This window comes from Cryptomeria japonica, chromosome 2 (genome assembly GCF_030272615.1).
Source record: "Cryptomeria japonica chromosome 2, Sugi_1.0, whole genome shotgun sequence".
NCBI lineage: Eukaryota > Viridiplantae > Streptophyta > Pinopsida > Cupressales > Cupressaceae > Cryptomeria > Cryptomeria japonica.
The window spans coordinates 155006327-155078415 of record NC_081406.1 but is presented as its reverse complement, the minus strand read 5'-3'; the positions used below and the strand labels follow the sequence as shown (position 1 = coordinate 155078415).

Here is a 72089-nt window from a genome sequence, read left to right as displayed (position 1 = left end):
TATGTGCGAAGGTATAGATGTTGTATGTTTGTTGTAGTAGTATGTTGTATGTAGCATGTAGTATGTGATCTCCTCTTCAATGGTTGAATCCTTGTCTTGAATGCAACACTTAGCCTTGAATGGAGACTTGAAATGATCAATTGCTTGAAGGAATGCTTGAATGCTTGAATGCTTGAGTATAGTTTCCACGCCTTTTCCATCATGTGTGTCTCTCTCCCAAATGAGAGAGGAAAATGTAGTTTATATACTTGTCAATTAGGGCTGATAGACTGATTTTCCCGACCTTAGGCCGACCAGGAAAGATAATTTTCCAATTTGCAAACATAAAGACCCGAAGTCCAAAAGAGACCGGGCCCAAAATAGGACCCAGGGGCGCCCTGGTCCCACCTCCCGGGACAACAGGGTGCAAGGAGGTTCAGGCCAGGATGCTTGAAAAATGCAGTTTTCAGTGTCGTAATCAGGTTTCGGGGTCTCCATTCAGGTTGCGTGTTGCGTCACCATCGTGAAGACCGAAATGCAGTCGAAATTGCAAGTGTCGCAATTTTAGGATGCTACAATATTATTCAGGAGGCTATAGACACGCTTACCGGTTTAATCCCCGGTACTAATCTTCCTGACACTGAATCATCACTAGCACAACTCAAACTTCTGTGTACTGTAGTGGATGATCAGGTGCAGAGTCTAGAAGAAGCAGCAGAGGCCAATGTAAAGAAAGAGAACCAAAAGGCTCTTAATGTTTCTCTAGTGAAGAATTAGAATGAGCTTAGGACTGAACTGCTAAACGATCCAAAGGACATAAGGAATGCCTTGGATGAGGGAAACTTGCTACTTAGCAAAATATGTCAACCTCATATGTTTTGTGATGATGTGCTAGCCAAGAAGCAACAGCTTCAAACGGACTTACAGTCCTACTTGGGCACATTCAAGACTCCTTATGACTCCTTTGCAACATATGGGCAAACCGCTCACCGGTTTCAAATCCAGTCAGCCAAGATGGAGCAAGAGATCAACACACGATCTAGGGATTTGTAGGAGCTTCAACTGGTATTACTCCCACGACTGCAAATTCTTCAGAAGTGTTATCTGAACCTGGATGCCCTGATAGTCACACAAGAACTGAGCACAATAGATGCCATGGAGGAACAGGTATCCCAGATGCAGACAGAGAAGGAAGTGGCAACCTCCCTACTTGAGTCCTGGTCCCTATCCATGAAACAATTTTTGCAGGACTATAAAGTGGTTTTTGACAAGTATTATTCATTATTATCATAAACTCTTTTATATATATATGGAAACAAGTTTTTTAGCGGTACTTTGTCATTGTTGGCAAAGGGGGAGAAGTATATCTGGTTTTTGTTTTTAAAATTTTGAAATTTTGATATATCAGGGGAGAAGTATATTAGGGGGAGAAGTATCTGTTTTGAAATTTTGATAGATGTTGTGATATATGTTATATGCTTTGATGATTATGCTCTGAATGCAAAATTGCTATACACTCTGTTGATTAAGGGATAGTGTATATGCTTAGGGGGAGCAATTTTGTTAATGGCAAGTTTTTGTTGTAAAACACTTAGATGTCAAAATTTTATTTTCCTAAGTGTTGCCATCAATGCCAAAGGGGGAGATTGTTGGCATTTTTGTTGTTTATGTTGTGATTGCCATTGATGGACACACACTTGTATTGAGATCCCCTTTATATGTATGAGCTCATGCTCAACTGGTATTTGTTCCAACCGGTATGTTGTATACTAGTCTCTAGACTAGTGATTTTGCAGAATGTGTTTCCCGGTCTGAAGCGGCATGTCGACCCCAAGCGGTGCGAGGGAGCAAAGCGGCACAACACATTCTTACCAGTCTTCATTTTTGTCAAACCGGCAACCGGTATTTTGTATGAACTGGTAATACTTTGTGATGAGTAACCAACCGACATTTTGTGATGAGTTACCAATCCACCGATTGTTTGACGGTGTCAACACATTGACGGTGCTTTTTGTGTCGTGTTACTAAGTATGTCTAGATTCATTGAACCTAGGAAATTGTAATGTAATCCTATTGGACTGACATGAAATCAGATTCCTTTAAAAGGACATCATGTCTAGGGTTTTAAGTTGTTGCTGAAAGGGTTAATGTTGAGCTAGGGTTTGAGGTGGAAGTTGAGTTGTTGTGAGAACGATCTTATCTGAGAAGATCAAGTTGTAATTGTGAGAGAGAGAGAGAAGACTGAAGTAATGCTAGAATGCATTAGCTGTGAGCAATACTGGAACTAACCAAGCAGTTTGTGCTATTAGATAGATCAAACACTTGTTGATTACTCACATCTTTGACAAGTCTATAGCCCTTAACCGGGTAGGCCTCAAAGCCTTTGTAAAATCCTCTAACAAGGTGGTTCACACATGTGAATATAAAATCCTCTAACAAGGTAGTCTTTAATTGGACTTATCTCCTAACAAAGATTGAGATTCCTAACAGGATTTGTTCTGGTGAAGAACATTGTAAGACCTTAACCGGTCTGGTTTCTATTCTGCAGATAGTGACTTGTGAGTTCCATCTCACCGTGTTTTTTCCCAGTTGGGTTTCCACGTCAAATATCTTGTGTTATGGTTGTATTGCTTTTGTGGGTGAATTCTTTATTCACATTTTGGTTTGCATGTGTGGTAACCAGTTTGACTGTCAGACTGCTTTACCGATTTATCTTTAGATTGTGTAAGTGTTTTAGTGCAGTAGTTTTTGGCATACTAATTCACCCCCCCCCCCTCTTAGTATTCATCAGAACAATATCTCTTCATAGTCAACATTATCCAGTTTGGTCAGTGTAATGATGATGAGAAGCAAACTTTGATTAACTCTTCTGAAATTGTCTGCTTCTTCAATCATGTTTGATGTAGGTCTTGTGATGAATTTGGTTGACTTTCTCTTGCTCATGATGTACTTTGAGTGCATGATGCACTTGGTTGAATGTAGCTCTTCAATGTACTAAATTTGATTCTTGGATTCCCGAAGGGAATTCAAGATTGTCAAACATTCTTCCATTATGTAGGTTATCCTTCTTTTATGCTCTAGTGCCTTGAGGTAGTTGGATGATTTCTTCTTTGTAGGCTTTGATATCCTCATGCTATCATCATGTGGTGAGAGCCTTCGAAGATCTTGAGATCTTCCCTTCCTTGATGTTCTTGTGTTTGTTGATGAAGTCTCCTCTTGATCTCACATAATGGTGATAGGAAGTACATGTCATGGTCAAGTCATTCCTTCATCTTTTGATTGCTCATCTTGCCTCAAAGTAGTATCATCTTCCTTATATATCTGCAAAATAAAGCATGTATAGTATCAAACACACATGATTTATAACCTTTACATACTCCTATTTTGACTTGATCTCTTACTCTAATTATATGGGATCTTTCACTAAATTTGATCAAAGGACTGACAATAATCAATGAATTCATTGTGTGGAAGGTAAACTTAATATCCTAGGGCAAATTTGGGCTATATTAATGATGAAATCTGCTAGTTGATAGGTCTCTTAACTGGGAAAATTCACTCCAACCTGATGCTCCAATGACAAATTCGCCTTCTCAAAGCATTGGACCTGCTCCTTTAATGATTGAAATTCACCTTTATGTTGACTGAAAATCACTGATGCTTGGTGAAGTTCATTGTCCTGTTGGTGAAATTCACTGTAGAGAGGGATTATGTTATGAATTGATGCTAAAATGATTAATTTAACCTCTCTTTTATATGTGCTTTAGGGTAAAGGATGTGTCTCTTGGATATAAGGTCGACTTAGTCTAATAAAACAAAATAATAAATATCTTCCTTAATGTCGGCCGACTTATCACATTCGAGCTCTCCCTTTTGGAATTTGAATTTTAAATCAATTTGGTGCCATAAGACTTGTTTTGGGGAATTCGTTCTAGGACCTTTGAGAGGTACATGAATTGATAAAAAAATCACTCTTGGACCTTAGTAAGGTAGACAAATTGGTGAATTCGCTCCAAGACCCTTGTCAGGTACACATGATAAAATTCGCTCTATGACTCTTGCAAGGTACACATGATAAAATTTGCTCTATGCCCTTAGCAAGGTACATCATTTGGTGAAGGATTCGCTCTAGACCCTTAGCAAGATACATACTTGATTTTGGACAAAATTCGCTCTAAGACCTCTCCAAGGTACATTACTTCAAAATTCGTTCTAGGACCTCACTTGGATAAATTTGCTCTTGATCCCTTGCAAGGTACACATCTTTGAAAAAATTCGCTTTGGACCCTTAGGAAGGTGCATGTCCTTGTGAAGAAATTTGCTCTATGTCCTTTGCAAGGTACATGACTTGGAGATGAAATTTTCTCTAGGACCTCAGCAAGGTACACTATAATTTCGCTATGGACCCTTCAGAAGGTACATCACTCAAAATTCGCCCTAGGACCTCAGCAAGGTACATCACTTGGTGAAAATTTTGCTCTGAGACCTTAGAAAGGTACATAATGCAAAATTTGCTCTAGGACCTTAGCAAGGTACATAACTCAAAATTCACTCTAGGACCTTTAGAAGGTACGCAACTTGTATTTGATCCTTTATTCGGTTTCTTCAATTCTCTTTCACTTAGTTGATTTTAGCCTTAAGTTTTCCAATCTTTCCACATGGAAGCATCATCAATTTGACCGTTAAGAGAACCTATGGAAGAAATTCACTTGGACTCTTGAGCTAGGTACATGATCTTAGAAAACTCACTCTCGAACCTCTGCAATGTATACAATTTGAAAAGTTCGGTTTCAAGCTTGAGTGAGGTACGAGGTCAAGGTACTTAGGAAAATTTTGCTCCAGTGAGGGAGCAAGGTACATATCCTTTGGAAAGACTCTTGACTTAGTCCTTTCACCTAACTTTGCTCAATTTGTTTAGTCCTCAAGTCTTTCACCCATTCCAATATGAAACACACCAAATTAACCTTTAAAGGGGGGCCTTATGAGAAATTTCACTTTGTCCTTGGGATGAGGTACATGACCTAAGGCAAATTTCGCTCTAAATAGGCTACAAGGGACATGATCTCTCCAAATTTTCTCTTGACCCTTGGCAAGGTATGGGAGCTAAATGCAAAAATTCACCCTAAGTCCTTAGAGAGGTACATGATCTCAAACAAATTTAAAGTCAATTCTTCACTTTCTTTCACTGTATTGGATCATACCCCAAATCTTAAGTCATTTCAATGTCCATGTCAAATTAATCTTTAAAAGTGACCCTAGGTAAGACACCTCATTCAATCCCTTTGCACCTGACTTAATGAACTCTCTGGCTACTCAAGAAATTGTATCCCTTCAATGTAAGGATTAATAACAAAGACTCTAAGACTGAGCAACAACTATGCTAAGAGGACTAATCCTAGAAAGCGAAAAGTGGGGGTCCTCATTTGCAATGGGGCGATATGTGAATACCTCACAACACTAACTACCTTTATTCTTCCTAAATACTTTTATTTACCATGGTTGTAGTCATTTTCAGTCCAAGTGCTCCTTGTTGATGTGCTCCTGTAGCTATTCAAGTCCCCCTATTGACTCCATTCCAAGGATCCTTTTCAAAACAAGGGCACTCTTTGCAGCAGTCTAGCAATGATAGGGATGGGAAGAATGCATGGTTGCGAATACCAATGGAAACCTCTCCATATCCATCTCTCAAGCCTTTAGCTTAAAAAAGTCCTTAGGAAGAGGAATATCATGGCCCTTGACCACCATCAATAGACAATCCTCCAAGTCGCCTAGGAATTGCTTCCTAATGAGTCTTTTACATAGCGCCCCAATCGATATCACCGATTCTCCCAAATCTATGAGGGAGGCCAAGAACATTTATGAGATGTCCATGTTTATCTTGTACTTATGGTTTGACATCATAAAGGCCTCCTCCAACATTCTCTTTACAACATGCAAGATCAACTCATAGTGGGTTTGGACACACACTTCAGTGTCTTATCCTTGATTTCATCAACAAAAGCCATCTATTTGTGTGAGCGAGGTAGATAGGTATATCCATCCCTCCCTTTGTGAACTCACAACTATTGCTAATGGTTACACTCTTATCAGAATTTAAATCCTTAGCAACAACTCATCATTGGATATTAGAGTTGTTGGAATGTGTTGTTGTCATTGATGTTAACATATTCTTGTGTTGCAGAGAATTAGTTTGTTGGAGAGAGTTGTTTTGGTGATCTGTTGCAGATGTGCTGATGCAGATTAATGGGTTTTGAGATACTTATCTCTAGTTGATTCAGTATGAGTTTCAATGTTCTGGAAGGTGATTTAGTCGAGTTATCTGATCCGGTGTGGTGATTGGTTTTTTTTTTGTTCTGTAGTGCAGAGTTTTGATTTTTGGATTGTATTGCTCCAAAATTGATTCATTATGTTGAGTAGATTTTGGAGAATGCTTGGGATGTTCATGTGTGTCCTCAGATCGGGTGATTCATGATTTGGAACTTCACAAGCGTATCTTTCAGTTTGTTGTTGGTATTCTTGAGCTCCGGTGATGAAATAATGATTGTTCTTGTTATCCGAGTTGTGGCGGTTATTGCAGTGGAATTCACATTGCTTGTTGATGTTCTTTGATCATGTTCTATGCGTTTTGGTGGTCTGTGTTGATTGTGGTGCGTGTTATTAAATATTTTATTAGTCTAGTGGTATTCTTCGTGTTATGTGACATATTTGGTGGTTTAGCGCATTGCAGATGATCTTGGAGAGATATTTGGCATGGTGTCGCGTGTTTGATTATTTGATATGGGTCCATGCTATGTCTTTGTCGACATTGTATTAGTCTGATTATTGATTTATGTATTATGTGATGTAATTTTTTAATTAAATCTTATGTGTTGAGTCAACCTTAAGGTTAAGGTTTATGATTTGTATAAATAAGTGTTGTAGTCATGTAAGATGTGTGTTTGCGGTTGGATCTATGATCTATTAATTGCATGCATCATGTCTTAATCAACATATATAGTCGTATTGCTTTCTAAATTTATGTCATTGATATCACCTTTGATTCGAATGGATACTCTTTATCAATCATAAAGTCCGTGCTAGAATCCACTCTGCTCATATAAACGCCAATTCATCATGTGGGGGCCACCTCAAGTAAATTAGCTTCATCCTTGCGTGCTCAGTCAATGTCGGGTCTTTGTTATTCGCCATGTGGGGAAAAATTTCCCACTTCAAGCTTGCTACCCACACACCCACGTGTATTAAAACATTTTATCCTTTGTGGGGATGCAAGGTAAATGAAATGCCCAAAGGAATTATACCTTGCATGCCCACAACAATTTTACACATACCAAAATATTCGTGTGAGGTTGCGGGTAATACATATTTCATCGCACTTACCCCCCACACACCCGCAACAATTCGAAAGCGATAGCCAAAACATTATAGGGATGTGGGTGAGAACATATGGATAAAATAAAGCACGTTTACTAAAGGAAGTGACTTAAGTCATGAAAATGGGCCACCGCATGAAAATATTACCAAAGGCAAGCTAGGAAAAACACCAAAGTACACATGCACTCAAAAATTCAATGAGAAACGACCATTCAATAAAGGATTCTAAGAATGGGGCTGATCAACTAATGATATGGAACCCTCCAAAATCATTTGACTAAAGGATTCACCAGCCAAACAAGTCACTGAGCATAAAGAAAGAAGACCCACCAAAACAAGATTCAAGCATATAAACTAGGGAAAATTTCAAAAGACTAACCCAACAAAGAATACTAAAATAGTCCTAACACTTCCTATCCAATTGTGAAATTGATCTAGTCACCTCCAAATTTACATTAGACAACCATCTCACATGGTTGTCACTGTAAGGAAACTTGCAGCCATCTTTATAGACAACATACCCACGAAAATGTGACACAAGATATATCCTGGGAAAACCCTCATGAGGGAAAAACCCAGCCTCCAAAAGCATCAGCCACCATGTATTATCCACAGTGTGTCCATTACAATACAAATATGGAAAGCCTTTGAAAACCCAACCATACCCAAGCACTCCATGTGACCAAGCATGAATCCACACATCCCATGCCATGCTTCCTCCTTCGCAAATGCTAACCTGGCTAACCCAAACAACTACCCTTGTGGTTTCTTTTATAAACACAAACTCCCACAAAACCACCAAGTGGTATTACATCAAAACCATGTGCCCAAAACCATGTGACAATAAAATATAATATTTTTCCTACCTACTCTTGACCCACATTCAATATTGGGTAATTCATCACAATTACATTCCCCAATATTAAATAAATACAATATAATAATACCAATGTGTCAATACAACTTATCAAGTGGTTACAAGAATATTCTAAGGGAATCTCTACATGTTGCATGTCCATCTAGGTGCTCCTAGGTGCAACAATACAATATGATATTACAATATAATTCCATGTCCACCTCACACAATAAAATAATACAACAATGAAACATTATTATGCAATGTGTACAACACCATTTTCCCAACATTCTCCCACTTGTTGTATACATTGCATAAGGGCCAAGAAGTAATTCATCACATGAGCAAGAGACCGATCTCTCCATGCACATATACCATCATGGAATCCAAGTGCTCCATGCGTTCCATCACGATACCTGCAACAAGAAACAAAGTGACCACCATCTCATACATCAATGCTCCCACCCTCCATCATGCCACTGTCACTGGACATGAAAAGGCCATCCAAAGAGAAAGCCACACAATCTATCACAACAAATGATAAGTCCTGCACCAACTGATATCCAAACACAAAGACTAATCCAAAGCTATCCAATGCAAAGGTGGTTGTTTACATAGCTGAAATAACACCCACAACAAGTGCTAACACATCAACTATACATGCCTCCAAGGCATACAAACCAAGTGAATAACATCTCATCAACATATGTAACCTATAACATCCAACCATAAGCCCCAAGTGCAATACCTGCCACATATGTACACCAAGGAACTCACACTGCATAGGTAATGTCAATATCAGAAATAAATCCACTAATAACATATCATAGAAGTGTAACCATGTAGTATCAAGAACATCCACAACAATATGAACATCATGTGAATCAATAATTTGCAAGCACTACTCTCACACCATGTCTCCAACATTCTCTCAAGTTCTCCACACCAACAAAAGAAAGAGATAAAGGAACCTCTATGCCATCTCCCACATGAAAACACGTGAACAAAAAACCAATGAACACATAGCTCCAAACAACCTCCAACCAATGTAATGTGAATACGAACATCTAGGAAGATAACCGAAACAAAAAGAGAAACACTGCAAATCAAATCATGTAGTATGTCCCTCTACACAAACCTCTAAAATGCCAACTGTGTCAAGTATGATCTCCTCCATAGAACCCCACATGAAAAGAATAGCAACACCCAAACACCGTTCAGTCCCTTGGACCAAACCAACATATATAACATGTAATCAACATGGATGTAAGCCTCTCATAACCAAGAAGATCAAACTAAATATCCATTCCCAAGCCTAGGGAATACACCCAATAAACCATCTCCCAAACTAATATCAATGACTACCACCATCATAATAATAACTCAAATGCACAAGGAGATAACCAATGCCATACATCTCTCAAATGGACCTTCCAAAACTAACAAACTCCATGTAGCTCAAGATCCATATCAATGAAAGATAAGCATATCAATGAAAGATAAGCATAACATAATACACCTGAAAGGAACAATGGGCAATACCTCTCAAGTAGTAAACCGTCGAGAAGACCAAGAGTGGGGAATGAGAATGCTCATCCAAGACATCCAAGTCATCATGACTCATACTAAGAACAATCTCTTCTCAATTCCATACCAGGTGAATGCTCCTCAGACTTTCTGCTGAAACAACCAACCATCCCAACACATATCTCTAATCACAAGAGAATATCAGCATCACCTATGTCTCAATGTATCCATGAGCACCTATAACCGAAAAATCTATGCCAAACTCCAAATGCAACACCACAATATCATGAAGTATCAAGCAAATGATCATGTACCCAATACAATGAGAACTACCAAGATCAATGTCAAAAGCTCCAATCTTGAGAACCAGGAACATAAACATGACAACATGATCTAACCATCTCCAAGAGATAACATGCCTCATATGAACATATCAAATAACCATATCATGCCAAAAATCTAAATGTGTATCAAGAGTGTACCATGACATAATATAATCCATCCAAACAACAAGGATAAATATGTCAAATGAAAGCATAAAACCATATCTATACCAAGAACTCCGTGAGTCCTCAAGATGCAAATATCCTCAAATAACATGAAGATAACCATCTCTTAATAGTGTACCTACAAATGCAAGAGAATCCTTCTGCAGCAACAGGATCTAAGGCATCCTCCAACATCTACACACAAAGAAGATCATCCACAGGCATCCTCCAACATCTACACACAAAGAAGATCATCCACCAACCAACATGGTGAATACACATCACTGCTACAAGCTCCCACTGAACTGTGATACCAAGCTCTCCATAGCATCGTGATAAACCATCTCCTAAATGAAGCACATCCAGGTTTACACACATCAACTGAAATATCAATAGTAACAAGTAAACCATGAACTCCATCTCAAGAAGATACATACAACCACCAACAAACCACCAATCAGGAATCAATCCTACACCACCAACTCATCACTGTCAAAAGCTCCCACTGAAAACGTAATCAAATAAATAACCAATCTATCATGACATTTTGATCAAATATGTATGCTACAAGTCCCATGCCAACTATCCAAGTATTATAACACTATCCACCCTCTCATCTCAAAACAACCATACCATTGCACAAATGACCACATACAAGGTCAACTAACAAGTATACACCACAATGAATCAAACCTGGTGGATATAGATAGTCCACATCCGAGCCATCCCACTGCAATTGAATAGGTGATCAACCCACACAATTGCATAACTTGTAGGTGAAACATTGAACATGTAAACTCATCATCACATTAGTAAACTACAAACCGAGACATCAAAGAGAATAATCTTGTAGACCACATGACTCAAACACCAAATCAACATCCGATCTGATTTACCAAACATGTCCACAACCAAGTACCATTGTGAAGGAACCAAATAAACATCAAGGAGATAAACAACAACCTCCTAACATCAAACCAAATCACCACCAAAACACCACAAACATGACTATGTCATGTCAATGAAAAACATGTACCTGCATACCCATGACACCATAATCATCATAAATACATGCACATGTACGACCCCCCACGGGTCAATTTTTTTTCTTTTATTTCAATTCGCTTTTTTAAAAGTTGACCCCCGATATTTTATTTTATTTTATTTTTTAATTTATTTTCTGCAGGTCGAAATCAAATCTGACGGGAAAAATATTTTTATTTTTTAATTTTAATTTCCTGTAGAGAGTCGCGAATTTGACGGGCATCTGGCCATTATAAAAAAATTTGCAATATTTTTAATTGTGACCAAACTGGGGTAAATTATATATCAATTTTCATTTCTCGTCCAATTTGAATCCATCCATGAGCTTCGTTTTGTACCACGGGGCCAAATTTGAAAGCTCACCCCCAAAACCCTCATTTAAATTTTTTTTAATGATGCCCTAGATTGACCAAATTCATCAAACCCCAAATCTATAAACAACTCATCATAACAACAAACCCAAATAACATAGATCTGCAATAACTGTTAGACAATTCAAATAACCAGAAGACAATTGAGAGGGGGGGTGAATCAGTTGTCACCAGATTATTGGAACCTTAAGCAATTAAAACTTTAATGCCAGAACCTAAAAGGTCAATACCGGAATGCATAAACCAATTAACGAAATAGCAGATAAACCAATTAAGCATAAACAATAAACAAAGAATAAATACCATCCACATGACACCAAGATTTATACGTGGAAAACCCGGTAAAGGGAAAAACCACGGTGGGAAGCCTACCCACAGTCGAATAATACTTCTGCAGCAAGTATGTGAATTACAATTGAGGGGTCTGCACTTGCAGGAAGGCCAACAGCCTAGAACGCACTGCTCGTCACAAAAGGAGTCTCATTGACTACATAGAAATCCAAACTACAATCTGGAAGAAGGAATGAACTGCAAAGATAGCATCTCCTATGCCTGAATACAACTCCAGTTAAGCTCAATACCAGAGGACTAAATCCTCTTACATAAACCCAACTCGATCACCAATGATCGACCAAATCCTCTGCCTGAATGATTATTAAATTATTCCTTCCTTACATCCCATGATATGATCTACAATGAGATCTTACATCATATATATATAAACCCTCGACCATAAACAATAAGGTCAGTGACCAGACAATAAAACAGTTACATAATTACAAAACATGTTGGCCAAAGACCAAACAAATAATATCCAACCCATAAGACATCCCGGAAATGCATCGAGAGGTCCAATCCACATGTTACATTAAGTCGGTCCATAACCTAGATAATATCGAGACCCAATATAGGTCCACACATGCTAAAGCAATAATCCCAATCAATCAAGTATCGAACATGATCACCATCATCATCCTAAATCTCCACCAGAAGCCACACCAACACCACTTATGCATATCATCAAAGATCTTCATCAAAGCTCTGCCGGTGAAACCCTCACTGGAACAACAAACCAAGCTTACTAGTAAATAGGATAGCATCCGATCACTAGAACAAAACCAACTGACTGAACATGAATCTGAGTAGCATGAATAAGCCAATTCCATAACCCAAACATATCAGAGCATATCGGTTCATGTTGGAACCAATCCAACCAAAAACCAAACATCCTACCAAGACCAAAAGGATACCGGTAAAGCATCCAAAATAGCTAGTGTTGACATCAATGACAAAATATCAATGCAACACATAATCAATTCCTCCAAATGGCCAATAATTTCCCCCTTTGGCATTGATGGCAACACTAGATGTGAAAAACATCAAAGTGCCAAGAAATGCCAAACAAGTCTCCCTAAATGGAAGATAACCAACAATCTCCCACACAAAGATATAGCAATGAAGTTCTGAAACAAAGGCCAAACTCCCCTTGTGAATGATATCTTTGTAAAGCTTTATTTTTCACATATATCTCTCCCCCTTTGACATCAATGCCAAAAATCTGACATAAATATCAAAGCAAAAACAAAAACCACTGAAACACAAGGCTAACTACTCCCCCTGAGTAGTAGCATCCCCACATCAATGTCAGAATGAATAATATCTCTTATAATACATATCAGACTGATGCCACATAACATCAATCAGTTCTCTGTCGGAGGGGCAGAAAGCCCTAATTTGTCTCTTAGGTACTCAAATGATTCTTTAGGAAAAGGTTTAGTGAAAATATCTGCAATCTACTCTTTAGTGTTCACATAAACCAATCTAACTTCATTTTCTTCCACCTTCTCCTTCAAAAAGTTATACTTGATAGATATGTGATTTGTCTTAGAGTGAAATACCAAATTCTTTAATATGTCAATAGTAGCAGAGTTATCACAGTGAATAACTACCGGTCCAGTGCAATGCACTTTAATATCCTTCAACATTTGCTTCATCCATAGAATTTGTGTACAATTAGTAGCAACAAAAACATACTCAGCTTCAATAGTAGATAAATAAGTACATGATTGTTTCTTGTTGATCCATGAAACCAACTTCTTTCCAAGAAAGAAAGCTCCACCAGAAGTACTTTTCTGGTCATCAACATCTCTTGTCCAATCTGCATCTGTATATGCACATAAAGTAAAGCCATCATCCTTAGGGTACCACAAACCATATTCAGATGTACCTTGCAAGTATCTAAAAATTATTTTCACTGCACTCTCATGATTTTTTCTAGGATCACTCTAAAATCTAGATGCAATACAAACAACATTCATTATGTCAAGCCTAGTCTAAGTCAAATATAGAAAATCTCCAATCATAGACTTGTATCTTGTAAAATTTACCAATGCAAAAATATCTTTCCTTGACAATTTATCAATTGTAACCATAGAAGTACTTACCGGTTTAGAATCTACCATAGAAAATTTCTTCAACAATTCCCTAGCATACTTAGTTTGACAGATGAAAATACCTTTATCAGTCTGAGTAATCTACAAACCTAAGAAAAATTTCATTTCCCCAATCATAGACATTTCAAATTCTTTCTCCATATTCTTAGAAAATTCTATGCACAACTTATCTTCACCTCCAAAAATGATGTGATCAACAAAAACTTCAATAATCAATATATCATCATCAGTGACTTTATAATATAGATTACTACCAGCATTAAATTTAGTGAATCCAAGCTTCAAAAGATATTTATCTAACCTTGCATAGCAAGCTCTAGGTGCCTGTTTCAATTCATATAAAGCTTTCCTTAAACTGCAAACCATGTTTGTATCATCTGAAAGTGAAAAACCATCAGGTTGCTCAATATAAACTTCCTCATCAAGATCCCCATTCAAAAATGCACACTTGACATTCATCTGATAAACCTTGTAGTTTTTATGTGCAACATAAGCAAGAAATAATCTTACAGCTTCAATCCTAGCTATAGGTGCAAAAGTTTCACCATAATCAATTCCTTCCTTATGAGAATATCTTTTACAAACCAATCTAGCTTTATTCCTTACAACTTGTCCATCTTCATTTAATTCATTCCTAAAAACCTATTTAGTTCCAATAACATTCTTATTTTTAGGTCGAGGAACTAAAGTCCATGTGTTATTCTTCTCAATCTGATATAATTCTTCTTCCATAATTGTCATCCAACATTCATCTTTACATGCTTCAATTACTGATACTGATTCAACTTGAGAAATTAAACATACCTCATTAGATGCCAATCTCCTTCTTGTCATCACTCCATTATTCTTATCCCCAATGATATGATCTTCTGAATGATTCAATCTCACATACCTAGGAGTCTTCTGACTCCCTATTCCTCTTCCCGGTTCTTCAGTTACTATTTAATTTTCTGATACTGTTAGAGTAACTGGTTCAACATTTTGTTCCGGTAAAGGTGTTACCGGTTCAGTTATGATCATTTCCACTGTCGATTCTTGCTCATAAACTCTGATTTGACTTCTATTCAGCTCATCCACCTTGACATTAACACTCTCCACAATTTTTTGCAATCTCTTGTTATAACATCTATATGCTTTTCTTTCATTAGAATAACCAAGAAAAATTCCTTCATCACATCTAGGATCAAATTTGCCAATGATATCATCTCTCCTAATATAACATTTACTACCAAAGATTCTGAAATACTTAACTATAGGTATATTGCCAAACCATAATTCATAAGGTGTCTTACCAGTTTCTCCTCTGATATGTACATTGTTGAATGTATAGACCGATGTGCTCACTGCTTCTCTCCAGTAGATATGAGGTAGACTAGCTTCCATCATCATTGTTCTAGAAGCATCCAAGATAGTTTTGTTCTTCCTTTCCACAACTCCATTTCGTTGAGATGTTCGGGGAGCTGAAAATTGTCTCCTTATACCATGCTTCTCACAAAAGTTATTAAACTCACCGGATGTGAATTCTCCACCATGATCTGACCTTAAACATTTAATCTTGAATCATGTCTCTGTTTAAAATTTAGCTTTAAAGATTTTAAACTTTTTAAAAGCCTTAGATTTCTCCCTCGAAAAAGTAACCCACATCATTCTAGAATAGTCATCAATGATTAGCATAAAATATCTAACACCTTGAAAACTTTTACTCTAGCAGGGCCACACAAATCAGTATGAATAAGATCAAGAACATCATTAGATTTGTCTTGTATATTCTTAAAAGAGGTTCTGACCTATTTTCCCATTTGGCATTCTTTACATATCAGATTATAGGGCTTCACAATCTTAGGTATATCTCTAACTGCCTTAGTTGAACTGATCTTTACAATGCAATAAAATTTCACATGACATAGCCTTTTATGTCATAGCCAACTCTCATCAATTTGTGCAATCAAACATGTCTTCTCACTGGAATTCAAATGAAATATATTACCTTTTTTTTGTTATACCAGTTGCAATCTCCAAACGAGATCTATTAATTATTTTGTATTTTCCATCCTTGAACTGTAATTGAAATCCCTTATCCACCAATTATCATACACTCAAAATATTATGTCTTAAACCTTCGAGATAATAAACATTATCAATATTGTGCTTACCATCCAATGATATAGTTCATTTTCCTTTGATCATACATGTTTTGTCATCTCCAAATCTAACTAAACTTCCATCAAATTCTTGCAAAGATAGAAACTTCCCTTTATCTCCAGTCATATGATGTGAACATCCATTGTCAATTACCCATTCATCCTTATCTTCAATTTTAGCAGCAAGTGCCTTCTCTTCAGGCATATTTTCTTCCAGTGCCAGAACATCTTCCTTGATAGCCAAGAACACCCATTCCCTTTCATTGTCGAAACCACTAGCAGAGTCTTCTGCTGGTTCATCATCAGAATCAGTCACACCTTCCTCATCTGCTATGTAGCATGATTTATCTCAGTTTTTCTAGTACTTATAATTGTTCTGATATCTAGGGTTAGGCTTAAAAATCTTCTAGCTCTCTCTTCAAATCTTGAATTCCTTCAAGCTCAAAAGCAGATAATTTCCCAACCAAGGTATCTCTATTGACATAAGTATTAGCCATTGTTCTTAATTCATTAATTGCAGTAGCCTTCATCTTGTAAGCCGGTGGTAAAGATCTCAAAACTTTAGAAACAATTTCATCTTCACTCAGAGTTCCACCACAACATTGAATTCCCATAACAATCTCATTTACCCTTTCCATGAATGCAGTAATCCTTTCATCTTCTTCCATCTTAAAATTTTCATATCTCACCCGGTAACAATCAAGTTTAGCAATCTTCATAGTAGGTTCACCTTCATTAAGAGTCTCAACTTATCCCATATAGTCTTTGCAGATGATTTGTCAGTTAATCCCATTATTTATTGATCAGTAAGTGCACACAAGAGGTCTTCTCTTTCTCTACAATCATTCTCAAGCTCCTTATCCAAGTTTGTCAGAGGAGGGTATCTAGATGTCGGATTTTGAGGTGTAACACCATTCTCCGTGATCTCCCAAATCTCCTTGCCAAGACATCTTAGATGAGTCTCCATTTGAATCTTCCATACTCTGTAATTTGTTTCATCAATCCTAGGAATATCTCTCCGAAAGATAGCTTCGAATGAACTAGATGAACTTGAATTGTTAGTCACCATAGGATCTTCCTCAAGTGATTAAGCTTCTGTAGAGAGGACCAACGCTCTGATACCAATTGTTAGACAATTCAAATAACCAGAAGACAACTGAGGGGGGGGGGGGCGGGTGAATCAGTTGTCACCAGATTACCAGAACCTTAAGCAATTAAAACTTTAATACCATAACCCAAAAGATCAATACTGGAATGCACAAACCAATTACTGAAATAGAAGATAAACCAATTAAGCATAAATAATAATCAAAGAATAAATGCCATCCACATGACACCAAGATTTATACGTGGAAAACCCGATAAAGAGAAAAACCATGGTGGGAAGCCTACCCATAGTCAGATAATGCTTTTGTAGTAAGTATGTGAATTACAATTGAGGGGCATGCACTTGCAGGAAGGCCAACAACCTAGCACATTGCTCATCACAAAAGGAGTCTCACTGACTACATAGAAATCTAGAATACAATCCAGAAGAAGGAATGAACTGCAAAGATAGCATCTCCTATGATTGAATACAGTTCCGATTAAGCTCAATACCGAAGGACTAAATCCTCTTACATAAACCCAACTTGATCACCAATGATCAACCAAATCCTCTGCCTGAATGATTATTACATTATTCGCTCCTTACATCCCATGATATGATCTACAATGAGATCTTACATCATATATATACAAACCCTCAACCATAAACAATAAGGTCGGCTGGCAGACAATAAAACAATTACATAATTACAAAACATGTTGGCTAGAGACCAAACAAATAATATCCAACCCATAAGACATCCTGAAAACGAATCAAGAGGTTCAATCTACATGTTACATTAAGTCGGTCCATAACCTAGATAATACCAGGACCCAATATAGGTCCACACACGCTAAAGCAATAATATCAATCAACCAAGTCTCGAACATGGTCACCATCAACATCCTGAATCTCCACCAGAAGCCTCACCAACACCACTTATGTATATCATCAAAGCTCTGCCGATAAAACCCTCATCGGAACAACAAACCAAGCTTACTAGTAAACATGATAGCATCTGATCACCAGAACAAAACCAACTGACTGGACATGAATATGAGTAGCATGAATAAGCCAATTCCACAACCCAAACATATCAGAGCATACCGGATCATGTCGAAACCAATCCAACCAGAAACCAAATATCCTACCGAGACTAAAAGGATATTGGTAAAGCATCCAAAATAGCTAGTGTTGACATCAATGACAAAACACCAATGCAACACATAATCAATTCCTCCAAATGGCCCACAATAAAAACCTGCAAAACCATATATCTTGCCTTGTCTTTTCATTATTTCATGCATTCATGGATTTCAACTAGGGTTATAAACATCATTAAACCAATAACTCTGATACCACTTGTAAGGAAACTTTTAGCCATCTTTATGATAATTTCCACATAACCCAATTTAGATTTTAACCAAATCAACACATAGAAGCCATATGCAAAGAATAGACAACATACCCACAAAAATGTGACACAAGATATATCCTGGGAAAACCCTCATGAGGGAAAACCCAGCCTCCAAAAGTATCATCCACCATGTATTATCAACAATGCATCCATTACAATACAACTATGGAAAGCCTTCGAAAACCTAGCCAGACCCAAGCACCCCATATGACCAAGCATGAATCCACACATCCAATGCCATGCTTCCTCCTTCACAAATGCTAACCTGGCTAACCCAAACAACTACCCTTGTGGTTGTTTTTATAAACACAAGCTCCCACAAAACCACCAAATGGTATTACATTAAAACCATGTGCCCAAAACCATGTGACAATAAAATATAATTTTTTCCTACCCACCCTTGACCCACATTTAATATTGGGCACTCCATCACAATTACATTCTCCAATATTAAATAAATATAATATAATAATAACAATGTGTCAATACAACTCATCAAATGGTTACAAGAATATTCTAAGGAAATCTCTACATGTTGCACATCCATCTAGGTGCTCCTAGGTGCAACAATACAATATGATATTACAATATAATTCCATGTCCACCTCACACAATAAAATAATACAACAATGAAACATTATTATGCAAGGTGTACAACACCATTTTCCTAACAGTCACTTCAAGAAAAGATAGCCATAGATTAATCTAAGATTTAATTGATCTTTGAGTTTCACACAATTGCACTCAAGGTACAAAATGAAAGAGGGAATAATACTTGATGTACACGAAAGCCTTCGAAGGTATGTTAGGGAGAATGTACATAGAAGGAAGTGATATTTTGGTAGATATTGGACTTCCCAACTCTGTATGAGAAGACCGAATATCAAGACCTTTTTGTGTTATTAATGGTGCATCAACACTCTATCAACAAATTGGGATATGCATTACTCAAGAACAATGAAATGGCAAGCACAACTAAGGCTACAAGTGCAAAGGAAGAAGAAGAGTTCATAACAATATTTGAATGCAAGTGTTTATGTATGAAATATCGATTGAGGACTAGTTGAAGGAAGTATTTGTGATCAAAGAAGATGTGGAGGAGAGCATTGTTCAAAGGTTAATTGGTCACAAGATCCTAACCAATGCTCACACACATAACACAGTTGCTAGAGTTGCTTGTTTACAATATTGAATGAACCTTTAATAACTATGAGTGGATTGAGAGAGTTATCAATAGGTTGGTCAAATTTCTCTAAGAGCCCCAACAATCATTGCCCTCGGGAGCCTTAAGAGGAAACTGATAGTAGGGTTGGTGGGCAATGCAATTTGCATCACCACAATATTATGTTTTGCATAGAAATAAGCTTCGCAAGTTTGGCTATATAAAAAAGGATTTAAACCTATTTCACACACATTACATTAAAAGGAGAGTGAAATAAATAAATTCAACCTCAATTCTATTAGAGAGAGGTTTGAATACAAATTGGATTTCACTCCTTTTGATTGAATTGAAAATGATTATTGAAGGGATGCAAATTCAATGTAAAGAACTAGGCTAGAAGGTACATACACGAATTAACAACTTGAACTGATTATATTATCTAATATTGAACTAAAAACTTCACAACGAGTTGATAGTGTAGAGGTGCACTTGTGTCTAGAATTTGAGGCTGATTTGATGGGACATGGTCGCCCAAAAGACCCTTGCCTTCCAGTTACTACACACCGATCAAAATTTGAGTTTCGAAGACCCTATACTTTGATCTTGTGAAATTTGAAGCTGTTTTTTGGGAACAATGGTGCCTAGGGTGCCCTTGTCTAGATAGGGGCACCCCACATGCCCTTATCTAAGGGTTTCCTATCCAAATATACTGTGGTGACTTGTCTTTGTGTCTTGAGCATCTTTGTATGTTTCTATCTTTGTCAGACACTTGTAGCTACACATAAGAGGAGAAAAATGGTGTTTGCCTAGTTTATAAGGGTTTGCCTAGGTCAAAACTTGGGGTTGGAATTAACCCTTGAATTTAATTGAAATTGAATTGAATTGATTAATTGAATTGATTATACCTCCAATTGATGAAGCCATATCCTTAGGAGAAAACCTCAATGCGTTGCTACAATAACATGATAAATCACATAAAGCCCATCATGAAATTATAATTGAAACATAATTGAAGATGCCTTGATTTAGCTTGTTGCTCCTTAGGCTTAGATGTGATCTTGAAGTATTGCTCTTGAATTGGAATGATATCAAAACGATGAGATGCAATAATGAGATGATGAAATGAATTGAGAGGGATGTCATATATAGGGATTTCATAATAAAATCACCTTTAGGTTGACTTAGAATTATTCTTTTTTTCACACAGAGCTAGATTTGAATAGGATAGGACCACCATATTATCCTCATAAAATTCATGGCAAAAAGTGTCAGTCAAGGTGGCTTGGGGCAACCCTATCCTGACACTTTAGGCCCAGATTTTTAGGAATGTGAGATAATAGGGTTCTAATGTCAAAAATAGATTTGTATTAAAATATAAAATGTTTAGATGGGGGAAATGTGTCTTGAGATTGGAAATGGGGCAGGATTTATAATAAATCAAGATAATAAAAGATAAATGGTACACCTAGAATTAAAGGCCCAAATAATAGAGTGTTGATGTGTTAAAGTGGAATAAGAATCATAATACTGAATTAAATATTAATTTAAATCAATAAAGGTCCTATAATGCATCGAGGAACGAAAAATACTGGGTGAACTCACAATGTTGGTTCCCACTTTTTCATACATCTGGTTTTTAGAAAATAGAATGATTTAAGCTTTAAGAGGTCTCATTTGAAGTAATTAATTGAAGAGAGTTAGATCAAAGGCTCTTAGATCAAAATTTATTGGATAGAACCTCTCTACTTATAAATCGTACATGCAATGGAGTCTCCTTTGCATCTATCAAATGTTGATAAAAAACCAATTTTACATTAGCTTTTGGGGGGTCAAATGAATTCATTTAGAAGTTTTAAAAAAAAAGTATTTAGCCCTTATTATAAGCTTTCCAAATAGTATAATTTTTTATATATTTAATTTCATTAATATATTTTTATTTTATTTCTTATGAATGTAGGGTTTTCACCGAACATGAACTTCTTTGTTCAATTCTTATGGAAAAATAGTAAAATTCTAAAAAATATTTATGCACTAGGTATTGAAGTCCTCTTTCCAACAAAAAAAATAAAATTAATTTTTATTACATATACAACAAGTTATGTAATATCAAATGGACATGTGTCAAAATTATAATTAACTCGATTTCAAATCTTAATAAAATATAAAATATTGAAGATAATGTTACAAAACCAATTGAAAACACTAGATATGGATGTTACAAAACCAAATTCAAAAGAATCACATTCATATCTGTTATAGAAAAAAAGTTATGCTATACAGAGTGAGTATCACTCTTTAAAAATGTTGTTTTTTGAAAAAAAACTAGTTTTCAAGGGAGATAGAAAAATGGAAGCAAATGAAAATTATTAAAAAGATATTTTTAAAATCTACATACAAAATTACACAAATCACTAGTTCACATCATCTACAAATTTCTTACAGTTTAGAAGTAATAGATGTTTGAATACGAAGTTTTTTCTAAAAATGAATATTGTAGTGTCAAAGTTGGCAAAAAAGTGTAACCCACTATTGTGGGTTCACCCTACTAAAATGAGTGCTAGGAGAGTGTGAAATTGGACACCCTAATTAAAGGTATACAATCCATGATTCTACATATTGAAAAACAATAATAACATGTACGAAGCCATAACAATGTTGCGAGGTGAATCATCTCAGAATAACATGGACTTACATATATTGAAGCATACAGGGTGAATTTCAAAAGACTAACTCAACAAGGAAGACTAACACAGTCCTAACACTTCCTATTCAATTGTGCAATTGATCTAGTGACCTCTAAAATTATATCTATAAACCATCTTGCATGGTTGTCACTTCAAGAAAAGATAGCCATAGATGAATCTAAGATTTAATTGATCTATGAATTCCACACAATTGCACTCAAGGTACAAAATGAAAGGGAATAATATTTGATGTACATGAAAGCATTTGAAGGTATGTTGGGGAGAATGTACATAGAAGGAAGTGATATTTTGGTAGATATTGGACTTCCCAACTCTGGATGAGAAGACCAAATGTGAAGACCTTTTTTTACTATTAGTGGTGCGTCAAAACTATATCAACAAACTAGGATAGACATTACTCAAGCACAATGAAATGGAAAGCACAACCAAGGCCACAAGCGCAAAGGAAGAAGAATATTTCATAACAATATTTGAATGCAAGTGTTTATGCAACCAAAGATCAATTGAGGACCAGCTGAAGGAAGTATTTGTGATCGAAGAAGATGTGGAGGAGAGCATTGTTTAGAGGTTAATCGGTGATAAGATCCTGACCAATGCTCACACACAAAACACATAGTTGCTAGAGTTGTTTGTTTATAATATTGAATGGACCTTTAATAACTATGAGTGGATCAAGAGAGTTATCAATAAGTTGGTCAACTTTCTCTAAGAGCCCCAACGATCATTGAAGGAGCCTTGAGAGGAAACTGATAGTAGGGTTGGTGGGCAGTGCAATTTGCATCACCACAATATTATGTTTTGCATAGAAATAGGGTTCGCAAGTTTGGCTATGTAAAAAAGGACTTAAATCTATTTCACACACATTACATTAAAAGGAGAGTGATCTCAATAAATTCAACCTCAATTCTATTAGGAAGAGATTTGAATCCAAATCGGATTCCACTCCTTTTGATTGAATTGAAAATGATTAATTGAAAGGATGCAAATTGAATGTAAATAACTAATTAACAACTTGAACTGATTATACTATCTAATACCGAAATAAAAAATTCAGAATGAGTTGATAATGAAGAGGTGCACTTGTGTCTAGAATTTGAGGCTGATTTCACGGGACAGGGTCGCCCAAAAGACCCTTGCCTTCTAGTTACTACACATTGATCAAAATCCGAGTTTCAAAGACCTTATACTATGACCTTGTAAAGTTTGAAGCTATTTTTTGGAAACAATGGTGCCTAGGGTGCCCTTGTCTAGATAGGGGCACCCCACATGCCCTTGTCTAAGGGTTTCCTATCCAAATATACTGTGGTGACCTGTCTCTGTGTCTTGATCATCTTTGGATGTTTCTATCTTTGTCAGCCACTTGTAGCTACACACAAGAGGGAAAAATGGTGTTTGTCTGGTTTATAAGGGTATGCCTAGGTCAAAACCTGGGTTTGGAATTAATCCTTGAATTCAATTGAAATTGAATTGAAATGATTAACTGATAAGCATTATACCTTCAATTGATGAAGCAATGTCCTTAGGATAATTCATCCATGTGTTGGTGCAATAACATGATAAATCACATAAAATCCATCATAAAATTATAATTGAAACATAATTGAAGATGCCTTAATGTAGCTTGTTGCTCCGTAGGCTAATATGTGTTCTTGAATTGGAATGATATCATAATGATGAGATGCGATAATGAGACGATGAAATGAATAGAGAGAGATGCCATGTATAGGAATTTCATAATAAAATCACCTTTAGGATGACTTTGATTTTTTTTTCACACAAAGCTAGATTTGAATAGGAATGGACCACCATATTATCCTCCTAAAATTCAAGGATAAAAGCATCAGTCAAGGTGGGTTTGGGCAACCCTATCCTTTAGGCTCAAATTTTTAGGGATGCTAGATGATAGGGTTCTAATGTCGAAAATAGAGTTGTTATGAAATTATATAATGCGTAGATGTGGGAAACGTGTCTTGAGATTGGAAATGGGGCAAGATTTGTAATAAATCAAGATGATTAAAGATAAATGGCTCGCCTAGAATTAAGGGCCCAAATAATAGAGTGTTGATGTGTTAAAGTGGAATAAGAATCATAATATTGAACTAAATATTAATTTAAACCAATAAAGGTCCTATAATGCATAGAGGAATGAAAAATACTAAAATAAGTGTTGTGAGAGTGTGAAATTGGACACCCTAATTAAAGGTGTACAATTTATGACACTACACATTGGAAAACAATAAGATGTATGAAGTCATAACAATGCTGCAAGGTGAATCATCTTAGGATAACATGGAGACTTACATATATTGAAGCATCTAAACTAGTACAAATTTCAAAAGACTAACCCAACAAGGAAAACTAACACAGTCCTAACACTTCCTATCCAATTGTGAAATTGATCTAGTCACCTCCAAAATTATATCAGACAACCATCTTGCATGGCTCTCACTTCAAGAAAAGATATCCATAGACAAATTTAAGATTTAATTGATCTTTAAATTCCACACAACTGCACTCAAGGTACCAAATGAAAGAGGGAATAATACTTGATGTACATGAAAGCCTTCAAAGGTATGTTTGGGAGAATGCACATAGAAGGAAGTGATATTTTGGTAGATATTGGACTTCCCAACTCTACACGAGAAGACTGAATATCAAGATCTTTTTGTACTATTAGTGGTGCGTCAACACTATATCAACAAATTGGGATAGACATTACTCAAGCACAATGAAATGGCAAGCACAACTAAGGCCACAAGCACAAAAGAAGAAGAAGATTTCATAACAATATTTGAATGCAAGCGTTTATGCAGCCAAAGATTGATTGACGACCAATTGAAGGAAGTATTTGTGATCAAAGAAGATGTGGAGGAGAGCATTGTTCAAAGGTTAATCAATCACAAGATCCTGACCAATGCTCACACACATAACACATAGTTGCTAGAGTGGTTTGTTTACAACATTGAATGAACCTTTAATAACTACGAGTGGATCGGGAGATTTATTAATAGGTTGGTCAACTTGCTCTAAGAGCCCCAATAATCATTTCCCTCAGGAGTCTTAAGAGGAAACTGATAGTAGGGTTAGTGGGAAATGCAATTTGCATCACCACAATATTATGTTTTGCATAGAAATAGGGTTTGCAAGTTTGGCTATGTTAAAAAAGATTTAAGCCCATTTCACACACATTACATTAAAAGGAGAATGAACTCAATAAATTCAACCTCAATTCTATTAGGAAGAGGTTTGAATGCAAATTGGATTCCACTCCTTTTGATTGAATTGAAAAAATGATTAATTAAAAGGATGCAAATTGAATGTAAAGAACTAGGCTAGAAGGTATGTATTCATGAATTAACAACTTGAACTGATTATACTATCTAATACTGAAATAAAAACTTCGGAATGAGTTGATAATGTAGAGGTGCACTTGTGTCTAGAATTTGAGGCTGATTTCACGGGATAGGGTCGCCCAAAAGACCCTTTCCTTCCAGTTACTACACATTGATCAAAATCTGAGTTTCAAAGATCCTATACTATGACCTTGTTAAGTTTGAAGCTATATTTTTGGGGACAATTGTGCCCAGGGCACCCTTGTCTAGATAGGGGCACCCCACATTCCCTTGTCTAAGGGTTTCCTATACAAATATACTGTGGTGATCTGTCTCTATGTCTTGAGCATATTTGGATGTTTCTATCTTTGTCAGACACCTGTAGCTACACACAAGAGGAGAAAAATGGTGCTTGTCTAGTTTATAAGGTCTTGCCTAAGTCAAAACTTGGGTTTGGTTCATTAATCATTGAATTCAATTGAAATTGAATTGAAATGATTAATTGAATTGATTATACCTTCAATTGATGAAGCAATGTCCTTAGGATAATTCCTCCATGTGTTGGTGCAATAATAAGATAAATCACATAAAATCCATCATGAAATTATTATTAGAACATAATTAAAGATGCCTTGATGTAGCTTGTTGCTCCTTAGGCTAATATGTGCTCTTGAAGTATTGCTCTTAAATTGGAATGATAACATAATTTTGAGATACGATAATGAGATCATGAAATGAATTGAGAGGGATACCCTATATAGGGATTTCATAATAAAATCTTTAGATTGACTTAGAATTATTATTTTTTCACATGGAGCTAGATTTGAATAGGATAGGACCACCGTATTATTCTCCTAAAAATTATGGCAAAAAGTGTCAATGAAGGTGGCTTGGGGCAACCCTATCCTGGCACTTTAGGCCCAAATTTTTAGGGATGTGAGATAATAGGGTTCTAATGTCGAAAATAGATTTGTATGAAAATATATAATGTTTAGATGGGGGAAAACATGTCTTGAGATTTGAAATGGGGCAAGATTTATAATACAAGAAGATAATAAAAGATAAATGACAACCTAAAATTAAGGGCCCAAATAATAGAGTGTTGATGTGTTAAAGTGGAATAAGAATCATAATATTGAATTAAATATTAATTTATATCAATAAAGGTCATATAATGCATAGAGGAATGAAAAATACTAAAATGAGTGCTAGGAGAGTGTGAAATTGGACACCCTAATTAAAGGTGTACAATTTTATGACGCTACACATTGATAAACAATAAGATGTACGAAGCCATAACGATGCTGCGAGGTGAATCATATTAGAATAACACAGAGACTTACATATATTTCATTAAAATTAATGAAAACCTCCTTTCTCCAACATAGATCAAGTGAATTTAGGAGATCATTGAGGTAACCAAAATTCTATTTTTCGCTCTTTGTAGCTAAGAATCAATATTTTATTTTTTAATATTAATGCAAAGGGAGCTACCCCATTGGTAACAATTTGACTAAACAATATTATAGAAAATATTAAAATTTATATTATAATATAGTGCTAAATAGAATATTATATTTAACATTTTATAATTAAAATTAATATTAGATTATGTATAATATTTAATATAATATTATAGTAAATATATATATCATTTACATGTTGTGTCACGACTGCTACTAGCTTTCCTATATATCCTTCTCAAGGTTCCCATTTTCATCATTTTCTCACATTAAAGTGTAATAGGTACCTCAAGAAGGATATTTCTCAACATATTATAAATATATATAAGCTAGTAGTACACTGAGTTGCAAGAGACATGGTGCATGGTGTGCTATAATCAAAGCATGATATCTAATGACAGTGAGCAACAAGCGGATTGGAATGAATTTTTTTTAATAGCGTTCATGAGGTCAAATAGTCTATGAGCCCCACAAATAGCCATCAAAACATATAAGCAAGAAAAGCGCAAAATAGAAAAGCTTGATGACACTGTGCCCACTCGATTTCTTTTTCTTTCTTTATCTTGGATGTTCTACTATGTATTTTGATGAAGAAAAATGCAACTTTTGTTATCTTGATAAAAAAATCTGAAACTTGGAAAATGTTGACAATATTGGTAGCCTAAAAAATTGACACGTATCCTTATGCAATGGATGCAAAATTACAATAAATGATCTTGACATTTTTTATTGTTTTAAAGTGTACTATAACATTATTATTAGTACTTATTTTTCTCGCGTGTGAAAGTCATAAAAAAAAATTAAAACTCTACAACCAATCACATTGTCAATAAATCATTTTAAAAATATTTTTTGTTATTGCATGTTGACTTTTGGAAAGATAAATATTTTTTCTCTTTGGAGACATTTGATAGAATATAATTGATATAAACAAGATAATTATTTTACTAATTAATAAGGACACACATTAATCTAAAAGTTAAGAGATTTTCATTGCAATAGTCTACTAAGAATTATTAAGTCGAGAGGTGTAACTCTAAAGTGGCACCACTGTTCTTATTAGTGAAAGAAAAACAAGAGAAAAATAAGTTGCTAGCAATATGAGAAGCTAAGCAACTACCTGTTGCGGATTTGAGATTAAGTCTATAGTTTCGAAGTTTCTAATTCTTCAATCTTTGATAAGGAACATTTTCTAGATTTGGAATTTTCGCTAAATGAATTTAAACTAGAATCCTAGCAATTGCACCTCTTAGAGGCAACTTTCTATTTATCTCCACTTCTGCTAGATTTGTTTTAAATGGTCTAGAAAAAGGTTCTATTTCTATCTTGAGCATCTTTGGATGTTTCTATCTTTGTCAGACACCTGTAGCTACACACAAGAGGAGAAAAATGGTGTTTGTGTTATATATTTGGTTAACCCCAAAGACACTGAGAGGGGGGCGGGGGCGGTGGGGTGAATCAATGTCTGACCGGTAGATGAAAGATTTAAACTTATTTGCAATTTTATAACTGGAATTAATATACCGGTAAGAAAATAATAATGTAGTAAAGAGAAACAAAAGAATCATCATCAATGCACACCATTACACATAAATTTTTGGCGATGAAACTCGGTAAGGAAAAAAACCCCGGTGGGATTTGTGACCCACAATATTTACTCACTGGCCAATATGAATAAATATTACTCAGTACAATAGGGGCTTGCACATGCAGGAAGGCCAACTGCCTAGAGCTCATTGCTCAACACAAAATGGAGTCCCACTGACTACACAATTGGATGGTTAAATCCAATAACAATGCACTCCTTCAAAATAGCATCTGCAATGCTAGATTCACTACTGGTTTAAGCTCTATATGATACCTCTGCCAAAACCTTGCTGGTAAGTAGTCTTCGCTCTGCTTTGCTTCTTATTCGCTCTTAAAATAAATACATCAAAGTGCATATACAATTATTTGGTATCATACACATGTTTCATTAACTACTTCGCATACAATTACTCACAAAATGACCTACAAGATTTCATACATATACGAGTCTTTACAATACATCATATCAACTATACAATTAAAATTTACATTACATAAACAATATTATTGCCAAGTCGGCTTTGGATGCCGGTATGATCTGTTGCCGATGTAAACTAGATGTGGGTGTGAATAAACCTTGTAGTATCTGTCGGTGTTGGTAGGTGAAGTCTATTGCCGGTTGAACCTATGAACCATGTTGAACCTTGTTGCCACTTAGTTGAACCCAGTTGCCATCAATGACAACATCTACCATTCTCATCCAAGTGTATAATGCCAACAATCTCCCCCTTTGGCATTGATGGCAACACTCATGAGAAAAATCAAAAACTGAAATTGCTCCCCCTGAGCAAATGATCTCCTTCTGTTCACTTGTCACCATGCCTTACTCAGTATATTTTTCTCATTCTACCACTCCCCCTTTGACATCAATGACAAAGGATGTCAAAAGTATAAAAAATTCAAAAATTTACCTAGATCCCTGAAGCTGGTTATGTACAATCTGAAAAATATCTGCCAAAACTAAGTTAAGACTCTGCAAAAACTTTGTACTGTTAGAAATTAACGTCTCTGTTTGCCTGATCATCTCGGTGAGATAATGCATCTGTTGCTCCGGTGAACTGTCTCCTTGAATTGTTGCCTTGGATAGTTCATTCTGGTATGTTAGTAGATTATCCAATCTAGGACCAAGTTTATTCTTTAACTCTCGGGTTTTCATCGTCAATCTTGCTTTCTCTCTTTCCAGTTTTTCATTCTTCTCTTCATAAATAGCCATTTCCTGATCCAAAACTGATGTTAGTTCTGAAGAACCAATCATGTTATCTGCAATGTCATCAATCTCTTTCTGAGTTTTCTTTATTTGTTCATCAATGTCTTCCTAGTTAAATGATGAGGTTTGCAGGCTTCTCGGTACAATTCCTTGTATTCCAAAATAGTTGAATTCAATGCCGGTAGCAATGAATCAATCTGTTATGAACAATCCTTTATTGTTTTGTTAAATAAATCTTCCTTTTCCTTATTAACTCTTTTCTGAATAGTTTCCTCATTTATTTTATCTACAGACTGAATGTTAGAAGAAATGAATTTGGACAATGTGTCCAATTTACTTATTGAGCCAACAATGTGATCTACCTTGCACGTCGATGCAATCATTTGCAAAATCAGTAGAGATTAATCAATAGCCTTAAATGCTAAGGCATTGTATTCAGTTGTCTTCTTTATTGAATCCAATAATACATCAGTGACGTTTATCGGTCTAAAATCCATAGTAGAAGTACTGGGAGAAGTGCTAGGTTCTGCAATAATTTTCTTCTCTTCTCCAGATACCTGTCAAGCTACCTTAACCACTTCCTTATTCACTTTCTCTTCCTTATTCTCATTCTTATTTTCTTCTGGTTCAAATTTTGTTTGTTCTTGTTCTTTTTCTGCCAGTATCTCAACATTTTGTTGAGTGTCAACTACCTTTACCGGTGATTCAGATTTCTCAACATTTGCAGATTCAGATTTCTTTTCCTCAACAATTTCTTTATCCAATACAATATTGATGTCCTGAGTGTCAACATTCATTGTGAACATAATGTTTGACTTAGGATCAATATCATCTGCTTTCACTTCCTTTGACTTCTCTTCAGGCTAATTTTGCATTTCTGCCAGTGTCTTAGCTACTACCGATGGGGTGTCTTGTGGCGGTGGAGGTAAGTTATCTTTTATTGTGAGGTCAGGTACACTGCCAACCTTATTCTTACCTTTATCTGTTTTCTGATATACCTTAGTGAAGGATTTATCAACTTTCTGTCTTTCATTTTCTTCTCTTTTCTCTTTCTCAACAAAGGATATGTCCCACTTATTTGTTGTTTCATCTACTATCTCTTTTAATTACAAAGCATATTTGTTTGTCATATTTATCAACAATGTTTTGAGGGATTCTTTCCCTTTGTCTCATTTTTGCTTGAAAATCTTTGAATTACTCTTTTACTAGCTTGTCATCATCTGAACCCATGCCAGTAATTGCCTCCTTTATCTATTTTCCAACAGAAATATCATAGGCAAAGTCTTTGTGACTTATACCGGGAATCACCTTTGAGAAATATAACATTAAACATACAAGTAAATTGCCAAATTTGAAAGTTCCCTTCTTGTCACCTTTGATCTTATCTAGATTTTCTATCAGTTCATCTTTCAACCATTCACACAGATCAATTTTAGCATTGTTCATTATCATCTCATAGGCACTATGAATGCATAGACTTAAAACAGAATTCAACCTGTTAATATGTGCCACCTTATATCCAATAACCATACTAGCATATTTGACATTGTTATCAGTTATATCGCTAACCCTAAGTGATCTGTTATCTGATGTTGCACCGGTTAAGTTCATAACCTCTTTGTTTGGAATTTTGTTTTTCTTCTTAGACCTAGTCCCAGTAGAAGGTAAACCGGTAACAACCTTAATCGCTTCCTTAGTGATTTTCAAAACTGAGTCTGGCCATAAAAATTCACCGTGAACTCTGCTAAGAACATAACAGACAATCTCATCTAGAAATTCAAGAATGTGAAGGATGTCTATGAACCCTAAATCTTCCACAATCTTGTGTTCTGGTTTGACTACACCTTGTTTGTCAGAGATAACATTCATGAACATGTTCTTTAAATCTTCAGACCCTAAATCTTCGATGTTACAATGAATGTATGCCCTAGGGTCTTTAGTAAATGCAACTCCCTTCGGGATTTTTGAAAATGCACCAATGGAGTCATCCAACTTAGCTATCTTAGGAATGATCTTAAAGACTGGTCTAGGACGCTTGATATTTTCCACAATAGTAGGGTTTGAAATGAATTCAGGAACGAAAGATGAAGAAGCCATGTCATAAGATAAATACCTTTTAACTGAAAACCTTGGATGCCCTAACAATCTTGCTGCTTTGCTTCTTGAATGCTGGTGCTCAACTCTGCGCTCTTCGAATATTTGAATGCTTGGTAAGTCGAAATGACAGATTTCAGTGCTTTATAACCAAAAAGTTAACTTACAACCACAATAAATGCTTTGCCGGTTAAGTGAATTTCCATGTAACTCAACATATGTGTCGGTAAAGAAGAATTATGACTTCTTACCACCATCTGAGGGTAAAATGCACGATTTTCAATTAGTTTCCTTACCCCTAAGGATTATTCCTTAGTTAGATGAAGAATCTCTTGTCGGTGCAGGATTGCTTTGTTTTGGCGGTGCAGAGATAGATTCATCATTTCTCTGATCTCTCTTCTTGACCCATTGTTTAGTGAATTCTTGCTTGATTTCATTCACCTTTTCCTTGCCTTTGTCATTAGATCCTTTGTTGTTTGTCAGTACATTCTTGCTTCTGCAAAATCTTGCAATATGCCCAATCTTGTTACATACATAACATGTTACATTGTTTCTTTGAATAACTTTTCCATAACCTTGACCGGTTTGAGTTCTGCATTGATTAGATAGATGTCCAAATCTACCACAAACATAGAATTTTACATTCATTCTACAATTATTTGAGTTGTGACCATGTTTATTGCATTTGGAACATTGACCAGTAGATGAATTTGTATTTTGATTATTCCTAAATCTACACTGATTTGCTCTATGACCAAATTTGTTGCAATTAAAACATTTTCCATTGAATTTATAAGCATTAGGTTGCCTTACCAGTTTGCTGTGATCATGATTGTTTGCAGTTCCAAAACTTTCTCCATGTTCAAATCCAAGTCCAACTGTTTCTCCATCAGGTTTTTGACTTTTCAGCATATCATCAAGCTTGTCTGAACTCTTTTTGAATTTGTCTTTGTATTCATTTGCAACAACCAACTCACCTTCCAGGGTGCTAACTTGTCTCATAAGTTCCTCTTTGTCATGTTGCATGTGAATCAAATCTATTTTAAGCATATCATTTTCATAGCTAAGCCTTAGAGATTCATCTGATATTTCATTGTCTTATGGCCAAATCTTCCTCATTCTTCTTTCTATCTTCAATATCCTTACATAGTCTCATGGTTAAATCTTGCATCTCATTCTTCATGTCACTGTTCTCTTGTCTCAGTTTCTTTGCAATATCTCTGAGAGTTTCTTTTTCTTCATCATCTTGTTTTTGCAGTTGCTCATGTAATTCTTTTCTCTTGTTTTGTGTCGTGGCCAAGTTTTCTTGAAGTGCTTTGATGAATTCCCAAGCAGTTCTAAGTTCATCTTCCCATTTGATATTCTTTAATTTTTCTGCATCAAAATCTTCAAGAGCTCCTTCCAACTGTTGTCTCAAACTTTCCATCGGTACCGGTTTCAGAATCTTCCTCAAGCTGTTAGGCTTCTGCAAATAGAGGACTAGGCTCTGATACCAATTGTAATTGTTAGATATTTGGTTAGCCCCAAAGACACTGAGAGGGGGGGGGGGGGTGAATCAATGTCTAACTGATAGATGAAAGATTTAAACTTATTTGCAACTTTATAACTGAAATTATTATACTGGTAAGCAAATAATAATGCAGTAAAGAGAAACAAAAGAATCAGCATCAATGCACACCATTACACATATATTTTTGGCGAGGAAACCTGGTAAGGAAAAAAACCTTGGTGGGATTTGTGACCCACAATATTTACTCACTGGCCAATATGAATAAATATTACTCAGTACAATAGGGGTCTGCACATGCAAGAAGGCCAATTTCCTAGAGCTCACTGCTCAACACAAAATGGAGTCCCACTGACTACACAATTGGATGGTTAAATCCAATAACAATGTATTGCTTCAAAATACCATATGCAATGCTGGATTTAGTACTGGTTTAAGCTCTATCTGATACCTCTGTCAAAACCTTGCTGGTAAGTAGTCTTCGCTCTGCTCTGCTTCTTATTCGCTCTTAAAATAAATACATTAAAGTACACATACAATTATCCAGTATCATACACACATTTCATTAACTACTTCGCATACAACTACTCACAAAATGACCTACAAGATCTCATACATATATGAGTATTTACAATACACCATGTCGTCTATACAATCACAATTTACATTACATAAACAATATTATTTCCAAGTCGGCTTTGGATGCTGGTATGATTTGTTGCCGATGTAAACTAGATGCTGGTGTGAATAAACCTTGTAGTATCTGTCGATGCCGGTAGGTGGTCTATTGTCGGTTGAACTTGTGAACCATGTTGAACCTTGTTGCCACTTAGTTGAACCTAGTTGCCATAAATGACAACATCTACCATTCTCATCTGAGGGTATAATGCCAACAATTTGTCTGGTTTATAAGGTCCTACCTAGGTCAAAACCTGGGTTTGGAATTAATCATTGAATTCAATTGAAATTGAATTGAAATGATTAATTGAATTGATTATACCTCTAATTGATGAAGCAATGTCCTTAGGATAATTCCTCCATGTGTTGGTGCAATAACATGACAAATCACATAAAATCTATCATGAATTTTTTATTGAAACATAATTGAAGATGCCTTGATGTAGCTTGTTGCTCCTTAGGCTAATATGTGCTCTTGAAGTATTGCTCTTGAATTGGAATGATAGCATAATTTTGAGATGCGATAATGAGATGATGAAATGAATTGAGAGTGATGCCCTATATAGGGATTTCATAATAAAATCACCTTTAGGTTGACTTAGAATTATTATTTTTTCAAATGGATCTAGATTTGAATAGGATAGGACCACTGTATTATCCTCCTAAAAATTAGGGCAAAAAGCATCAGTGAAGGTGGCTTGGGGCAACCCTATCCTGACACTTTAGGCCTAGATTTTTAGGGATGCGAGATAATAGGGTTCTAATGTCAAAAATAGATTTTTATGAAAATATATAATGTTTAGATGGGGGAAACATGTCTTGAGATTTGAAATGGGGCAGGATTTATAATACAAGAAGATAATAACAGATAAATGGCGCACCTAAAATTAAGGGCCCAAATAATAAAGTGTTGTTGTGTTAAAGTGGAATAAGAATCATAATATTGAATTAAATATTAATTTACATCAATAAAGGTCATATAATGCATAGAGGAATGAAAAATACTAAAATGAGTGCTAGGAGGGTGTGAAATTGGACACCCTAATTAAAGGTGTACAATTTATGACGCTACACATTGAAAAACAATAACATGTACGAAGCCATAACAATGCGGCGAGGTGAATCATATTAGAATAACATGGAGACTTACATATATTTTATTAAAATGAATGAAAATCTCGTTTCTCCAACATAGATCAAGTGAACCTAAGAGAGATCATTGAGGTAACCAAAATTCTATTTTTTGCTCTTTGTAGCTAAGAATCAATATTTTTCTAATATTAATGCAAAGGAAGCTACCCCATTGGTAACAATTTGACTAAACAATATTATAAAAATATTAAAATCTGTATTATAATATTATGCTAAATAGAATATTATATTTAATGTTTTATAATTAAAATTAATATTATATTATATATAATATTTAATATAATATTATAGTAAATATATATATCATTTACATGTTGTGTCACGACTGCTACTAGCTTTCATATATATCCTTCTCAAGGTTCCCATTTTCATCATTTTCTCACATTAAAGTGTAATAGGTACCTCAAGAAGGATATTTCTCAACATATTATAAATATATATAAGCTAGTAATACACTGAGTTGCAAGAGACATGGTGCATGGTGTACTATAATCAAAGCATGAGATCTAACGACATTAAGCAACAAGGGGATTGTAATGAATTTTTTTAATAGCATTCATGAGGTTAAACAGTCTATACAAGCCCCACAAATATCCATCAAAATAGATAAGCATGAAAAGTGCAAAATAGAAAAGCTTGACGACATTGTTCCCACTCGATTTCTTTTTCTTTCTTTATCTTGGATGTTCTACTATGTATTTTGACGAAGAAATCTGCAAATTTTGTTATCTTGATAAAAAAACAGCAACTTGGAAAATGTTGACAATATTGGTAGCCTAAAAAATTGACACGTATCCTTATGCAATGGATGCAAAATTACAATAAACGATCTTGACAATTTTTTATTGTTTTAAAGTGTATTATAAACATTATTGCTAGTACTTATTTTTCTCACGTGTGAAGGTCATAAAAATAGTTAAAACTCTACAACCAATCACATTGTCAATAAATCATTTTAAAAATATTTTTATTTAAAAATTTGCATGTTGACTTTTGGAAAGATAAATATTTTTTTCTCTTTGGAGACATTTGATAGAATAGAATTGATATAGACAAGATAAATATTTTACTGATTAATAAGGAGACACATTAATCTACAAGTTAAAGAGATTTTCATTGCTATAGTCTATTAAAAATTATTAAGTCGAGAGGTATAACTCTAGAGTGGCACCACTGTTCTTATTAGTGAAAGAAAAACAAGAGAAAAACAAGCTGCTAGCAATATGAAAAGCTAAGCAACTACCTCTTGCGGATTTGAGATTAAGTCTACAGTTTTGAAGTTTCTAATTCTTCAATCTTTTATAAGGAATGTTTTCTAGATTTGGAATTTTCGCTAAATGAATTTAAACTAGAATCCTAGCAATTGCACCTCATAGAGGCAACTTTCTATTATCTCCACTTCTGCTAGATTTGTTTTAAATGGTCTAGACAAAGGTTCTATTTAAGCAAGATGAAGGGGCATTTGAGCAACATAACACATTTTACATTTCAATGAAGGCATTTGAAATATCAACAAGTGATAAGGTATGTAATTATAGAGGGTTGTTTTTGTGTTTGGGTGTTTACTACGCCATGAAACACATATCATATTTTGTCATTCCTTTGTTGTTTTAGATTTTAAATTTTTTCTCATGGTTGCTATGAATGTTTTTAAAATTTAACCGGAGACACTACATATGGTGTCAAAAGAAAGCCATTAAGAATTAACATATCAACTTAATATTTATGAAAGTTCTTGAAATTTATTTTTGAACAATGGACTGAAATGAAAATGGAATGGGCTATTTAATAGACAAAAGACCTAATTATTCCTGACTGGTTGACACTTAATGTACAAGAAAACCTTAGACAATAGCATTTTGATCCTTGTCACAATTGTCCGAGTGCCCATCAATAAATCTTCTATTCTAGTGAATTTTTATTATTAATTTTATTTTTTGCCATCCAGACCAGCCAAGTTGATGGTATGAACTAGACCCCAATTATCTTGTTATATTTTCAATTGTAGATGTTTTGAGTTAACTGCCAAATCGCAAGGTAGATTTCTTCTTGATTAGCTATAATAGAATCCTTTTTCTTCCATATCACTTTGACATACAATATAGCTTTGCCTTATTCTAAGTATAAGAAGAAATCTGGTTATCTTTTTTTTATTGGACAAAGTAAATTACAATGAATAAACATTTATTGTTGTGTTGTTGAGAATAATATTTTTCATAATACAATAAGTACATAACAAATGATTTAGTAGATAAATGACATATAAAATACTTTTTGAAATATGAGATTTAAAAAATAGGAACTATTTCCTTGCAAAAGATTCTAAGGCTAGGTCTCATGACGAGTTCTTAGATTCTTAAAATTTTGGTGGGTGTTGTTGAGATTTTTAAGATTATTTTAAAGCAATGGATATGTGATTTTGAATTTGAATTTGTAGTGCATTTTAAGCTTCGAAATTTACGAAAAGGTCTTATGAATTTTATTATTGTATACATTTAATTTCACATAATAATAAAAAAATTGAAAAATTTGAAATAATAAACAAAAGACAAAAAAAAAAAAAAAACCTAAACTGATGAGACAATTTACAACCCTCGCATTTTTTTGAATTCTAATTTTTTTTTAACCCATCTCCACAAAAAAACAGTTCGTTTAGCGGGCTCATGGGACCACTTCCTTAACGGGCCCTTTGTCACCTAGGGAACATCATTAAAATTTTAAGATTCGGGAGTGGGTGTTCTAATGGTTGTATTCTGTATTGTTTAAGATGTTATTGTTGGGAATCTTGCAACCTGATTGGTGCATTCACTATATTTGCTATTTCAGTCTTTACACTGGCACGATAATTTCCAGTTTCGATATACATAATTTACACGGGACAAAGGAGAAACAGCAATTTGCATTTCTTCATATCTGAACTTTCAGGTACCATATCGATGTTATTTTAATGTCAAAATGCACTTTTTTGTTTCAGGTCATAATTCAATGTTTAAGATTGAGCCACTTTCGAGTTTTGCGGGAGAAAACACCATGAGTTGAGGGCATAATTTTTATTGGGTGTTAGGTTTCATTAATCACCAAAGGTTCCATTTCAATGTTTGTATTGCAATTTTGTTCCATCGGATAATAACTCAATGTTTTACATTGGTCCAATTTCGACTTTACCGGTTTGATTTGTAACAACCGTGGAGTTAGGGCATCTTCAATACTGGACGTCGACTTAATTAATCACCGGCGGTTGCAATTTGCACATGCTGAATATGGATAGATTTAGCAGACTTGGTCTTAGGGGGTTAGATGTGTATGTGGGTTTTAGGGAAATAAATCTGGGAAGACTTAATTAATAAACTGATTGTTACCAGTGATACTGGTTATGATATATAGTTTGGCTGGATTTAAATAGGAGTTTCATTTAATTTTATATGATGATTTTCCAAGTTCTGAATTAGTGATAATATGTAGTATTCACTAGTGGTTTGAGCTGGTGAGACTTGGGTTGAATCTTTAACCTAGGTTTATCAAGATGCCCGAGTTTGAGGCTTGTCTGTTAATTAGTTCTCTAATCCTACATATGGGTGATAATGGCCAAGGTATCTTCATAATCCAGAGATTGCACCTAGTAATCGTCCTCCTGTGAACAGTAAAATTCAAATAATTTAACCAATGCAACTATGGTTGACGTTTCCTAGAATGACACTTTCAGGGAAACACCACAGGAAGGCTGGAGTGTAAGTTTTCTTTCATTTACACAACCTTGAAATAGGTAAAACTTAGAAAAAAGAATGGCAATTAAGAAATATAATATTGTACCAAAGCCCTCCAAAATTCATTTGTTTCAATTAATTTGGTTTAGGTTGGGTTTTGTATTTTCTAGTTGCATTCAGGGTTGATTGATATGCTTGAACGGCAGGGTTTAAGGCCTAGCACATTTAAAATGCTTCTAAAACACATGTTATTCCATGTTCTGCTAATACAATTCACACAGGTAATGCTTGGTCTTGAATTATTTGAAGGCTTCTGTTGATATCCTACAAGGAGAGTGATTATCTTGTGCGTGGTCCCTGAGTTGGTTTAATTCATATTCAACTATTGGGAAAGTCTTAAATTTGTAGCTGAAGTAGTTAGTTCCAAGAGCATAGACATGAGTAAACATAATAATAAGAAGAATCTGATGATAGAACCCTATATCCTTTAAATTTTTTATTTATTAATTTGCATGTAGAGTGCATCCTACAGCCTGGATGGGGAGAATTCCCTGTAATGTGTGTCACTGTTCTCAGGTTTTATGTGTTAGTGATATGATTATGATACTGATAATTCACCCAAGTTGAACCATTGTAGCAAAGATCTTTCTCAGGAATAATTCGGCAAATGAAAAGATAATTTTTTCAAAAATAGGGATTTAAAGGGAAATCCAAAGCATGCAGAAAAAAATGAAAAGAACTGCTGTTTTTAAATATATAAAGGCAATGTAGTTATGTAGAGATAGATACCAAAGGGAAATTATAGTTTACACCACGATAGTTCGACTTTTAAGTTCGAACCTGAAAATGCATTGCAATCTAACCTACAAAATAACAAAAAATGGAGTGAGCCAATGATTCTTGCTGCTAGAAGTTCGCTACGCTAGAGTGTCGTCAGTCCTGGAAATTAAGCTTCTACGGGTAAACTGCTCCCAATTCGATCAATGTTATCAAAGATCAAATTTGGCATCCTCCAAGATACTAAGTTCTTCCTCATCAAAATTTATCTTCTCATCATTTGTGATCCATTTAGAGTCTGGATTTATATCCTCAAGGTTAATCATCTGATCTTCCTTGACGCTATTTGATATTGTCAAATTGTATGCATATGTTAGTGAGGTAGTTTGAAATTAGAATAGGTTCTAGAACGATAGGAATTAACTTTGAAAATGTATCAAAACAAAAATAACAATCTAGAAAGTAGTTATCAATTGCAACTTTTCTTACCTTATGCTTTCTTCAAAGGTTATTGGCTTTCTTGCCAAAATATCTAACCATTGTGTTGAAAAAAACACAAATTGAATCATGATTCAATCATCTACTTTCCAGTCAAAACTTGAGACCTATAATGTATGCATGAACAACAAAGAGAAATTCTCAAAATTTACAGTGTACTTGGTTTGAAGGTGGCTCTTCCTTCTACGACAAATATATTTGTGAAAGAACCCTTTACCTAACTCTCCCATATCTGCATGTAGCTCCACTGGTGTATAAAACAATCTTTTGATGCATATGAGTAGGCCCTTGGTGACCTTGGCATCATCTCAAAATGAGGCGCTATATGTAATATCCCTCAACTGAATTTTTATAGAATATTTGACTTTTTTGTATTTTTCTGGTTTGTGAAACAAAATATAAGTTTAAATAATATTAAATGTAGATATCAACAGCAACTTTAATAATCCAAAATTCCTTGTCATCACTTATTAACCAGACCTAACAATTATGTAATCTGGTAAGCAATGTTGCATGAATAGAAAATTGAAAAAACATAACCCTTTTACAACTTAGCACCCAAAAATTGGTTGGCTGTGTTAATACTCACAGATTGGCAATACACAGGAGTTTCCAGCAGCATACAATCAACTTATGATTGGGAATCAATTCCCAGGCAATGGTATGGCTGTCCACAACGACCTTATAAGTTTTCCTTACAGTGTGCTCAGCTGAAATTATGCGATTCCCTCTAGGGGACTTGTAGCATCCTTAAAATGATGTCACTGCCTTCCCAAACTGCGATCCCTTTTAAAAATGTTATGCAGCCTCTTTAGTGTAGATTCTTCACCATGGATGGCTGGAAGAAAGAATGGAAATGCTGTGCCAATCTTTGCAACAATAACAGCTATTGCAAACTCTGAATATGAGTGGTAGTATCAGCTTGTATTGATGCTGCGAACAGCATATAAAGTCAACAATACTCTCCACAGGCGTCCAGCAAGGGGCTGCTAGGAAGATCTGCTGGTAAACTTGCTCCCCAAATATCAACATTAGTTTGCACAAGCTGACAATCCAATCTGCATAATTTAGTGAACTGCTCTGAAGTATGAATCAGATCTGTACACTACTATTATGCTGCAATCACCTTCGAATGATGAAAATAAATGCTGCAAACATGTATGACTCTCCTCTACAGCTGTAAACACCCCTATGAAAGCTGCAGATGACCAATAACTTGGTGAGTCTCACAAGCAATGAAAGCTCTGAAAATGGCACACCTTCAAAGTTTCTTTGCAAATTCAATTCACCCAAACCTGAAACTTGCATGAAATAATCGCCTAAACTGAAAATTGGAATAGATTTGGCGCAAATTAGCTCCAATGCATCCCTTGTGTGAGGACGTCGCAGAAGGAAATGACAGTTTTTGTTCTCCAAGACCTTTAAATAGCCAAGGGCCTCTATTGATGTGTTTTTTATACACTTCAAACACAAAATAAAATACCAAAGGTGTTCTATCCTCTCTTGAACAAAATCTTCTTGGATGCTAAATGATGTGATCAACCAAGATGACTCCAAAGTTTCTATAGTCAGGTCATGACATGTGGATAGCTCAATTGGTTGATGTGATTGCTGGTAATACAAGGGGACTTACATTGAATACTTGAATGTTGAACGTTTTGATGTCTTTGGAACTTTAGATTCTAACTACTTGCTTGGAAAATAAAAGATCAAAAGAGATAGGATTTGAAGATTCTAATCTAATCCTAAGAATGTAAGAGACAATGGACGATTTAGTGAAATTCAACTAAGCTCTGCTTCACCATCAAAGAACAACTCTACAAAGCTAGTGCTATCTTCTAAGGAGAGCAAAAAAATGTTGGCATTGCATGAAGATTGCTTTAATGAAGTATAAGTGTTGTCATTGATGTCGATTGTAACCGGTAATGGAGTTGTTTTGTAACCGGTAGTGATGTAGTAATGCAATCGGTAGTAGAGCAGTGAAGGAAACCGATATTACTATTGAAGCAGAGTGATCAACCGGTAACCCTAACCTGTTGATATGCCGAACCCTAACCGATGGAGCTTGGTGAATCGGTTATGTTGATCTATGATCGAATGTTGATCGGAGATGATGATGTCACGTATGCATGATGTAGGTGATGAGTTTCAAAGTGGTTTTGGCGTGTAAAGATAACTGTTTTATCTTGGGAATGAACAAATGCATAGCATGAAGTGAATAATGCGTGATGAGTTACAGGATCTAATGTGCGGTGATCCAGGAGCGGTCGAAGTTGTCTTGAACAATGTGCTGCTGATTGCTATGTAATCCAACGGTCATGTTTGAACTGACATGTTTGTAATCTCCATGAGATCTTAGGGTTTGTGATGTGTTACCGACCAATTGTATTCTTTTTAAGGTCGATGAGTTGTTTTGTAATACTGTTGGCAATTTGGTTAAGTGTGGTAGTGTGATTGATTGCCGAACCAGAAGGAGCATCTGTAGAATGTTTTGAAGGTAGATAGGAGCATAAAAGGATCTGATCAAGCAAAGTAGTGCTATTACCAGATCAGCAAAGACCCTGTTGTTCTCTAACAATTACAACAGTTAAATCCCTTAACCGGGTCAGCTTTAACATGCTTGGTGCTTTCTAAATCCTCTAACCAGGTGATCCATTAGATTAGATTTGAAATCCTCTATCGAGGTTACTCCTAACAAGGTATTACCTTTAACAGGGTATTGTAGTCAATCCCTTAACCGGGTGGTCCTTAACCGGATCTGTTCCTAACAGGACATTTTTGTAAAGCTTCTAACAAGGCGAACTTCTGAAGAGTTCAGAATACTTGTGGGTATTCATCCCCACCGTGGTTTTTTTCCCATTTGGGTTTCCATGTCAAAAATCATTGTGTCAAGTGGTGAATGATTTTGTGGTTATATGTTTTGATATGGTTGATATGTTTAACTGGTAAAGTCACTTAGATATGTTTAGATGACCGAAAGTGATCTGAAATGTGCTATTACTAATGTTAGTAAAGTGGTTTGATGTTTTGGTTAAACGGTATGTTAGTTTCAGATCTGTTACACTGTTATATTGGTATTCTAGTGAACCGGTAAGGTTGACAGTGCAGTTGCAGTTTATGGTACATTGTTTAAACTGGTTAGTCAGTGATTGATTTATGAGTTGGGTTTAAGTTTGGTGAAAATTTAGTTTGTTTTCTATCTATTGATTCACCCCCCCTCTCAGTAGTTGACCGGATCCATCATATCATCAAAAAATGATGTTCAAATCACCACCAACGGCATAGACACTATCATGATGATGCATATCAATGAGATAAGTAGCAATTGAAGTTAAACTCATTTAAGGATTCTTGTTGATCACACAAGGCAAACTTACAATCAGCAAATCGCTAGTGGTATAGAAGAATGAATTTTATTATTAATCATTCACAATTCCTTTCATTCATCTAATCAATATGAAAGCAAATGAGAGATAGAAACCATGCAACTTGTTTAAACGACACATTTCACCATATCTTCAATGAAAATTATATATCCATTTACAAGTCTTAGCAACAATTTCTTCTTCTCCTACTCTATTCTAACTTCTAACTTTTAACTTCTTATCTATCTATTCTTCAATTATTCTAACATTAACTTGCTGTTAACTTTTCACAAATGAGAAAACTGAGCCTTATATAGATAGCTCTTTACAATTAATGGCTCAGATTGATTCGTAAATCAATGACCAAGATTAGAAGATGGAAACCCTAATTAGGGTTTGTTAAAACAACTCCCTCTGACCAAATGAGAAAATTACATTTAGGTTCAATATTGAATGTGAACCAATAGAAAATGGGGGTAGGTAGCTCAAAGTTTGTGCCTCCATATGATGAGTCAGGTGCATTGCATTTGGACATGTTGATGTGGAACTTCTTGATTGGTGTAGTGGTGACTAGGATGCCACCTCAATTTGCAATTGTAGACTTGATAGACTATCATGAAGGAATGTTGAGCAATATCTTGATACTCAACATTTCCAAGCTTGGTGTGATGATGGTGGGGATGAGACGAAGGTAGAGGATATTCCCAAATTGTACCCTTCTAAGGTAGGGGATATTCATCGTGAAGCTTTCATCACGGATCACTTCCTTGCTATGCTGGCAATGACTTCTTGGATTTCTGGAGGAAATTCAAGATTGTGTAAAAGTCCTTCCTTCAGCATATGTACTCTCATGTTGTGAAGCCATTCCGTTGTATTGTGGTGGATTGATCTCCTTAAACATTCAATAACCTGAACCTGAAAAAAAAAACATACTTGTAAATGAAAATGCAAGAAACTATGAAAGGGAAATGTTAAGGTTGTAGTCTTGCATTCTTAATTGCATAAGATCAGAATTCTGGAAATAAATTTAGAATTTCAGGAAATGATTAATCAACAACTGAAAATCAAGGAAATGGATCTGCGTTCTTTTGCCTTAGAATTTCCTTTGTGTACCCTCAAATATTGCTCTTTCTTTCGCCACCGGCTGGAATTCTGTCCTTAAACACATAAACTCATACCTTCTGGTCTGAAATTGACTTGTCTCTGTTGAAATTTGGCTCTGTGATTCATTCTCAATTTCTGATCTGACTTTAGATTCATTATCTGAAATTACGTGGTTTGAATTGCAGAATGATTTTATTTTCCTTCATGATCTCTACCTCCTTAGTATGGAATTCACTGCTTATTAAAGAGAATATGGATTGAATGAGATGGTTGAAAGTTGAAACAATCGACCATCTTATATAAGTATTGATCCTAAAGGGTGGCGTCTCTTGGTCAGATGAGATGGTTGAAACAATCGACCATCTTATATAAGTATTGATCCTAAAGGGTGGCGTCTCTTGGTTTTTATTTTCCTAAAAGGCCGACTTGTTTTGTTTGTTTAATTTTCTTATTATAATTTCCTTTTACATTTTAATGCATATATTTTCAATGGTGGGGGCTGACTTGTTTTAAAAATGCTTTATTATTTTTAAAGTTTGAATTTTCAAAGTTCAAACATTCATGCCCAAGAAAAACCGACTTAACTCTTTTTGTAATTTTTTTATTTTCCAGTTTTCAATGGCTTTGTCTTTTAAAAATGAAATATCTTGTTTATGAGTGGACCCCTATACATCCTTGCTCGTGCTGACTTCTCCTCAAGCCCGTTGAGGGTTTTGAAGTAAAGGAAAACGTGTCGTTGTAATGTAGGAGTAAAGGATGTAGGGAAGTAAAGGGTGCCGTGGTGGGAAGGGAGAGAGGGATGTGGAGGATAGGAAGGTGCCGCGGTGGGGAGTTGGAAAGGGATGTGAGGTAAGGATGTGCCAGGGGAAAGGGGGTGGTAAAGGATGTGGGTGAAAGGAAGGTGCCGTGGGAGATAAAAGGTAAGGAAGGTTCTGTTGACGTGTATTTTGTACACAGCCTAACACAGAATAAAATACCTAAGGGTATCTTATCCTCTCTTGAGAAAAAGTCTCTAACTGCTGAAGATTCGCATAAAGGATCAGTTAGGATGACTCCAAGGTTCCTTTTAGTAGGGTCTCTACATGTGGATAAGCTCGCCGTGGTATGATGTGATTTGCTGGAATCACAAGGGGACTTAAATTTGGTGATTGAATTTCCGATCTACTTTGCTAGAACACAAGCTCTCACTAACTTAGATTAAAAAGGGAAAAAGGAAGGGGGGGGAAGAGAGGATCTAATCCTAATACTAAGAATGTAGGAGCAATGATTTGATTTTTGATGAAACTCCAACTAGGTCTTGTTTTGACATCAATGGAACATCTACACAAGGCTAGTGCAATCTTCTAAGGGAAGCTTTATGATGTTCAAATCATCACCACAGGCATAGACACCATCAAGTTGATGCATATCAATGAAGAAGCGACAAATTGAAATTGAGCTTAGGCTGAATGATTCCAGTTGACTACGCAAGGCAAGTCTGCAATCAACAAACTGCTAGTAGTATGGATGTACGAATTCCACCATTAATCAATCGCATTTCCTCCATTCATCTAATCATCTACCATCTAGGATTGAAGACTCAACAAGAAACCATGCAAATTGCAAGAAACGACACACTTCACCATTACTTCAATGAAAATGGAGTTTGTTTACAATCAATGGCAACAATTTCTTGCCTTGTCCTCCTATTCTACTCTAATTGCTTCCAACTATTCTCTAACTATTCTAACTATTTACATACTATCTCTAACTTATTGCTAATTAGCCTTTACAAATGAAATGCCTGGGCTTATATAGTGCCCACAATACAATTTGATGGCTTAGATCAATTTGAGATCAATGGCCAAGATTCAACAATGAAAACCCTAATTAGGGTTTGTTACAACCATTACATAACCTTTAATGCTTGACCAATGATAAAATTGTATTGCTTGGACACATGTCCCTTCTAGAAAAATCGACCAATGGATAGCCGGGGTAGGTACATCGGAGTTTGTGCCACCTTCCATGAGTTAAGTACATTGAATTTGGACATGCTGAGGTGGACCTCACTGATTGGAGAAATGATGACTAGGACGCCACCTCATTTGACACTTGTAACTTGGTAGATATTCAACTTGATGTTGTTGAGAAGCTTGCTTTAATTAATTCATCTGGAACTATTTGCTTCTTCAACGAGCCCTTGTTCTAACTCCCTGTGTCCTCGATGTGCAGGATGATGATGTACCTTGCCTTGGAACGCTGGATTGAAAGAGGTCGCCTCTGTCCTGGCTTGATCGTCCTTGAGGAGACCGTCCTTGATCCGACTTGATTTTCCTTGATGAGATCTCCATTTGATGCCTACACAACATTTCAAAATTAGAAACATGATTTTGCAATATATAACATAGATTAGATTATTTTTTAGGAAACTTCATAATAAATCCTTGAGTTATTATTTCCTAAAAAACGATCGGGCTACTGGAATTCAAAATTTCAAAATTCAAAATTTAAGCTATGACGATCAACGTTCAAAATCAAAACAATAAATCCATATCGCCATACCTCAATAGAGAGCTAACTCTAGAAAAAAATCGCCTAGGCAAAATTGAAATTAGATGGCCTTCAACGTGATCTTTCCTCAAGATAGCAATTTCGCCACCTTTCAAGTTTTTGACGTGATCTTCAAGCCTTTGACAAGTTCGTACCAATAGAATTTTCAAGTTCGCACCCCTTTTGAATATAATTCGCACCTCTTTGTCTTCCTTAAATCGCACTTGAGATGATAAAATAACAATGTGAAAATAATGATCTTCACCACCCTCCTTTATAAGTGCTTACCTCTCATCATTATTTAGGCCGACTTTTGTAAAAATAAAGCAATTATAAACGATTTTTTAATAAATAAGAAAGGCCGACCTTCATAAAACAATAAAATACCAAGCGCTCAACTTGTTTTATAATTAATTAACTTTATGCCTTCATAATTAATTTTTTCGATTTTTAATAGGCAAAATTAATTAATAAATGTTATGCGTTATTTTTAAATGCCACTTAATTAAATTTTCAAAACCTATCAAATTTAGCATTTAAAATAAATTCAAAAAACTTGTTTGAACGCCAAATTTTGAAGATGAAAGATACGTACCTCATCGCCCTGGTCCCTGACTGAGGGACAGGAGCGATCCATCAATTTGGTCTTGATCCTTGCATTCTCGATCTCAAATCTCCATCATAAGGTGAATAATAACATTGTTCCTTTACTCCACGCTTGTCTTACTTGACTTTCACAAGGCAAATTCAATGTTTGGAGGATCATCGCCCTGGTCCCTTGGAGAGGGACAGGAGCGATCCTTGTCTTCTAGCTTGCAACTCTTCATTCTTGATTTTAACTTCTTCGTTCATTGTCCTCCAAAGGACGTCCTTGACCATGCCTATCTTTGCCTTGTCTTGGTTTTGACGGAACATAAGTGTTTTAATAAAAATCGCTTTGGTCCTTGTCCAAAGGACAGGAGCGATATGAGTTCCTTAGCTTGATTGATAACATTTTGACGTTCAAAACTCTTGCATATCATCTTCAAATGACACCTTATACCTTGTGTGATCCCCAAAAAAACCCTGACTTGGCATGAATTTGAAGGAAAATGAAGAATCCCATACAAATCGCCCTGGTCCCTTGGAGAGGAACAGGAGCGATTTTGCTTCTTTGTTCAATTTGATGATTGTTTAACGTTTGAAGTCTTTGTATATCACCTTCTAATCATGTCTTGGACCCTTTACGACCTTGCAAAACCTTGACCTTACGTAACTTTTGAGAGATTTGGCCAATATAATCAATATCGCTCTGGTCCCTTCCTGAGGAACAGGAGCGAATTTCAAGGTTTTGGACTTGCCTTTACTTTCTTCAACTTGCAATTGTCTTCATCGGGTAAAACGTGATCCCTTGATCTTCCTTGGTTGCTTGACACTTGCTTAACTTTTGAAATCTATGCCTTTATGGAAATATCGCTCTGGTCCCTCCCTGAGGGACAGGAGCGAACTAGGATATTTTAATGCAAAACCTTCAACTTGGCGACCTTTGTAACTTCGTGCTTGATTGAAATGTCTTGAGATGTCCTTGCCACCTTGTTCTCCGTCTTGGAATGTCTTGAACTTGAATAAGAAGCAATATACTCATTACATCGCCCTGGTCCCTTGGAGAGGGACAGGAGCGATCTTGCTCTTGTAGGCTTCACTTTACTTCATATCCTTCAAAAATTATATTCAATGGATGCGCAATGTTCCATTCCATTTATTCATGCCTTGGGATCCATTCAAATTGGGCAAGAAAATCATCTAAAACAAAAATCGCTCTGGTCCCTTCCTGAGGGACAGGAGCGAACTTAAGCATTTTGGTCCCTTGTTGGCGTTTCATAATCTTCAATTTGTCTTAAACGTGTTCATCTCGCCTCCTTTCTTGCCTTGAAACATAAAACTTGCTTGATCTTTGCCCAGATCGTACCTTATGAAGAATTTCGCTCTGGTCCTTCAGTGGGGGACAGGAGCGAATTTGACCCTTTAGGCAAAAACTTCATCATTTCATTGTTTTTGATCAAGTCTGGATGCTGTATCATGCTCATTTCGTCCAAACACGGTCAGGAATGGCTCAAATAAGTATTTTCGCTCTGGTCCCTTGGTGAGGGACGAGAGCGAAATTCGCTCTGGATCCTCAGTGAAGGACAGGAGCGAAATTTGACTTTTCGAACTCTCTATCAGGATAATTTTTATGGAATATAACATTTAAGTATAAGAGTTCTTATACTTTAAGTTATATTCCATATATACTTTCAGGATGTTTGAGAGTGGTTTCAGACCTCCAGGAGTTATATTGCAAAATCTAGTTTTTTGAGGTTTTTCAGTTTCCAGACTTAGTCAAATTCAGGATCAGGACATTCCAGACTTAGCCAAATTTCAGGATCAGGACATTCCAGTCTTAGCCAAATTTCAGGATCAGGACTTTCAGACTTAGCCAAATTTTCAGGACATTCCAGTCTTAGCCAAATTTCAGGATCAGGACTTTCAGACTTAGCCAAATTTCAGGATCAGGACTTTCAGACTTAGCCAAATTTTCAGGACCTGCTATCCTATTGATCTCCCCGACAGCACTCAAAATGCAAAGGCTAACTAACAAAACCCTAAAAGACCTAGAAAACAAACCCTAAAAAGCAAAAAACATGGGTCCCCATTTGCAATGGGGCGATGTGTGAAAACGTCACAACAGGTGCCGTGGTGGGAAGGGAGAGAGGGATGTGGAGGATAGGAAGGTGCCGCAGTGGGGAGTTGGAAAGGGATGTGAGGTAAGGATGTGCTAGGGGAAAGGGGGTGGTAAAGGATGTGGGTGAAAGGAAGGTGCCGTGGGAGATAAAAGGTAAGGAAGGTCGGTGGGGAAGGTGCCGGGGTGAGAGAGAGTTAAGGAAGGTTGGATGGGGAAGGTGCCAGGGTGAGAGAGAGTTATGGAAGGTGAGATGGGGGGTATATGGGGATAAAGGGAATTTAGGATATGTTGGGGAGTGAAGGTAGGAGATGAGGATAGGTAGGTGGGTGGGGAGGTTTAGGCCAAGGGAAGTAAAGGAATGAAGGATGTCGGGGGTGAAAGGATAGGTTAGGATGGGATGGAAGTTGGGAAGTAGGAAAGTGAAGGAAGGGAGGTAAAAGGATGTGAAGGATGAGATGGGGATTAGGTAGGTGAAGTAAGGGTAAAGGGTTATGATGTGAAAGTTTAGGATAGGATGTAGGAAATGGAAGGGTAGTGGTAGGTGAAGGGTTAGGATAGGATAGGAAGGTAAGTGGGTGTGGATGTGAAAGGTAGGTGGAGGATATGAATGGTAGGAAGTGAGGTGGAAAGGGAGGCATAAGGGATGTTGGGGTGATGATGGATGAGAGATGTAGGATGTAAGGATGGAGGGAGGAAGGATAAAGGTGGAGTGAAAGATGAAGGTGAAGGAAGGATGTGAGGAGGATGGAAGCTCGAAGGGATGCCACGAGGAAGGATGGGTGAGGGTCAAGGAAGGAGTGAAGGAAGGAGTGACGGATGTGGCATAAAGGGCTAAGTGGAAGGCTAAGGTGGGATGTAGTGGGGAAGGATGGGTGAAGGAGGTGTTGGGTTTTGGAGGGTGATAAGGAAGGCTGTGAAGGATGGAAGGAAGTGGAAGGTGAAGAATATGGATATGAAATGGAGGATATGGGATGGATGGAAGGATGGAAGGGTGGATGAAGGGATGATGGAAAGGAAGATGGAAAGAAGGATGGGAGATAAGGAGGAAGGATGGAAAGATGGAAGGAAGGGAGAAGTGAGGAGAGAGGCATGAAGGATGTCGCGGCTAGGGAAGTTGTAACGGATATGCATGTGAGATGGAGGATATGGGGTTTAGGGAAGGATGGAAGTGGATGGACGGAAGGATGGAGAGGCAGACTCCCTCTCATGAAGCAACTGATATTCCAAGTTTCGTACTTTCACACATCCCTTACCTATCAGTTATCATTATATCATTGTACATTGAAATACAGATTTGCTTGAGGATTATCAATTACCTTGAACGTTCATCATGGAATTCATGCCTGGCCACGACCTGGAAACCGCATTGCATCTTCTCTCAAGTAAAAGGTTAAAAGCTTCAAAACTATTGCTAATCTAGGCGGCTGAACTAAGACAACTACTCCAGAAAGCAAAAAAGTAGGGGTCCCCATTTGCAATTGGGCAATGTGTGAAAACGTCACAACAATCTCCTTGGCTGTGAATTTGGAAACAAATATTACAAAGTGAAGAATGCCAAATGAAATTTAGAGGTTGAAATGAAGCCAACCGCCACTTTTTTATTCCTTTTGAAATTGAGTCCTTGGATTTATTTCCCTTAAAAATATGAAAAAATGCTTTTTTAGAATTAAGAGTTTAGTAACACTTTTTAATTTTATTAAATTAATATTATTAAGTTGCCCCAAAAATATAAAATTAGTGGGTTCAATTTAAAATAATATTATTAATTCTTTTAGTCCTAGAAAGGCAACATGACACTATAGAACAACAACAGATTCATATGGTATCTAGCTACATTGAGGAGGGAATCCATCTCCTAATCTCAACTAGCATGTACTTGTCCTTGTTGTTTGCCATCCTACTTGTGATTGCCTTTGCCCTAACTATGGTCTCATACAAATAGCCCATTGGGGATTCATCCCTATCAATTAGTCCAAAGACATAAAGTAGAGGTGCCAAAAATTGAACAACTTACTTTGCTTCATCCCAAAAGCTCGCTGGAAAAATGTAGTTTGCCACAGTTCTTCCATCCATTTGTTTGGCAATGAATGAACATTCATTTCAAGTTCATCTATTGCTAGCAAAGAGTTTGCAATGAAGGAGTGGGTGGCAAATCTTGCCACCTTTGGCTGAAGAAGTTACTTGTCCTTTGTGTGATTGTAAATGAACTTGACAAATGTCCTTTGAGGTTAGATCAAGATTATGTGCACATTGGTTCCAAAACATAGTAGGATACTTCTCCTTAAATAGTCTTCTGTTAGCAGCACAAGCAACAACATTGTTTATAACTAGTTGGACCACATATTGTTGTCCTAAGTTATTAATCACCTCATCAAATAGTTCAAACAAAGCATCAGCAAGTGCCAATATTGCTTGAGACAAGGAAGTTGATTAGAGCATATTCTTTCTATCTATCCATTCATTTGACATGACAATGCATCTAGTCTTTTCCCACTCTTTGTGATCTTCAACACCATTGCTCATGTCTTGTATGCATCCTTTAGTATATCAATCCTTAGAGCCTCATATAATGGGGTTTTGAACCCAAAATGTGCAAATGCAATGACATCTACTATACTTTGCCAGCATGGAGACTTGGCAACAATGAACAATAAGATAGAATAATACTGAAAATTTCTAATGTTCTTAACTTGTTCATGCATATTCTTCCTCCACTCCATACTCTAGAAAGCGGGCTATGATCCCATTATAATGCAAGGTGCAAAAAAGGCATTGATGTTTCCCATTATGTTTGGCTTGCACTCATTAAAGGATCGATTTTTATTTTTGGAGAATATGATTCCACTCCTGTGACAATCTTTGCCCTTTTAGCCTTACCCTCTGAATATGCCTTCAAAGTCAACTGCATCAAATGGTTGACACCATGCCTGGGTGTTGTGGCAAATGCTATCTAAAGTAGACTATGCCTTCATTGCATACAAGCTTGTAAAAAATGCATTTCATCGTCTCTACCCATGAGTGATATGCCATATGTCCATGAAAAGTCAAATATATCACAAACAAATTTGCACAAAAAAATGGATTTAGGCTTTTGTATGCTTCAATTGTTTAGCTTTTCTGTTATCACTCCCGAAAGAAATCTTATGATTCCAAACTTATCTCTCTACAAGCCTCCAAAAATTGCACTTTATCTTGTCTCTACCCAAGATTGACATGCCATATGTCCATGAAAAGTCTCTCATAAAGCATGATGACCAAATCTGCACAAAAATTTAGATTTAGATTTTCATATGTTTCAAGGTTTTATTTTTTCTTACTCGAAACTCTTATTGCTGTAACCATATTGCTCTTGCTTTCTGATATACCTATATCATCAATACCAAATTGCCCTATACACCACACCTCTTTATATGTTTTAAAGTATGTGGAAGGGTGTTGGTATTGAAGAGTAATTGTTTCAATATACCACACTTCCCTATTTACTTGAAGGTTTGTGGAAGAGTGATGCTATGTGGATGTAGAGATGTACGTGAGAGCAAAGTGGTACAGGAGAGTAGAGTGACACCAAAATAAATGGTATAGAAAAGTCCTGGGTGTCTCAAATGGCATGCTTTCTCACAAGGAACAGTTTAGAGCATGGAAGCACGATCACTTATATATGATATTGTGATTCTCTTTTATTATATTTACAACTGAATGATAGATTGTCAAAAGAAGAAAGGGAGAAGAGAAAGAGAGAGAAGTATACTTAGAAGAGAAGATAATTGTAGAAGCATCTGTAGTATCCTCATCATTCCAATCCTATATCACCAAATATACCTCTGGGTCAAAATTTTCTAGGTTATGAGAGGGTAATCTTGTTGATTGCCATGTTCAATGCACTATGGTTTTTGCTGCTATGTTTATCACATTCCTTGCAAATGGATTTAGCACTTGACAACAAAATGAAGTTAAACATTTATAGTGTCATAACTACTAAATATCAGCATTTGTTTGTGTTAGTAAGTATGTTCTAACCATAACCCTAAACCTTGAAAAAAAACTGACCGTAACCCTTTTTTAGGTTTTAGGGTTAGTCATAGTATTTCTTGCTAGCAAATACGCCCTAACCTTAATCCTACATAATGACAATTTCTTTAGTATTTAAGGTTAGGGTTATAGCATTTTTGCTTGCAAGAAAACCCTGATGCTGACTCCAAACCCTGAATTCAGCGAGAGGGTTAGGGTGAATTTGGTAGTCAAAGAACTCTAACCATAACCCTAAATCCTAAAAAAATTAGTGTTCAGGGTAGTGTGTTTTTGGTTAGATTAGGGTGTATTTGCTAGCAAAAAATTCTTAACCATAATCCCATATCTAATTTTTTTTTCTGAGTTTGGGGTTTACATTAGGGGTTTTAGATAAAATGACTAATCTTAAACCTTGAAAGAAATGAAAAATTCTAACCCTAACTCTTTTCAGGGTTTAGGGGTTAGTGTTAGGGCTTTTTCGCTAGAACATATGCCATAACCTTAATCCTACACAAATGAAATTTCTTTAGCATTTAAGGTTAGGGTTAGAGTGTATTTACTAGCTAAAAACTCTATTGCTAACCCCAAACCCTGAAAATTTTTCAGCAGGAAAGTTAATGTGTGTTTGTAGCCAAAGAAAAATGAAGGATTAGGGTAAGTGAGTTTCTGGTTAGGGTAACGATGTATTTGCTAGCAAAAAAGTAAAAGAAACCCCAATCATAACCCCAGAAATATTTTCAGAGTTTGGGTGTTAGCACTATGGTTTTTAATTAAAATCCCTTACCCTAAACCCTAAAGTTTTCAGCATTTTTGGTTAGGATTAGGTCATTTTTACTAGCAAAAAAACGAAACTCTATTGCTAACTTCCAAAACCTGATTTTTCAAATTACCTTGTTTATAAATATAAAATAGTTGCAGCATTTAGGATCAGGGCATATGCTGTCCTTACCCTAACTTTAAATTCTGAGTTTTCTTTTGAACATTCAGGTTTAGGTCTGGGAATATACAAACCCTTCTCCTAACTGTTGCAAATAGTTAGGAGAAAGAGAGGGGTAGAGAGATAGGTCTATATCTTGGGGGAGAGAGGAGAGAGTGAGATGGAGAGTGGTAGAGAGGGGGATAGAGGAAGAGTGATAGGGAGATAGATAGGTCTAAAATTCGGGGCAAATAAAGTGAGTGAGATCGAGAGAGCGAGAGAATGTTGACAGGAGCATACTGATTACTGAAATTTGACTGTCTGAAAATTTAAAAGATCTTCTAAAACCTAGAATTTGCATTATAACTCTTACAGATCTGAAACCACTCTCAAACATCCTGCGAAATATATACATGAAATATAGCTTAAAAGTATAAGTTCAATATGTCTTTTTCCTTTCTTATACTTAAATGTTACATGAAATATAACTTAAAGTATAAGTTCAATATGTCTTTTTCCTTTCTTATACTTAAATGTTATATTTCATGTATATATTCTGATGAAGAGAATGAGACTGACTTGAAAAAAAAGAGAGATAATTTTTGGACATGTTTGGGCCTCTTTTTTTAATGCAGCCGAGTTCTTTATAGAAACTCGCCGAGTTTTCGTGAAGAACTCGCCAAAAACTCAGCGAATTTTTATGGCGAGTAAAAGTCGTAAAAACTTGCCGTGAAGTTTTTAGCTACTCGCCGAGTAGTCAAAATTGCCCCCAGATTCTGTTATCTACCTTTAGCAGTATCTCTGCAGGGAGGCCATTAGATAAGTCTATCTCAACACAAATTCACACATGGGTTGAATTCTGATAATCTATAGTTCCTTGGAAGTGTAGTGATACCTTCCTAAGCCATTCCCAATGGCCCTCAGGCAGTCAAGTTCCCAGAATTCTAAAAGGAGATATGGTAACCTTACCCAAAAATAAGAAGTGAAGATTTATGTATGCGGATCGAAGGTGGGAAACCATGGTTTAATATACAGGTGAAAGGTCCAGGGACCATTTTCCAACACGACCTCCTTATCCACCTGAGAATCAAAATTCCAGGACCCCTCCATATAATCTTTCCATTTCTAAGAAACCCATGAATGCAGATTGCATAATTTTGGCCAGACCTTTGTGAATCGATAGATTAGGGTGTGATCTGCCAAAGAAGCCTCTCGATCCATGGCGAAACAATCCAGACAAACCTCAGGGGTTGTGGAGGAAGGATGAAAAGGAAGAAGAGGGCATGATTGTGTGGCATCGCCGAAATTTGCAGAGGCCATAGTATTAGAAAAAACCTTGAAGCCCTTGCCGTGTATTGAAAAACCTGAGCGCAAAGATTCCTTTAAATTTGTGGACACCCTTGAAGGTCTTGGCAATGGAAGGGCATGGATTTGCTCGAAAGGGTTCCGAGATTGCAGAAGGGTGTGGGTGCCATGGAGCAGCGGGCTCCTCACACAACAAACACCTTCTTATATCAGCCATGATGCACAAATTAGAACATGCCCTAGGGATACACTTGCCGTCAAACCCTTGAGGAGGTCACATAGCAGGCGAAGTCCCATGCGAGTCCTGCATGGTTTGGAGCATGGAAGAAGCAAGTCAAGCGCAGAGCGAGCCATCGGAGTTTTGGCGTAAGAAGACAACATGTTACAAGTTCGTACCATATCATTATTTCGGAGAGGAAATGACTGTTGATTTTGGTTGCATATTGTACGTTCAGATGTTGATAAATATCCCCTGTAATTGATTTCTTGCAATAAGCATATCTATATAAGAAACTAAAGTTTTTACTTATACACAGTAGAAATGATGTATCTGGTGGCCAACAGCAAACGGTTGTTCAAATCTTTTATTTTTTTCTTTTTGTATTCTACTTCTGTTGTTAACACAGAAAAATGCAATTGCCAAATCCATAATAATTCTTCTATATGAATAAAAGTGGTGGGTTTTGTCAGTTTCAGGTGATGCTCTTTGCAGATTTGTTTCTTCACATGTTATAAGGTGTTTTTGGATATGTAAGGTAAGTATTGTATGGTCATATTTGAATAGCATTGTGTTCTCTAAATTGATTCTCACAAAGAGATGATACAACTTTCTGTCAAACATTTGCAATAGTCTCTTCATTCTTATGCCAGACTGAGACTCGAGTCTTGAGATCCTTGGCCAAGTTCAATTAATCAAGGGACAATTTTGACGAACTTACATGGTCTTCAGATCATAATAAATTATGCAACATGTTTCTGGTACAAGGTGACTTTTAAACTCTGCTGAAAGTCAACTTTTTTTGTCTCTTGGGTCAATTTGATCAAAGAGGAAGTGATAGAGGATAGATGTAGTACAATGAGGAAAAAAATTGTGCTGCTAGAGATTTTTTAACTTGATATATGAATGAAGAGACGTGCTATTATTGATTATTGGAAGTTTAATGTACATTATTAAGGTCCAAACTGTAGTGAAAAACCCTGTGTCAGAGGAAGTACAATATGAATCCAATACATGGAAATAAAATGTCCAAAATCTTGAATGCTCACCAATAATGTTTTTTAACTTCTGTTTAAGACTAGAAAAATTAATATTTCGGGAAATGATATATTTTTTAGAAAAATGGAAAAGAAGCAGAATTGTAGCTCTACTACAGTACCATTTCCACGTGATACATAGGTGCTAAACTTTTGTGACAAGGTATAGGTGCTGAACTTTTGTGACATGGTATAGGTGCTAGATGAAAACAAGCTACATCAAAGCACATTACAATCAATACTCTGGAGGCTTGACCAAGACATTGTCTATTCTATTATAGCCTATCCCCAAAACATAGCCTATTCCATCACCAAGAGCCTATTTATAGTTAGTACCATACTTTGCCTCTATAATCTTTTGCTTATGAGATGTTCAAATTCTTTACAAAAAGTAACTCAACTAACATGGACAAAAAATAAATGACTGTAAACATTCATAGTGATCCTACACACAGATCCCAGACACCCAGAATATTCTAAATGGACACATAAGGTATAGACTATCTAGTTTGCTACTGTTTAGCTTCAAGAATCATAACAGTTCTCTTCGTTGAAGGGTGCAAATACTATCATTTTCTCTAGGATGAAACCTGTTTGAACTGCATGTTTGGCAAGAACTGCAGTTATGAATTCAGTTATAGGATTATTCTTTTTGCATATCACTGACTTTGAGTGACAGTTTCTGCTGAAATGTCATGCCACGCCTAGGTTTTATACAGATCACAGCATTATATATATATATACCCAGACGTCCAAATTAAAAACAAGGAAAAAATAATAATATTTCTTTAGGAGGGCCGACCTAGATTAAGACCATGTTTAGGGCTGACCAAGGTAAATAATCACCAGCCCTTAATGGAAAGTCGCACCCCTTGTGAATTGAAGGGTTGTGACTCCCACACCTTGTGGGATATAAAGAGGAGATGAAAACCAACTAGGAGAAAGGGGGATCAGAGAGAAGTATAAATGGAAAATCAGAGATCTGAGCATCAGTAAATTAATAAATGAAGCAGAGGTAAGAATAACAAGCAACGAATCTGAGATCTGAGTAAAGTCAGAAAAAGGCAGCGACTGAGTTTGTAAAAGAGCAGAAATGAGAATAAATGTCATGCCCCCACCTTAATAACAGCTTTCACGCAGTCATTTGGATGGATTCAGATATATATATTCAGAAAATCGTCTTATCAATAAGACTTCACTATTTTGTAAGGCTGGAGGTTGGCAGATAAGAACTTAAGCATTCACTATATTCTTTCCATCGATCGACAATCTCCAGTCCTAACCAATCAGTAAACATAATCATTTTTAAAGCCTCAACAGATAGGCACTAATCCCTCATGATTCACGCAGTAAGAGAATCACTGATTATTGCAAAGGAATCAAGTAAATGGCAAGTCAGAAGGTATCGGCTGTTATCTTAAACACATAAACAAAGTGTGATTTATTAATGAAAAGGTGACGGATGGTTTACAAGAGTTGCCTCTCTTGGGAAGAAGTATACTTGGCAAAAGACATGGCTATTCGTCCTTTCTTGAGAATATATATAAGACAAGAGGAGGGGAATGGAAAGGGCAGTGATCAAGGACAGAACTGATGTAAGTGAATCAGATTCAGGCATACAGCCATTGTGCATTACACCAGTGATTGGTATGAAGTCTATGTATCTTATGCAATCATTCTTCCTATATGTATTCATAGATATTGACTATAATAAGATTAATACTTAATATTATATTTCCACTTATATACATATATTTATCCCATAATCAATCAAATGTAAAGTTGGAGGAAATAAGCTAGGGAGATGCGGTTTACCGGCTCCCCTAAACTAAGTATACCACCCCAAGGGATGGAACTGGTCATAGTTGGACACTCCTGGTGCTTGTAGGCAGAAAGGCGAATAGATTACCCCAAGGGATGGACCAATTTTTGGTTCAGGGTTAGGTATTTAAATTGTCATCAAGTTTTACTTTGAATAAATTTCTCGTCAAATCACAATAACATTGACTATAATAAGATTAATACTTAATATTATATTTCCACATATATACATATATTTATCCCATAATCAATCAAATGTAAAGTTGGAGGAAATAAGCTAGGGAGATGTGGTTTACCAGCTCCCCCGAAGTAAGTAGACCCAAAGAAACAGGACTCGGACTCGGCAAGGCCGACTCGGAGTTAGACTCGGCTGGACTCAGGAAAGTGAAAACTCAAGAAATTTAGAGATTTTTAAAGATTTAAAACTTGTTTCATGCACCCTTTATTGAATACACCTTAAAGACACAATAATATCATCAAACTTGGCTCATTTGATTACATACACAAGTATACATCAATCACATAAGCATAAACGCAAATTGTAGCTGAAGGAAATAACAAACATAGATATATAAATATTGTCAAATGTATACACTATTACAAAACTCATGGAATAAAAAATCCATGTCATCATATGATCATCAAATGTTCGATACAAATACCAAAGGTAAATACAACTACAAGCCTATGGCTCAGAGGAGCGTGCACCCTCTGGCCCCGGCCCCCCTACGAAGGCATCTAAGGTAGGTCCTGGATGATTCGGCAGCCATAGCCGCTCTCCGTGCCACCATGCCATGTTTTTTTTTTGCCTTTTTTTAAGCCCAGCCGGCGGCCGAGTTCCAGGCACGAGACTCGCCGAGTTTGTCGATTTTATGCCAAACTCGCCAACTCGGCGAGTCTAGTGAGTTTACCCCTTGGACTCGGCTGAGTCTAAGTCTGAGCTTGGTAGACTCGGGGGGCATGACTTGGACCCGGACTCGCCGAGTTTGGGCGAGTCTGGGCAATTACCGTTTCTCTGAGTGGCTGTAGACCACCCTAAGGGATGGAACTGGTCATAGTTGGACGTTCTTGCCGCTTGTAGGCAGAAAGGTGGATAGATTACCCTAAGGGATGGAACAATTTTGGTCCAGAGTTAGGTATTTAAATTCTCATCAAGTTTTACTTTGAATAAATTTCTCGTAGAAGTTAAAATTTCAAATCACAATAAGGGATTTCCTTTTTATACTTCAGTGAGGATAAAAATAGAAAAACACAGGGCTGCCTTTAAATTAGTATGCAATGCTCCATGACAGAATGAACTACTATTTTAGGGCCAGCCGGGTTTTTTTAGATAAACCCTTTTAGCTAAAAGTAAAATGATATTTTGAAAAATTGTCTGCTGTTTTTACTTTTTTATAATTAGCATTTTTATAATGTATAATGTCTATATTTATTTATATGCACTATGTTTGACATGAAATCACAAAATTAGCTTATTGTTTGGTTTTCACAAATAGTACTCTGTTTTTAAGTTCCCAAGATTTTGCTGTGTTTTTTCCATTCTAAATCTGGGTAATTGAATTTCATTTATACTTTTACAATGCTGTATTAAGGTCATGTAAATGGATTGCTAATAGGCTTCAAGCAATTTGCCAGAACAGAAGGGCCATGTCAGTTTAATGTAACATACATTACACAATCCTTTATTGAACTAAACATTGTTAAAGAATCAATCCATATCTTAATTCAATGTTATTGCAAAATGTAGCTTCCATTCATATTGCTTCATTATTGTCAGAGTAACAGATTATTCTTAACGTGAAGCTCATTCTATCAGGAATTATGAATTTGAAGTTTGAACAAATAATTATTGTAGGTGAAATCAGCATGGGCACTGGTTATGATGACTTCTTTATCATATTTTAGGCTATATCTTTTGATGTAACCTTCAAATGTTTTGTATTTACTTGTTTTCATGGTGTACTACTTGACCCTTGTATGTTCGGATTTTTTTAACATTTAATTAGCAGTTGTGTAGAATTTTATTATGTAAGCTTGAAATTTACTACAGAGTAATTATTTTGAAGATCTAGATTTTATGCAAGGCTTTATAATCCAAACTAGATTACTTTCTTAAGGCTAAACAATAATTGTTGCATCGTAGTGATATTTCAAACGGTTGAAATTTTGCCCTCTTTGTTAACAAGCTTTGAAAGCTACCTCATTAATTAGGTGTCACTTTTATGGAAAGTTACTATATTCCTTGCAACAAGAACCAGAGTAGCAGCTATGCGTGGGTATTTTTGGGATGCATACCAAGTTCCATCCTTTTAAGCTTTTAACTCCAAAGGGACCTTCACATTTTGGATGTCATTTTTGATTGAGTTCACCAGTCTCATTAACCACATTTTAAGTTATTTGCTTACATGTAATTTAATTAATAACATTGGATTTCCACAATCCATTATGTTGACAATCAGCTGTTTCTGGATTTGATTATGGAGTTTTTGCATGAACATTTCGTATCACACTCTATGAACCATCATCAAGATGAAAGAGTGCATAAGGAGAAGGAAAATTGTCTATTTATTTTTCCTTTTGATTATTTGGATTTGTAAGACAGGAAAGACCATTTGTATCTTGCTGTGTTTGTGGCATGTAAGAGAGAAAGAAGACTTTCTGTTTAGAGCTTAGAGCATTGCATCAAGATTCAAATAATTGTTCAAGCTGTTAATAGGTTGCATTAGACAATTTAGTATGTAGTATTGTAGTCTTGCAGATTGCCATCTTCAAAAAAATGGTTTTTTCCTTAAAATGAGTGTGAATCAGGTAACTTTGCAATATTAGTTCTGATACAGGTTGAAAATATATAGTTTAAACCATTTAACATAAATTTTGTATCAAATTTCAGGTAAATCTTCTAGATGCTATTGACTTGTATATGGGACAAGACTCTGGTGCCATAAACAGGACATAAAAAATTAAAGTTCAACCAGTTCAGTCTTTTCAGCAATATGCCCAATGGCTGTTTATTAATGGAAGCTATAGATTGTTATGTGGTAGAAATGAGCATTCAAGATTATTCCAAATTCAAGATAGCTAGAGTTTATTTAGTAGGGAGTTGTTTGACTTGGCATTTTGGATCTGCAGTAGCTATGGTTGGTAATAACTTGGAAATGGGAGTTTAGCACAATCTTTTGATGGGTGCCATGGCAGGGGCTGGTTTGCCATCTTTAGGCCGTGTTAGGCTGATTGACTTGGTTGCTACAGATGGACTGTCTTCTGACAAATACAAGCTTGCTGTAAACACACTTTCACAGTCCCTTACAAGATATTATGCAGCAATTATTGAGCTACCTGTTGGTGATGATGTTATGTTGAGATGTGCCATAGATTCTGGTCGAATGTATTTCCATCAAAGACCTTACCAAGGAACTGAGATGATTCATTCTGGGGAAGCACAGGACTGGAACAAGACTTCAGGTTATTTTACAGATCCACAGATTTGGCAGGAAACATTTGATTACAGACCTGGTCAAACTCCAATAGAACTGAGTTGTGGTGCAGAATTGCCCCCAGCTGGCTTACCGGATCTCTTTTCTTTTCTTGGGAAAGCAGCTCGTGATATTTTAGATGCAATTGGATGTTCACTTGAGCTTCGGAGCTTTTGTTTCACTGATCTTCTTGACAATATGCCTTTAAAAAATGGTGAAGTATCAAGTTCAGTTTTGTCAGTTTGTTGTCATGGAAGACCAGGTTTCCAGAGTGGGCATCATGCTACAATAACAATGGCAGCACAGGAACAGACTCAAATACCGATTTTTGGGGGCCATGACCCAGATGTTGATAAGAGTTTTCTGACTCTTGTGCGATCTGATAAACCAGGTCTACAAATTCGAGACATTCACAGTCGTTGGATTCTTGTAGATGGTGATCTTGGACCACAAGATATTATTGTTTACCCAGGGCTTGCTCTTTATCAAGCCACAGCAGGTTACATAAATCCAGCACTCCATAGAACAGACATTGGAAGCCTGCAAGGGAGTATGTATGGGAGGTGCTCATTATCTTTTAAGCTCATGCCACGAGCCTCTGGTATTCTACATTGCACATCAATGACATCAGCAGGGCATGGTGTTGGAGCTCCATTTCAACAGCCCATTTCTGTGCATGATTTCATGCAAAGGACACATCCCATGGATCAACTCATGAGTCGGCAGGGGTTTATGAATTTTTCTTATCCAGTTACTTCTGATGGTGTGAATTTGATCCCTGAACATTTGACAATCTTGTTGAACTTGATGTATTATCTAGTCTAGTAGTGCTATTAATTCATAATTATCTGTTGCAGTGTCAGTTAAAGCTGTTTTCAAGAGGAGAAAGCAAACTTCTAGGAGCAAGCCCCTGGCTCCATCTAAGAGATTACGCCTAGAGGCTCAAAGGGTTCTAAAGGAAAGGGTCCAGGAGATTGCTGATAGAAAAGGCATCAAGTTACGTTTCTGCGGTCTGAGAGAATGTGAAGAGCAACACATACCATCATTGGATAGCCCATGTGGAGTTGTACGCACTGAAATTGGCTGGCCTCATGGAGTGCCATTTGTGCATCCTCATGATCTTCCTAACAAGGCCAAACTAGCATTTCTGGAAGCATATGAACCAGGTTGGACAGCTTCACAAGATATGGAGGTTGGGTATAATTGAATCAGGATAGAAACACGTGCATGCACATATGCTTGTAAGTTTTGTTGCTATTCAATAGTCCTATTCATATCTGTTAATTTCTTCCATGAAGAATTTACTTGCTCACATCTGATTGGATTCTCCAATGCAGGATCACCATGTACAAGTAACGCTACCTCCTGCTCTCAGTGAACCTACTAAGTCAACATGGTGAGTTTTTAGATAATTTTGAAACTAATATATATCGTGAGTGCTAATAGTTTTGTAAGTTCTTACTTGAGGATGCCCAATGTACCTTGGAGATCCTGAGCAATTGTGCATATTTATGAAATTTTCTTTTTACAGATTACACTGCTGGAAAAGGGAACAGCAGTTTCAAAGTGGATAACAATCTATATAGTTTTGCAATTTACTACTAGGACTGCAGTGGAAGAAATACAATTCATTCTGAGTTGAAGAAGATTGTAATTATCAATGAAGCACATTTTCTTCAATGATGCAATTTTTGTAGCCATTGCTTATTTCAGTTTCTTTCTTTGTACAGTTAGTAGTTACTAAAGATAGAAAATGTCATTCCCTTTGCTTTGATGTCCCATTATATGGACTAGCATCTGAAGACCTCAAAGAGGTGGTGTTTTTGTTCATATCCTCTTTTAGTAGACATTGACTTTGTTTTTATAGGTGGACCAGGCCTTCTCATGTTTGTCAGAGGGATTCTTGAAATTCTCTTTTGCTGCTAGCAGGAATAATCTTTTGCAAATTGCATGGAAGGTATGATTAATAAACTATGTCTATCATGGCAATTGAGTTACACCACAATTTTGCAACTCAAAGCACTTTGTGTGGCAATGCATAGTGTGCTTTATTTTTTTTGCTTTTGCATTTTCCAACCTATTACTGGTTGTTCCCTTCTAGGAATCACTTCAGTGAAGGCACCAAACAATCATTTTGAATGAGTATAGGAAGCAAATACAAATGGGGTTACAAAATTTAGGTAAAATTAAAAAGGACGTTTGAACTTAGCAACTACAAACTGGTTGCTCAGCTGGATGTAGTGAAGCTAAGAGCTTCCAACTGAAAGAAGCATTGGTTTGTTTTGGGCTGATAATATATTCTCATTTTAAACATTTTGTTGCAAAGGATTTCCTTGTAGGGATCACTTTGGTGAAGGCACCAACGCAATTATTTTAAATGAGTATAGAAAGTAAATACAAATGGGGTTACAAAATTTGGGTAAAATTAGAAAGGACGTTTTGAACTTTGAAACTACAAACTGGTTGCTCAGCTGGACATAGTGAAGCTAAGAGCTTCCAACTGAAATAAGCCTTGGTGGTTTTTGGGCTGACGGTATTTTCTCATTTTAAACATATAGTTGCAAAGGATTCCCTTCTAGTAACAAATTTAGTGAAGGCACTAAAGTAATCATCGTGAATGAGCATAGAAAGTAAATACAAATTGGGTTACAAATTCTGGGTAAAATTAAAAAGGATGTTTGAACTCTGCACCTACAAACTGGTTGCTCAGATAGACATAGTGAAGCTAAGAGCTTCCAGCTGAAAGAAGCATTGGTGTTTTTTGGGTTGATATATATTCTCATTTTAAATATATAGTTGCAAAGGTGTGGCCTACTGTCCTTATGTGGGATTTAACTTCTTTGGTTTTAGAGAGTGGTTTGAATTTCGCTGAAGATAATTTCATTCTTATTTTGTATGTCCTTACGAAGTTGATTGATTATAGGGAAAATCTTCTCTAACCTTCCTGAAAAGGAAACATAAAAACATATTTACACCATAGGCATTCCTTGTAGTTAGAGATGTGTAAGCTCTCCAGCAACTGTGCTCCTATTAACAGCTGGTTGGTCGTTTGGAGTGTTGGATGACCATCGAACACATCTAGAATGGACATTTTTGATGTTTCATTACAATGCTCTCATGGCCTGTTTCACAATTTCATAGACCTTAGCACCAGAGAACGATGGGAAGGAAGTGCTCTGACCCTACTTTGAATATGTCTGGGAAGCATGGCTTTTCTGATGGAAAAAATAAATAAATTATTCTAAACATATAGTTGGTAAGTTGGGTTTAGGTGATTGGCATGGCTCCTTCATGAAGGGTTGCAGGGACTGGAGTTTATTGATGGTCTCAATAAAGCTCAACACCAGTTTCTGTCAGCAGCTGTGTGTTGGTCTAGCATAAAGCAAGGTCCACCCAAGGCTTTGTTAGAATTATTCACATGATTCATTATCTTTAGCTATGTTGCTTTGCGCTTTGCTGGAATGTTCTTTATTTTCTTGCAGGGCACAGTGATTTTTACGACATCCATCTGTATGTGCAGTTTATTGCACTGTTGGTATGTGTCTATGAGATCACAGATTGTTCCTTGATACTTACCACATATTGGCCAAAGTTTTGCTTGTTGGTAGACTACCTAATCATCATGTATTCTTGTCTTCTTGGATATTTTATGATACAACTGCTATTTCATTTGTTTGCATTGTGTTGTTGAGTTATTGGCTTAATTTTGATATGTATGGTTTATCCTGAAACAAATTCATTTTAAAAATTGCTTTATTGGCATGACCAACAGCCTCCCTCACATTTGCATGTATCAATGACAGCTGCACACTTTGGCTTTCATCCTCTGATTGCAGTTGACCCTGGATAATGTCTTTGACAGCATTCTGTTCAGAATTTCAATAAATTTGTCTACGAAAATTCTATTTTCCAAAACTTTCCTTAGAGCAAATATAGATGAGATCTTCAATTCTGATTTGATTTCATCTAGTTGTCATTGGCCTGGCATTAGAATTTAGAACATACTTCCGTTGCCTTTCCTTTTTCTTCATAAGCTGGATACACTTTCTCGTTCTATTAATTTCTTTCATTTCCCTCTTTTTGAGGTCCCTTAAGTGGCAACAATTTACCTTTTCTATTTGTTTCAAGCTTAAATATCCATGGGGGTTGGCTTCTTTCACCAGATTTAATAAATATTTGCTTTTGCTGGCCTATAATTCACGAGTATATAAGATGAATTGGAAACTCTGGCAGACTGCAAAATATTCGGAAGGAAAACTCTTCTTAAAATAACAGCTAGTTAGGCAGAAAGGCATTAGGGACATGCATTTAATCTAGTGGTTAAATAAAAAAATTTGTGTGCAAGGTAGAGTTATGGTAATTTTTTGTATTTATATTTATGGATATATGCTCTTTTTTCCTTAATAGATGAGGCCAAAATTCTCATAAATGCTCTTGGAAAAGAGTATAAAGAACAAATATTTGGATGAGGTCGGGATGATTGTCATGGTATGCCACCTCATGGTTTAATAAGTAACATAATTTCTGGTCTTTAAAACGTTTTGGCAACATATTCGTATTCAGTAAAGTTGTTTCATTTCTTTTGTTTCTTTAGGGCCAGCTGCTATCGATGATTAATAAAGATAAGGTTTTCCTGTTTTTTTTGGCGTAGTGTGCTCATTTTGGATGCGTTGAGGGAATTTTCAAGTGACAGAATTAATTGTTTAGAGCTTAATATTTGGGATTATTTTGGTAGCAAGTGAATTCATTTTGTCAAATGGGTTAAAATATCAATGCTTTGCTGTCATTGGAAACAAATGAAATAATTATGTTTTGCAACTGCCAGCGGCATTAAAATCTTTAATGGTTTTGATAGCCTCTACTTGCCTGCCATGTTTGCAAGTTTATTTAATGATATCTAGCAGGCTGCATTGTATGTGGATTCTTTATTTTTCCCTTTCCTGACGTTTATCCATGCACACCCTCTTGTCATGTATACTCCACAATGAATTTTTCTTTTAGCATTGACAGGTATAAATGCTAACTGTCTTTCATCTTTGATGCAGCCAACACTTGCACTCCTTGGTCAAATTGCCTTCTCTTTGTTTCTCTCTGGATTTTCATCAGCTTGCCTATAAGTCAGCATGTTAATATTCTGCCATGACATAACCACAAACTGACAAGACCAATGTCGGGTAAAACAACCATGCATCTCAAATTTAAAATTTATTATTCCTATTTTCTGTAAGGATTATACAAAATGGCCTTCACAATTGGCTTTTGGATATAATGTAATGTCGTAATATCATACTCTGCAAGGGGAGATAAATGTGCACTTGATAGAGTTTTGTATGTGAGTACCCATGGTTTTGACCTCTTTATTAATCGCACGCTTGTTGAAATTTACTCTTTATTAAACAAAAATCATTATTTATATGATTATGTTTCCTTTCAACCAGTGTTGTGATCCACTTTAAAGAGAAAATTATAGAAGGAAAACCCATCTATATTGCTCAACAGAAGTGCTTTATTTTATTTTGTCATACCTTTAAAATAACATAATCTTGATTAATGAGATAACTGAAAGAAAGGCAATACTCCTTGCTTCTAATTTTGTGGTTTTATAGTATCTAGCCATCACAACTTACCTTTCATTGGTCATTTGAATCTATTGGTGACAAGACATAATAGGTTGTCTTCTTGGTTGAGTACGAACCTCTTTGGGGAGACCTGTTAGATTTTATTTGATGCTTTCAATTTTTTTTTCTTTTAATGGTGCTTTTTTGGTAAGTACTACCATAGGGGGCAGCTTCCTTGTATTACTTTAAAAAACAGATTTACATATTTGCAGGAGAGATGACCTCTCATTTGTATCCAATACATCATCCCTTTAGCAAGTTCATGGATTTGCTTGATTTATACTGAAAAGAAAGTCCCCATATTTTTGATTATATAACTATTGAATGTGCTCAATTTTTTTCTTTCTAGGCCTTCCTTGTACAAAATAAGAGCTTGAGTGGAAGCTTGATTTCTATGTACAACATTTGTGTCAAAAATCTTGCAATTCGTCCCATTGATAGAGATATATCTATCTGTTTGAGTGGCAACCTTGTTTGCTTTGGCATTGGCATTCGATACTTTTGTTGTGCATAGCCACTTGCCCTCACGTCTTCGAACCCATCACTTGCATGATGTTGAAGCAAAAAATCTTATAGATAACCATCGTGGAGGTGCATGCGGTCACATTTCACCTTTCCAACAATCTTGATAAAGTCTTGGAGTGTTGCATCTAAGCCCACCTTACAGAGCCTTGCATTTGTTCCTCCTTGGACTTTTTTGCACACACTCACTCCACTTCGAAAATTTTCAGCCTTGCCATATTGTTCTTGCTTCCATCAATAGTCTTTCACATTTTTATATAGCCACAAATGGGAAAGACATCAAAGAGCCAATCAAATAGGAAAAAACTGATGCAATTTGAGAACCATTTGCTTTGCCAGAAGATCAAAATCATGGGAAGATGAACAATTCATCTCCCCCCCGCGGCCCTCCCAATCAGGCCAACTAGAAATGGAAGGGACTAGCTATATATGCCATCATTCAATTAGTTGGCCTCTGATCTAATCGATCCCATGGGGATTCATGAAGTGTAAGGAGAGTGTCATCAACAAGTCCCATAGCTTGTGACAAGGCTAAAGTTGTGAACCGCCAACCCCAATCGATTCGGCTGCCAATCCATATCAAGAATGTCATCTAAGTCGTACCAAGTATTCAAGCAACATTCCATGACCTCTTTCACTTCTTGGGAAATACCAACATTGGCCAAGAGATCTGCTACACAATTAGCCTCATAAAAAGTGTGCTTGATTGAAAAATATTTCATTCCCTCTAAACAATCCCATCTTTTTTGTAGTTCATTGCCCCAACATGTAGAACATGAATTGGAGCCTCAACCTTCTTTTAGCATTCAATGTTTCACATATTTCAACCTTGATCCTTTTGATCACAACATTCATCATGGCTTCCACATCACAAAAGATCCTTTTGTTGCACTCTTTGTAGATTTGCTAAACCACCTTGGACGAAGTTGAATACCGAATTTTGTGCTATAATGCATTTTGATATAGTCTTGGCCGACATTTCAAATGTTCCAAAATGTCATCATGATGTGGAGTAGGTCATTCTAATTTCATTTGGAGCTAGTTCCGACAGTGAGAGGCAAAAGGACAACCGATAAGGAGATGATTAATTGTCTCTTTGCAAACTTTGCAAAGTGGGCATGTGCAAGGGCTATTAATTTCGATGCTTTGAAGATGATCCCCAATCAAGGTACATTTGTGGAGTGTTGTCTAAAGCTGTCTACTTTGGTATGATTACATTATGTCAACAGAGCCACAAAGGTAGCTATTCTCTTTTGATTGTGCTGTTGCACCAAGTATCCTAGTTTATCCTAATATTCCCTAGTCTTCGAGCCACACCAAATAATTGCCTTCCTTCGCGTTCAGAGCAATCCTCTTGTAATATAATTCTTGCTATTGGGCATATTTAGTTTTGGTAGAAATGGGTAATTGATCTACTTCAATCCATTAACAATTTTCTCTTATGGGGGAAAACAACCAACCTGATATGATCCATGACTTTGACCCTAACAGTACTCTTGAGAATCTCTTGACATCCGTCGAGCCCCTCGATGTCTCTTATAGGAACAAAACCATTCCATGAGTCATCCTAGAAGTTTACCAGCTTACCATTATTGAGTTGCATCGCTAATTAGCAACTTGCATTTCCACAAAAACTTCCATATCGCTAAAGTACCATGAGTGATTGCAATGGTAAGAATTCAGCTAGGATCTTTGTTGTCCAAATATTTGCTTCAAAATATTTTGCACCATAGTTTTTGCAGTTTGTTGTACATCTAGACCAATTTCGCACCCCAGTGCAAAGTTCTTTGCATTTATTTTTTCAAAGACTCATCTCGCCAATGTCTTTGGGAAAACATGCTTTTTCCCAATGAATCCATGAGATTTGTCTTTCATCCTTTGATCCTTCCCACAAAACCTTTTCATCATACCTTCAAGAGTTGAATAGGATTTGTTCGGAAGTTGGGAACAAGACATCAAATAAATAGGGATTGAAACCAAAATTGCCTTTGTCATCATGATGCAACCAACAAGTGTTAACCATTTACTTCACCATGATGTTGCCTTGGGTCTACAACTATTAATCAACTCATCCCATTAGCATGATTTGCATGGCCCAAAAACCATTGATACACCCAAGTATTTTGAAGGAAGAACAATTGAGAATCCCAGGTTGATTGAGATTTGTATTTGCAATGGCTTTGTTTGTATTAAAAAAATAAATTTCTGAATTTTCATTATTAAGAATTTGTCCTAATAGGTGAGTGTATGACTCCAAAGCCTCCTTTATTCCTCTCGATTCTTTCATAGAGGATTCCTCGAAGAGAATTGTATCATCCACAAATTAAACATGTGTTATGGCATTGATTTCCTTGAAACCGAAACACCTTTCTATATGTTCAAACAATGCCATTGCTTGAAGGAATGACTCATAGCCTCCACCATTATAATGAAAAGGGTGATAATGGGCCACCTTGTCATAGACCATTAGAGGAATCAAAGAAGCCATACAAGGAGTCATTCACCAATAGCGAAAAGTGTATGAAAGATATGCATTTGTAGATCTAGTTCAAGCACATCTCATAGAAACCAATTTTTTTCATTGTTGCTAGTAAAAAGCTCTATCTAACCTTCTCATATGCTTTACCAATGTCCAAACTTATCATCATGCATTTTATCCTATTAGTCGAAATGGAATGAATTGTTTCATTAGCTACGGTTATGCTATTCGTAATCTTCGTACCTGGTGTAAACCCATTTTGCTCTTCAAAGATTTAAGGCACCCAAGACTTTTGTTAAACAATTTGTCATAGCCTTTGACAAAAATTTATAGATGGTATTATACAGTGAGATAGGTTGGAAGTCAATGAATGATTCACAATTCTCCTTTG

The 72089-nt window shown here is 36.1% G+C and overlaps 1 protein-coding gene across 5 annotated transcripts; it reads left to right on the top strand.

The window, feature by feature from the left end:
- Positions 1 to 38297: 38297 nt before the first annotated feature.
- On the top strand, positions 38298 to 68513 carry LOC131070569 (uncharacterized). 5 transcript variants are annotated; one of them, XM_058006146.2, is made up of 7 exons: positions 38298 to 38546; positions 62497 to 63842; positions 63937 to 64320; positions 64417 to 64475; positions 64611 to 64729; positions 64947 to 65036; positions 68125 to 68513. In XM_058006146.2, the coding sequence occupies exons 2-3, from the start codon at positions 62786 to 62788 to the stop codon at positions 64284 to 64286; spliced, it is 1407 nt and encodes a 468-aa protein (XP_057862129.1). In that variant the 5' UTR covers positions 38298 to 38546; positions 62497 to 62785; the 3' UTR covers positions 64287 to 64320; positions 64417 to 64475; positions 64611 to 64729; positions 64947 to 65036; positions 68125 to 68513. The 5 variants fall into 5 exon arrangements, with proteins under 5 accessions (XP_057862129.1, XP_057862131.1, XP_057862130.1 ...); XM_058006148.2 differs by having other exon boundaries at positions 62736 to 63842; positions 64611 to 65036; XM_058006147.2 differs by lacking the exon at positions 64611 to 64729.
- Positions 68514 to 72089: the final 3576 nt, after the last annotated feature.

Bases quoted from the DNA above. Each gene is read 5' to 3' on its own strand.
- LOC131070569 (XM_058006148.2), top strand. From the start codon at position 62,786: ATGGGTGCCATGGCAGGGGCTGGTTTGCCATCTTTAGGCCGTGTTAGG. The intron at 63,843-63,936 runs GTGTGAATTTGA...TATCTGTTGCAG, and splicing joins TTATCCAGTTACTTCTGATG to TGTCAGTTAAAGCTGTTTTC.